This window comes from Chamaea fasciata, unplaced genomic scaffold (genome assembly GCF_029207755.1).
Source record: "Chamaea fasciata isolate MVZ Bird 193981 ecotype frontalis unplaced genomic scaffold, bChaFas1.0.hap1 SCAF_1, whole genome shotgun sequence".
Classification (NCBI taxonomy): Eukaryota; Metazoa; Chordata; class Aves; order Passeriformes; family Sylviidae; genus Chamaea; species Chamaea fasciata.
Genome location: NW_027094086.1, coordinates 53,281,188 through 53,331,709, shown reverse-complemented (window position 1 = coordinate 53,331,709; position 50,522 = coordinate 53,281,188). Strand labels below are relative to the sequence as shown.

At 42.0% G+C, this 50,522-nt stretch overlaps 3 protein-coding genes and 1 long non-coding RNA gene across 4 annotated transcripts in view; 1 reads left to right on the top strand and 3 right to left on the bottom strand.

The window, feature by feature from the left end:
* Positions 1–1,794: 1,794 nt before the first annotated feature.
* On the bottom strand, positions 1,795–12,470 carry PRELID3A (PRELI domain containing 3A). The gene is made up of 6 exons (XM_066183812.1): positions 12,317–12,470; positions 9,799–9,967; positions 9,398–9,487; positions 8,581–8,651; positions 8,388–8,490; positions 1,795–3,083 (listed from the first exon to the last, which is right to left on the bottom strand). The coding sequence occupies exons 1-6, from the start codon at positions 12,346–12,348 to the stop codon at positions 2,970–2,972; spliced, it is 579 nt and encodes a 192-aa protein (XP_066039909.1). The 5' UTR covers positions 12,349–12,470; the 3' UTR covers positions 1,795–2,969.
* A 283-nt stretch (positions 12,471–12,753) lies between these two features.
* On the bottom strand, positions 12,754–19,455 carry LOC136289735 (uncharacterized). Its single transcript, XR_010720860.1, has 2 exons — positions 18,845–19,455; positions 12,754–15,255 (listed from the first exon to the last, which is right to left on the bottom strand). It is a non-coding gene; the product is annotated as an uncharacterized lncRNA (long non-coding RNA).
* A 2,526-nt stretch (positions 19,456–21,981) lies between these two features.
* On the top strand, positions 21,982–46,159 carry AFG3L2 (AFG3 like matrix AAA peptidase subunit 2). The gene is made up of 17 exons (XM_066183786.1): positions 21,982–22,131; positions 27,081–27,180; positions 27,632–27,700; positions 28,159–28,274; positions 29,170–29,322; positions 31,481–31,555; positions 32,965–33,086; positions 35,415–35,688; positions 36,241–36,378; positions 38,099–38,252; positions 38,847–38,954; positions 39,102–39,227; positions 40,282–40,392; positions 40,959–41,074; positions 42,018–42,218; positions 43,831–44,025; positions 45,146–46,159. The coding sequence occupies exons 1-17, from the start codon at positions 22,006–22,008 to the stop codon at positions 45,386–45,388; spliced, it is 2,427 nt and encodes an 808-aa protein (XP_066039883.1). The 5' UTR covers positions 21,982–22,005; the 3' UTR covers positions 45,389–46,159.
* Positions 46,160–50,517: 4,358 nt separating this feature from the next.
* The window catches only part of TUBB6 (tubulin beta 6 class V), a 7,953-nt gene continuing 7,948 nt past the window's right edge, over positions 50,518–50,522 (bottom strand). The window contains exon 4 of the mRNA XM_066183794.1: positions 50,518–50,522. This exon is cut by the window's right edge and continues 1,603 nt beyond it. The gene's annotated coding sequence lies outside the window, so the exon portion shown is untranslated.

The window sequence follows — 50,522 nt, the reverse complement described above, 5'->3', positions numbered from 1 at the left end:
AGAAAGCTTCACTCTGCTGCTCCCACAAGCAGCCTAACACTTTCCCTCACATGCAGCTTTCTGTCTTTGAGACACCTCAGTTGATGCACATGACACAAAACCAACTTCAGAAATATTTTTAGCCATTTCCAGTGAAGAAAGAAAAGATGGAAGAATTTCTCTAGGGAGCAATGAAAATGAACAGCAGGGGGGTTTTGTCTCAATGGCCAACCCAGTCTATAATAGTCTAACAATTGGAAAGGGAATTGGGGTGTTTCAAAAACATCACAGCACAGACAGCTAGAGATCCCATCGGTCTGACAAGTCACATGGCCAAGGGAGGAAGATGGAAGCCCCACATGCCAACAATAAGGACAGAGAGCAAGGTAAAAACTGCCCAGGAAAGCTTATGGGAAATCAGGAACCACTTCATCTGCTAAACACTGGAGCCTACCTGGTTCCAGTGTGACCCCCTGCAAGGTCCTTTGTACACACTGGCAAAATGAGCAGCCACAGGAAGTTCGATAATCCCATGGATGCACAACTGGCACCTACCCCTAAGACAAGAGGGAACCAAGTGACGGAATGGGTCTCCAGAAGAAATTAAGTCTTTTTCCTGCGCAAAGCTTCCCAGCTGTCCTTTAGCCTAGAGAAAAGCAGGAGAGGACTGAGCACAAGTACGAAAGGTACTGATGCCTGACAAGTGGAGCAGCAGACAGATTGGAACTATGTGGCTAAACGCTTGGTTTTCCAAAGTGGCAGGAAATGGTGGAATGGAAGTTGCCCAAAACCAGTGAGGAACAAAACAGAAAGGAGATGCTGCAACAGAAGCAGATAGGGATTAGTACCTGCAAGAAGGAAACACAGTGTCAAAAAAGGAATCAGGAAACTGACCTGTAATTGGTAGTGACCTGAGGGTGTGGCAGAGGAGTTTGGCTCTGAGAGCCGGTGCTGGAAGTGCTATCCACAAGTCAGCCAGCCATAAGACAACACTAGGTAAATACTTCATTTCTGATGCAAGAAGCAGCTTTAGACAACTCTTCTCCCAAACCAAAGCAATACATGAACCTCTCCAAAGGCTTTCCTACCCCTGCTGACAGTCATGTTTTCATCCCCTCCAGAAGGCATGTATGGAACTGCTGCAGCACAGGTTTCCAAATGCACACAGCACCAACTTTTCCCTCCTTTTGTGCAGAGCTCTGCCATAGCTGCACTCCCTTGCCTAGCAGAACACCAGGAGCTAGAACATCTTCTGTGTTCCTCACCCAGGAAGTGGCATCACTCCTGAAAAAGGGACGACTAACCTGCACCAAAGCCATCCATCTTCCAGACATGGGCTGTTTTAAGCTCTAAGTTTCTGTTCCAAAATAGGAAGGGCTTAAGGTCCACATAAAAAGAGCAATGTAAATATTTGCTATTCATTTAATTGCTTTCAACTAATACATATTTTTAAAGTAGGTTTATTCATTAGGATCACGTAATTTAGTTATACCCAAATAAAAGTTCACTTTCAAACTAACCAGAATATGAATGCTGAAAATTCCCTTAAGCTACAAACACTTTAAAATTATCAGATCAAAACATTTTACTCTTCTATTTTTTTAGAAGTTACTCATGCTCTTTAACAGCTTCCTGAGCACATGCTTGCCACTTGAACAAGTAAACATCCTTGCAACATTTATTCCACTTTGTGTGCACCCCAAAAAATAAGTTAAAATGCCCCAACAGAGGGTTCTGTCTGAGAAACATATACTACACCTGGATCAAACATGACAATTCTGTAAACATCAGACAAGGCTAGAGTCATCACCAATATATGTTTACGCATATTTAATAGGAAAGTTTCTGCAGTTATTGGAGTATTTTTCCAGATAATGAGAAGCATTTCAAAGGATTTTAAAACCATTTTGTACCCACATGGAAAAGTGTTGAAAAGGTTCAGTTACACTGGTAGTCAGTAGTTAACAGAAAGCATTTAGAAAGGAGAGTCTATTTTTAGTTCTTGTACTCTTGTTTTCTCCATTCAGGGAATGAAAAGTTTCTCTTCATGAAACCTTATCATTTGGATTTAAAATTTTCTGCTCATTTCAACTGTGCTGGTTATTGCATCAATTTCTCCCTCAGTTAAGACATGATGTGAAGAGCAAGGACCACTGGAACAGCACAGTCTCTTCATTCCAGTAGCCTACAAATATGCTTCTTAGAGATAAATATTTTCCAGCACCTTCCAGTAATCACTACCCCTGTCCTCATAGGGAGGGGAGGAACTAGGACAAATTAATAAATAAGAAAATAAATTATACCCTTCTCCCCACCAGAAAAACTATTTTAGGCTATTAACATCAATAGAAACTTTATCTTTGTTTGGATACAAACATCTAAGAGGTAAACTATCAGTGTGTCATGTTCAGGCAGCACATTTAAACAACCTAAGAGTTAGTTCCACACAAGATGTAGCCTTTCAAGATGATCCTCTAGATAAATATCAAATTCTACAGTATCATGTTCCGACTCATGTAGTTCCCTTTAACTGGCCATTGGACATTATCAGATTACAAACCAGACAAAATTCAGTGCTCTAGGACCTATCAGCCCTTCACAGAACAAAAGTTCACATGGAAAATCCTTAATCCCACCGTGCTTTTTTTTCAAGCTTTTCAGTTTGAGATGGTGTAAATATAACATGCCCTTCACCTTTGTTTAAAAAGGCACACTTAGGCCATTTTAAATGTGCTAGATGTTTAGTTTCCAGTGTTAAACATAAATTGTTCAAAAGAAAGGAGCATCTCCAGGAGGTCAGTTTAATCTTCAGCAGGGAACAAGAGCTGCTGTGGAGATGATGGATGAGGTTACTTTTCCACTGATCCGGTATTCTTATAAAAGGACAAAGCCTCTGCAGATAAGACTTGGAGGGAGCTCTACAGAGCAGTCTGCAGAATGACTTTTCTGTCAGTTACTTGGTTTTATTTCGTGAACCCAAATATGTGGCTTTACTTTTCTGTGGACGCTGCTGCCATGGCTGGTTTGATCCCGTCGCGCGTGGACTTCAGCTCCTCCAGTTCCGTGTTTAGTTTGCTGATCACCCACTCCAGGGCATCCCGACCCTGCCAGGAAAACATCAGAATTTAGGATCAGAACACACACACCACCACTGCTCGTGTTTCTATAGGTCTTCCTCTGTCAGACATGAAGCTTGTTTGCAAATCAATGCCACCACACTGCATAGTTTGATACCAGATTATATTGATAATTTCTGAGCATGTTCTTATGGAGACTTCACTGCAAAGACATTTGCTTCACCCCTAAGCCAGAAGCAAATGCAGTGCTGGTGTGAGCTCCCAGTAGCACATCGAGGCAGAAGGCCTAATTCAGCAGTCAAGTTTCCTTACCCAAGATAATTGCTGGTTCTGCTGTCTGCTGCTCCCACCACCCAAATAATATCAGTAGATTTATGGCAAAATCCAGGTACTGTTCTCAGTTTCATTAGCCAAGTTAAATAGAGAGTTTTTGAGAAGATCCAGGACAAAGAAATTCTTCCGAGTGCTCTTTGAAGTAGCAGCTAAGTGATCTGACATCTATCAAGAGTTCAGAAGTGGACTCAGTCTGAACTCTACATTTGTACAAAGCAACTTTTCGGCAGACGAATCAGGCTAATTGAGAGACTGGAGTTGCACATTTTATAGCAAGGTATGGGAATGTCTCAAGCTCAGAAGTGACAGCCAGTGCTTCAGTAAGAGCTGGAGAACCCAGGGCAACAGGCCTGGCAGAAACCTTTTGCCGGAAGAAGACTCTGTAGCAGCTGCACCTCGATGTCCACAAGACGCAGCCAGCAGCAGCACAATGAAGTCAAGAAAATAAACGGAAGGACTTTAACTAAACAAAAGTCAAGATTTTAGAACTCTGCAAGCTCAGAATAGCAGCTTTTGTCAAAGCAAGCAGATGGGATCAGACCAGGAGAACATCTGGTCTTTTGTCACTTAGAGGGAAGTCAAGAGACATTTACCTCTATTACTCTACCAAGAATAAGAAATACAAACAGTGGAGAGCAGTACATGGGAGCCACATGGCTGTGGCCAAGTTTAGAATTCTGGAGATAAAGGTTTGAGCCCAAAAAGTCATAAATGTTCAGGAGAGCCACTGTCAGTGTTCAAGCCTTCTGTAGACATTGACAGAAACGACAAGCATGGCCTCCTCTGCACACAGAGTTTTGTTCCAAACTGTGATGTGCTAATTTTGTATTCATTAAAGGTGACAAAGTGCAGAGGAACATCACAGTGTCCAGAACCTGCTGTTGTCCTTTGTAGACTACTAAGCATGAACAAGAACCTTCATAAGCAGCTTTGAAATCCTAAGGAAAAAAGAATGTCAGAAGAAAGCTCATACACTCTTCAAGGATTTTTTGCCAGGCTAGAAACATTAGTCTGGAATAATATGAAAAGCCCAGATCCAGAAAGTGTAACCTATTGAAAGAAATACAGTTTTCCTGTGAATAGGAGCACAGTTATCTCAAGGCTCTCACTATGGTCAGTGAAGGGCTGACTCTGTTTCTCTTTGGGTTTTCCATATTCCAGGGACTCGCAGAATAAACACAAACTGCTACTCCTGCACCGTCAGGCAGTCCTTAAACTGAGAAAAGTCATCCAGGTATCACAATAAAGCGTTCAGCTCTTGGCCAAGGCTCAGAAAGGGAGATTCAGCTCCACCCCACATTACCTCAAGAGCTAGGATGTTTAAGTTAATTAGTTCAAGAGATGCCTCTAAAAGCTACTAACAACATTCAAGAAAACATGATTGAAATTGTCCAGTTGAAGTACAGGTTGCAGATAAAAGACCTTAGAAGGGATGTTTAACTTCTGAGCTCCTTCCATTTGAGCACCAAAGTGGCTGTTTTTCAGCAGGGAGTAACTTCCACCTTCTCCACAGGCTGTGCAAGACCCAGGAACCCCAGCAAAGCACAAACAAAAGCACCCAGACAGGGGCCAAGCCACTGCACAGCAACAAGTTGTAACCAGTCGTGAATTAACTGAGGTGAGTGCTCAGTAAGGAAAAAGTGAGGGGGAGGGAGGGGGAATCATCTTACAGTACCAGGCATTTGGACATTTAAAAGTCAAGTTTAAATATCCTCTCTGAGGGGACACGGTCACACAGAGCTTGGATATTATATTTGTTATATTGCTCAAAGCAGACCGATCAAAGAAGGTCAAACACCTTTGCCATAGAAAACACTCAGTAGAAAAACAGTGAGATTCTTTTCAGGCCCTGACTTGAAACAAGCACATCATTGTGTTTCACTTGATATTTTTGTTGATGAGATAAATTCATGAAAAACATCCATGACATTCAACTGGAGCACCAAGCTATTTCCTCCAGTTTTTGAGAGCATATAGGTCTGTCTGTATCTCCTTAGACTTGCATATACTATATGCCATATTTTGCAGCTAAGAATAAACTCATCATTTTGGCAAGGAAGACTTCAGGAACATTCTGCACAGGAAATTAAGTTAGAAATCTCAACCAGATCCAAGTGCCATGAAAACTACCCAGTTATCAGAAAAAAAAATCTGACAGAGGACTGTCTATAAAGTCTCATACTGTACAACAAGTTCTGCAGTCAGTCATTATACAAGCACATTCATCCCCAGGCATGCATGTTGTGTTACTCATTATTGTAGGTGTCAGCAGCATGACGTGGCTGGCACAACAAGCACTGCATATGAAGATTTGTTGGTAGAGCTTAAGTGACTGATAAGTGCTGAGCCTTTGTAGTTGATGTTTTCCAGAAAAAAACAGCCATAAAAAGCTTAGTGGAATGGGAATGTAAAAGCAAACACTCATGGCATACACAGATCTCAGAGTAAGCAGTGTCAAAAGCCCAACTTTCTCAACTAGGAGAAGCAGCAAAATGGATTTCTTTCTTTTTAAGAAATCTTATTGGTTGAAGCAGAAGCCAATACAGGAATGACAGGGACAAGCTACACTGACTAATGGGAGAAAAACAATCCGCGCAGAGGTCTCACAGAGACAAATACACTCAGTTCTCTCAACCCTGAACTCAGATTTGTTCATAGTTATATAACTGCAGGGACATGTCACTACCAAGATGAATATAACTACAAGACCAATGAAGAGCAGCAACAGTCTGACATCCTGACAGCTTCAGGCTTTGCACTGATTTCCTCAGGAGGACAACACTATTCGTCAGGCAGAAGAAAAGCAAATACAATTCCACTCCACAAAACATTTCCCCTGTTACGCAACCTGTTTCAGGAAATCAATTTTATATCTTCAGAACACAGTCCTGTTTCATTTTTATAAAGCCAATTCCCCTCACTAGCCAATTTATTAATTTATTTAGGTACCAGCTTTATATACTGAAATCACAGAAACTAGGACCAGATCAAGCACTCGGTAGAGGGAGTCCTTCACATCCCTGGTTGTCTGCAGTCCTCAAGCCATAAGCAGGACTGTGTGGCACAAGGAGATACAGCTGGAGCTGGTTGGCTGCCCATGGCACAGCTCCATGGATCCAGCCTGGACTGGGGCTACTCTCACCCTGTCCAAGTGCAGTGCAATGCACAGTCTGCCATTCCTGTATGCAGGGAGTGTACAACAGACATGCAGGGGAACTGATGAGATCCGCGCGCCAGCAATCCATGCACATATTGGCTGGGAAGCTGAAATGCTGCAGCAAGAAGAAGAGAATGCTGCCATTACCACTGGTTAGTACAGACTGCAGCTCTGGAGAACCGCTAGCTTAGGGCGCTTTCAGAATTTTGAATTATCCACTCAATAGCATCCCACCCCTAGAGCAACATAAAGAGATTTACAACAAACAGCAAATGATTTTTTTATCATCATTAAAAATAATAATTCATCACCTCCACTGCTACCTCAGAGCAAAGTCTCAATAATTCCTATTTCTTCAGAACAACAAAATGTTTTTCAGTAGCTGTCGTGAAGTTTAAGAGGGGTGTTTAGAGCACAGAGGCACAGCACAGCATGCAAGAAGAACTAGAAGTAGCACAGCAGGTACTGGTTAGCAAAGAAAGGGTTGGTAACAGCAATTACAAATTCCTGCCAAATTCAAAATCTGTAGAGGCTTTTCAGTGAAATACACAGGACAAGAAGATTTTTCTGATTTGCAAGGAGCTTGAAAACCAGTGTGCTCCTTGGAAATGGCAGAACAGAACAACCTTTAAAAGAGATTGAGCTCTCTCACAGGCAACACCTGAACAGGTACCAGGAAACATTTACAGTTTCTCTGACTTCAAAAGAGACGTGCAAATGTAACCGATGCCTCAAGAAAAATTTTGCCAGCATTTTAAAGTGTGCCTAATTTGATCTGGCAGACCAGCCAACTAGACAATGCTTTGCTACCTCTGGGTCAGCCTGAAATTTGGTTGTGAGCCAGGGTTTGGTCCTCTCCTTCAAGAATATACACTCCACACAGACTTTTAAATGGAAACCAGATCAGAACAGAACTGTAATTTAACTGAAATACCTTCCATTTCAAACAAACAGAGGGCACCCAGCTAGGTAAAGGTACTCTCCAGTGTCTAGAAATGACCCATCACTCCTTCTCCATCCCCTGATTTTAATATGTTTTCCTCTCCCTTTAGGAGCACACAGAAGAGTGGAAAAGAAGGCTTTCTCCTCTCTGATCTAGTTGGTTGAAAGTTGGTTTACACTGGCTTGGTCAAGGAGCATCCCTCACAAGGATGAAGAAAGAGGTGGCCAAAGCACAGGACCTCTGGCATAGCAGGAGTTACCTGGGCCAGATTCCCACTGTGCTGAACCCCGCCAGCAAGGCAGAACAAAATCTCAAACTCCTGACAGCACTCATCCTGCTGTTAGGCAGCAAGGCCTATGCTTTGCCAGCAATTCCATTTCTTCCCCAAAGAACTGTAGTACAAAGTGCCCAAGGCTAAGCACTCCCATAGCTCTGCCTGTGCTCAGGAGCATCTCCGTGGCTGCAGCCCAAACAGAAAAAGCAAGCATAGGACAGAGCAGTCAGTGCAGTGTCACTCAGGTGAGCCAGCACAGCCTCACCTCCTCAAAGAATATGCTTCTGCTTACACTACGTTACTTTCAGCCAAAGGCAAGGAGACAGCTCAATAATGGATATGAACTAGAACAACTGACAAAAGCAGCATAGAAAATATGCTGGTATTAACTGATAAATCCACATTATAAATGCTGAAAGGGGAGTTACATTCTCTACTAGCACTAACTCCTAGAAATAAGTTGCTGAGGCTCTGTAAAAAATATATTGAGACACTGTGCACAAAATGTAGAGATATTAAATATGACATTCAACACAGAGCATTGACAATTACTATTAAAAAAAAAAAAAAAAAAAAGAATGATTGGGTGGGGGGAGAGAGGGAGAAAACAGAATAAGGACGCACCTTTCTGGCATTAGAAGATATTGTGTTCGCCATCAAGCTTTCCAGGTAACTGCTCAAGCTAATGCCTTTAACAGTAATAATTGCTTCTTGAGTTAGCACAGTCCTGTAAGGGAACAAAGGGAAACACCTAAGCTGAACTGGACTAACAAATTGTCCCCTAGACACAAAGATACACACAAATATCCCTACTTACTTCTCAGGGTTTTCTGGATGAGGTGTGTAAACCAGCCTCTCATCAACAGACACCAAGTTGGTGAGTGTGATCTAAAGAACAAAAACAGAGCTGAAATCCTCACTTCCCACCTTTCATTTTTCTGTTATCGGCAGCATTACTCAATAGCAGAGCCCTCAAATTGATGTCAAATTACTGTACACAGAATATAAAACCCAGAACACAGTCAATAAAAAGACCTATAAAAGGTGATTCATCTTTGCCTATCCTTAATCTAATTATATCAAAGTTCCCACTCACAGGACAGAGCACCAACAGCTTTCCCTGAATGTTGAATCTGATTTATGGCCAGTGATTAAGAGAGCTCTTCCAGACCCCCATAGCACTACCTGGACTAGATAGAAAATTAATACTCAGGAAGGACAAGGCCTCTTGTACAGAGACAAGGCTCTCCAACAGACAACCCCACCCTAAATCTGAGAGCTACAAGTCACCAGGATACCAAAATATAGCACAATACTTCATTTACATTCTATGAAAAAAGGCATTTCACATTTAAACTTTTGTTGGAAACTACAGAACTCATTCCTCTAAAAGCCAAACTATTTCACATGCATTCTGAGAAATAATCTTGCATTAAAAACAGAATCACAAATGTTTGATGATGAAGTATTTAAATTATGAGAAGAAGAAAAAAAGAGTAATCTAAGACACTGATTAAGACATGTAAATTGGTGCCTCTAATGAAAGACACAGATACATTTCCAATCTAAATGTTAAGAGCAAAACATCCAACTTTCAGAACTAATTATCAGAAACTCCTTGCACCACCACTCACATTAGTTGAGCAAAGCTCCATCTTCTTTTCCACTGGATCTACCACAGAATGTTCCTCTATGTAAGTCAGAGTTCTACTTGTTCCTAGTATCTGAAGGGGAAAAAAAATGGTAACTACCAAAATTCAACATACAAACTGAACCTTAAAACACATAAATGCCAAGTTCTCAGTGATCCCAAATAAACACAAAGTAACTCATGGATACCAGAGGATTGTGATCAGTGGCTAGACTTCATTGTCTAGATTGTATCAGCCATACAGCATGGCACAGACCAGCCTGGAAGGCGTCCACAGGCATACACAAACTTCAGCTTTCACTTCAAAGTCAGCTCCAATTCAGAGGATGACTTAAAAGGGATAAATAACGAAGATAATAAAGAATGAAGGCTGCAGAAATGTACCGCTTTGACAATAGAGGGCAATCCCCACTCTGTGCTGAGCAGACGGTGACTGTGCAGCCTCCCCTGGTTATCCAGGCTCCTGTCAAGGACATCTACTCCCACCACACATGGATTCATGGGGTTGGGGTACTTCCTCATAGCAGCTTTGATCACAGTATCCCAGGGGTGTCTGTAAAAGGAAGAGGTGAGAGCATTTGTTAAGTATTTTGTATTGAATCGCAAGTATTCAGATGACACTAAATCAGGATCTATGTTGTGCAATATGGGACAGGCTGTTCAGCTTCACAGCTCCCAGAAATCCCTTTGGAATACAGTAATGCTTGCAAAGGCAATAAGAGACTGACACAGAAACAGAAGGAAAAAAAGAGTTCTCCTCTCCAGAGTGATGCAAGGAAGCGAAGCAAGGAATTATTAACGCAAGACTAAGACAAATGGAGGCAAAGGGCAACAGTCACTCACTGCTACAAGTGACATTCCAAGCAGTGCCCACAGAGATGGTGGAAATCTCAGCTCCTTCCAGAACTCCACCAGGAAAGCAACTTGACCTAACACTTAAGCTTGCCCTGCTTTGAGAAGAGGGCTAGACTACATGACCTCCAGGAGTCCACTCCACCACACATTTTTCTGTAATTCTAAGCATACCAAATAAACTAACGAGGAAATCAGTAGCTTCTGCTACTTCCTATAGCAAAAAAAAAAAAAAAAAAAAAAAAAAAAAAGAGCAAAGTGAAATTAAATTCTATTTTAAAAAGGATGATCAGGAGGTTTAAAAATAAATAGATTTTTAGAAACCCCATCAGCTCACAGCCTGATGTCTGCACTCACACTACTGCTTCCAGCAGTTTGTTACCATGAATTCCACTTATGGAGACTCTCCTCAGAACTGGTTTTATGAAATAAATTTTGATAACTTCAGATTCCTGGGATTGGAGCAGTCCTGCTACTCAAGGCCAGACTGCTCAGACAGCTCTTGAGGCACTTCAGATATTTCCTTCTGAAACAGAAACCATGGACTTGATCCAACAGAAAAATTCTGTCCCTAATTACTTCTATATTCAGAATAACTGACTGTCCTGACATGATAGCCTTAAAGCCTTTAAAGTTATGTTTAAAAATTCAACAATTGGTATCTAACTTAAGAAGGCTTAGGGGTGCCAACTGGTACTTAAGAGTTGCACTTAGGGCCCTAAATGGAATTTATTTTAGTCTTAAAATAGACCGATACAGAAAGGCACAGACAGTACAGCACTACGTGAACAACCAGAAAGGTGGAAAAATAAGTTATTTTTCTAACAAGAAAAATGTCAGAAAGCTTTACTGGTGCAAGCAGGAGAAATAAGAGCCCTCAATTCCTGCAGCAGAAGAACAGCTGGAGAATTGTTCCTTGCTCCATCTTTGGTGACTCTACACCTCCATCAACAGAAGACACACAAACTGAAAATGACAAAATTCTGTTAAATGTCCCAAAGGGATTGAATCAGAGATCTGATAAGGCACAACAACATTTTATTAACCATTCAAATGAACCACCTACACCCACACACATTACGCCATCAGACGGGGGTGTTCTAATACAGAACTTGATGAGAAAATGTCAAATAAAAATAGCTTTTGCATTCCCTAGATGACAGATACTCATTTCAGGCTCGGGAGTTGTGTCATGCTCGAGCAGCCTCTGCCTGATATTTCTTGCTAGAAACCACAGCTCACTTACACCCGACCAATGCTGAAGTGGAGCACCGAGTACCCGCATCAGCGCATGGAATTCAATTGTGTTGAGGTAACTAAAGAAATTTGGAGCAACACATCTGGGATGTTTTGTAAATGTTTTAAGAACTATCAGCCCCTGTGCTCTTCGGGCGTCAAGACTTCTGGAACACCTGTAGCAGAGGAACCATCGGCGGTGGCATTCCCAGAGCTGTACCCGGCACTGCTGAGTCCTCCCCGCCAGCTCCCCGGGACAGCTTGTTACACACCCCCTGGGACTTTTCCCTGGTGTCTCCTCGTTACCCGAAGGTGGAACCGGATGGCCAGAACCATGTTCCACGCAGAAAAGCACCGATGGAAAGAACACTAACTCAGAGTCACGGCAGCAGCTGAGGCTAAGCTGAGGGACACACAGTCACTCTGTCCACACCTCTTGGAATATACCATCAGTAGTTTGGCATTTGTTTTCATTTATAGTGTGAAAGTTATTTTTCCTAAACACCCAGCCCTTTATCAAGCCCTCACGCCGTCAGTCCAGCGCTACCACTCCATCCTGTTGGAATGCTATTCCCGAGCTAGAAGAAGCCCAGGCGCGGCGACCGGCCGCGGAGGAAGCAGCTTGAGGCGATGCAGGACCGGCACCGCCGAGGCCCGTTCCCGGTCTCCCTCCTCCTCCTTCTCCGGCCGCGCCCGCGGCATTCCTATTTCCGCCGTCACCCCGGCGGGACCCGGCGCGCCCCGCACAACCCGGCCCGGCGAAGCGCCGGGGGTCCCGCCGCGCCCTCCGGCCCTCCCCGCCCGGCCCCCTCACCCGAACACGTGCTCCGAGCTCCAGATCTTCATGGCCGCTGGCGGTGTGTCCCTCGGAGCCCGGCGGGAAGGAGCGCGCGAAGCGGCGGTGCCCGGCTGACTGACAGCCTCGCGCCGGCCCGGCGAGCGCGAGCGGCCGCCGGGAGAGGAGCGGGGGCGTGCCCGGACCGGCGCGCGCGTCACGCGCTGCGTCACCGCCCTGCCCCTTGCGACCGTGGAAGAGGCGACGCAGCGCGCATGCGCTGGAGCGCGCGCCGGCCGGGCTCGGTGTCGCGGGCTGGGAGCAGCTGGCAGGGGTCGTGCAAGTCCAGTTCGGAGCCCTGCATAAGACAGCTCCAGGAATCACACCGTGGGCCCGAGAGCGTTATCCAGACGCTTCTCGAACTCTGTCAGGCTGTTATAGAGGAAATTTTGCACGGAATAGTCTGACACCGTTGCTTGTCCCAATCAAGGATTTTATTAATTACAGCAAGCGTAACAATAAGGTAATGCAGCGCTGGGCGACAGGGGGACCATTATCCCGCCACTGCCGCGCCAGTCAGGGTTTTAGTTCTTCCTCTTATACAGTCCGGTTTCCGGCGTGCGTGACTTCCTTGAATAGTACTCTGCGCATGTGCGTCTCTGTTGCTGGGGTCTGCTCTTCCCCTGCCGCGTTTCAAGACTCAGAATCGCTGACTTCCTGGAAAATATTGCTTACAACCGCAAATTATGCGAGACTACCTTTATCACTTAACTTGTCACCCATATCCTGGATTTAATGAACAAACATATCAGTAACAATATCCCCCCTTTGTCTTTAGGTTAATTTATGTTGTGCATTAAATCACTTAAGCTCTTGTCTGCTCCATTCCAATCCATCTCCCGTTTCTCCCTTTCTATTTTCTAAGTCCTCATATTTTGCTTGTACCAGCAGCAAGTGGGCAGCTTCCAGTCGCGCTTTTACTATTGTAATAAGTTTGTTAAAAATACAGGGACCAAAAGTTAATACAAGAACTAGTAAAAATATTGGTCCAGCTATGGTGGACAGTAAGGTAGTCAACCATGGGGAATGATTGAACCAACTCTCATACCAACTCTGATGGGATTCTCTTTCTCTTTCCCTTTTTTTTTCTAGTTGTTTTCTTAGTTCTCCTAGGGTGTCAAAGACTATTCCCGTTTGATCTATATAGGTGCAACACTCTTCTTTTAAGGCTACACAAAGTCCTCCCTGTTGCCAAAATAATAAATCCAGGCCCCGTCTGTTTTGTAAAACTACTTCTGATAATGAGCGTACTGACTTAGTTATGCAAGGGTGCTTTCTGCTGACTGGATATGGTTAGTGGGGAGCCTGTAGCCTCAGGGTAATTTGTAACCGGTGTTAGCTCTTCATCCTCCTCTAAAACTCTATTCGGTCCCATACCATAGGTATCAGCTGGGGCGGGTTCTTTCTTTATCACTATTAGGTTCCCTCTATCACGCCCAGGTTCCCAATGTCTAATTCCCCAATATTTTCCTAATACCCAGTCAGGGCTCTCTGGATTTATATACACATATTCACAAGTTCCTAAGTAAGAAATTTCTCCAGATGGTCCTAACCAATGCTTTGCACACCCTGTGGGACCAAATCCTGCTCTAATAAATTGATCTGCACCTCCCCCTGGAGTCCAATCGGAAGCAATAGTCTCACAGCCCCAATACCCACAGTAATACTCCCCTGGGTAATTACAGTAGCTCTTTCCAGGATTTGAGGCCGGACACATATAAAACCCAGTTAAATTCAAAACTCTCCCGCACTATTCTATGTTTGTCATGTTGCATAACCCAGCCTTAAAGGCTGGGGTCTGACTGGTCACAAGGGAGTCTAAAATTTTGTAGTCATTCATACGAATCAAGGACCATTTGAAAGGCTGGTGTGTTTGACCTCCTGTCTGCCTTACCCATAGGGATAATAATAGTAGTGACAGTAACAGTTGTCTACAGGTGGCTTTTTCATTGTAACAGTGGCTTGTTCCCATCTCATTTTCTTCTTCCCTGATTTTAGTCCCAGTCCTTGGACATTTCATTTTCCATGACCTCCTGGTTCCACCTATCCCAGGGCGACTTCCTCCACAGTTTTCTCTCCCTCTGCCTCGCCCGTCGACTCGGTTGCTGCGAGCCACGGGGAGACCCATCTTCTCGGCAGCAGGGATATTCTTCAGGAGGGGACTTTCGCCCTTTCTTTAAGGATCTCTGGATATAGGTGTTCCAGTTGTGGTCTTTAACCTGAGGAGCGTCACACCTTACTTCTTTTACCCGACGGCGACACACTCCAGCTATTATTTGTGCCACAAAAAGGACTGGTTCATTGGAATGGTAACAATATAGTTCGGGATTTATGCCTTCTGCAAATATGTCCCACCACTCTTTAGAGTCTACTTGTAATTCCCCTTGAGCTACTTTCTGAGCCAATACCAAATCAGTAAGCTCCCGCTGAATTTCTAGACAGAGGCAGCAAACACCTCTCGGAGGCCTGCCTCTGTGACAATGGGTCCACCACCTGTTTTCACAAACTAAACATTGGTAACATACAAAGGGGTAACAATTCCCATTACAATAAGAATCATTACATTTAATACAAACACAATCAGCATATATATTTCCCTTATGATCTCTTTCAAGCTCTAGTTGATATTCTATCCTAAAAGTTTTATACCAATATTTTCTATTCATCAAGAATGTCCTTTCTTAATTTCCTGTTGCAGTTCCCCGAGTGAGTTTCAACTTTAAGTCTCCGGCTGGGCTGATGACCTTCCACCTAGGCTCGGGCACTGGTCCTTTTATACGACTGGCGTGAGTCCATCCCCGCTCTGCTGTTCGTACTGCTGTATTTGTTGTGAGGAGCACCAGATATGGACCATCCCAATGGGGCTGGAGAGTAGTTTCTTTCCGAGTTCGGATTAAGACCCAGTCTCCCGGTTGCACCTGATGTAGAGTAATATTTAAGGGTGGTCTCTGCAATATCTGCCCTTTTTCCCATAACTTCTTCCTAAAGGCCATCATCTCAGTTATAAATGCTTTCATTTGCTTATCTATTATTCCGGGATGGTCTCGAGGCATACCTGCATCATACGGCATCCCATACAGCATTTCAAAAGGAGATATCCCCACATCAGATCGGGGCAGAGTTCTGAGATTTAACAAGGCCAAGGGGAGACACTTAATCCAATTAAGTTTGGTTTCTAAAGTTAACTTGGTTAGCTGTTTCTTTAATTCTCCATTAACTCTCTCTACTAATCCCGAACTTTGAGGGTGCCACAGGGTATGTTCTTCCCATCTTATTCCAAGGGCTTCTGACAAGGCCTTAATAACTTTTGATACAAAGTGTGGCCCTTGGTCTGAGTCTATACTTTCAGCTACTCCATACCTGGGCACAATTTGTTCTAGTAACACTTTGGCCACCGTGTGTGCAGTGGCCCTTGCGGTTGGAAATGCCTCTACGAAGTGGGTGAGGTGGTCTATTAGTACTAACACATACTTGTATCTTCCCACCTTGGGAAGTTCAGTGAAATTTTTTTTTTTTTTTTTTTTTTTTTAAGAGCCCGCAAGATGGCGTATAATTCACATGCTTGGGCTGACCATGACGGACTCAAGGGTCCTGCTTCTAAAACCTCATAATCCTTCCCTGCTACTAGTGCATACCCTGATCTACGTCTTCCATCCACTATCCGGGATGAGCCATCCACAAAAATTACTTCTCCCTCTGAGAGCCCCTCCTCCTCTAAATCGGGCCTAATCTTAGTCTGTTCCTCAATAGTTCGGAGGCAATCGTGGGCCAGTTCTTCTGATGGTTTTGGTTCCCCAAATAAAAACTGAGCAGGGTTTTGTAAAGATGTAGTTTCTAATGTTAAATTCGGGGCCTCCAGCAAGATTCCCTCATATTTTAATAATCTGGAATCAGAGATCCATTTTTCAGCTTTTTGCTGCAAAACACTCCTCACATTGTGGGGGGATAATACCTTAATGGTACTATTGAAGGTTATTTTTCGAGCCTCCTCTGTCATTAAGGCACATCCAACAATGGCCTGTAAACATGTGGGCCAGCCCCTACTCACAGGGTCTAATAATTTAGACAAGTATCCTATGGGCTTCTTTTTCCCTGCCCAATCTTGGGTTAATACTCCATATGCTGTCCCATTCTCTATGTTGGCGAATAGATAAAATGGTCGATTTAAGTCTGGCAAACTTAAAACTGGTGCATTTGCCAATTCTCTCCTTAATGCCCAGAGTTGCTCTTCATCTGTCTTTCCCCAGCTTATACGATTAGACTCGGTGAGCTTGGCATATAAAAATTTAACTTTACTACTGTAGTTTTCAATCCATAAGCGGCAATATCCCAATAGTCCTAATCATTGTCTAACCTGTTTTTTTTACTTGCTGGAGGGGGTAAAGATAAAATTCCCTGTACCTGTTCCGGGTCGATTGTCTTCTCTCCCTTCTCAATGTAGTGTCCTAAATACTTTACCTTTTCTTCTACAAATTGTAATTTAGATTTTGATACCTTCAGCCCCTTAAGCCCCAGAAAATTTAAAAGTTTTATGCTTTCTTTTCTGACTTGATTTTCCATTTTTCCTGCTATCAATAGGTCATCCACATACTGAATCAGAGTAATTTCTGGGTCTGGGGTAAAATATTGAAGAATCTGTTCTAGGGCTTGTCCAAACAAATTAGGGCTTTCTGTAAACCCCTGTGGAAGCACGGTCCACCTCAATTGTTGTTTGCGCCCTGTGTCAGGGTCTTCCCATTCAAATGTAAAATAGTCTCTACAGCTTTCGTCTAAAGGGCAAGCCCAAAAAGCATCCTTTAAGTCTATTACACTGTACCACAAATTTTCTGGCCCCAATTTACTCAAAAGGGTATAGGGGTTTGCTACTACTGGGAATCTGGACACAGTGCGCTTATTGATTTCTCTTAAATCGTGCACTAGTCGATAAGTGCCATTGGGTTTCTTTACTGGTAAAATTGGGGTATTAAATGGGGACATACACGGTTCTAATAGTCCCTGAGATATTAATCTCTCAACTTCGGGTTTCAACCCCTTCCGCCCTTCTATAGACATAGAATATTGCTTAATTTGGACGGGGTTCTCCGGGTTCTTGAGGGTTACTTTAAATGGTGAGATGTTTAGTCTCCCCACGGTCTCAGGGGTATACCAGACTTCAGGATTAATTTCTTGTTCGTCTTCAACCCTAAGGGCACATATTTTAATTCCCAGCTCCCCTTTTTTAACTTCCAAACCTATTCCTAATTCTACCATCAAATCCCTTCCCAAAAGATTAAAATCGGCTTCTGGGACTAAGAGAAAATTTCCCATACCTAATTTAGATTCTGTTTCTATTAAAACTTGTTGTACAATCCCTACCTTGAAGGGTTCTCCCTTTGCTCCAACCACATGGGCAGTATCTTTAGATAATTTGCACCCAGGGGGTATTTGCTGGAGGGTAGACCTCTCAGCTCCTGAGTCTACCAAAAATTCTACCTCCTGTGACTGGGGACCTAGTTTCAGTTTTATCAAGGGCTCTTTGTTCGTACGGGTCCCCAATACATAGAGCCCCTGACCCCCCTAATCTTCTTTGAATGCCGCCTCATCCTTTATCCTCTGTCTGCAGTCTCTTTTCATGTGTCCTTTCTTCTGCAGTAAACAAAATCCTCAAAATAGACTGTATTTCTTAACAGTATTTGAGTTCAAAGGGACAGATACAAATCCTAGTTGTGGCTGGGCTCCTCCTATTGGCACTTCCCTTAAGGGGAGTAACTCATGTTCTCTTTGCTCCCTTCTCCTCCTTCTGACTGCGGCTCCGATACCTTCATCTCCAGGGGAGGGAGGGGGTGTAGGAGGAGGTAATATCTGAGGCGCCGGTGGTAATGGGGGAAGTGCATACGGGGGTGGTATTAGGGGAGCATCCTCCTCCTCCTGCAATTTTTCAGTCTTTTTATCTTTATGCCCAAACTCCATTTGGGAGAGATTGAATATTGCTACTCCCTGGTCCCCTGGGCGGGTAACCCATACTGCAGCATAATCAGCCTCTTCCTGATTAAAGGGGACCTACCTACGTACCCACTGATTCAAAAATCTCTGAACCCATAATTCTGATGACCCAAACCTGGGCCACCAAACTGCCTTGGAGATTTGTCCTCCCCAGACTTCTACACAAAAGTGTATCATCTTACCTTTGTCCTTGTCCCCCGTGGTGGGATAATATTTCCAATTCTCTAACATAAACCCCAGCGGTGAATCCCTAAGAACCGAAGGGGGTCTCATGGGTGGAGGGGGCTTGCTTTTCCCCTGTCCCATCTTCTGGAATACCCTCTTTCAGCCGTGTGTGTACTCACTCACTTCCCCTTTTTCGTGGCCCAGTCCCTCGCGGGCGATGGGAAACGCACTACTTAAGGGTCCGCACTCACTTGGAGAATCTGGCTGCCAGTTCTCCTCTCACTCACACGTACACACGTTGTATTCCAGGATCCCAACCCAGCCCGGACGGATTCCCCTGCACAATGGGCAGTTACTTACGCGTCTCCTGCGTCTTCGTCCGGACCTCGAGTGCACCGAGCTTATAGGGTTTTCCTTACCTTATTGTTACAAATTTGGGTTCGTCGGTAAGAGCAAGATCCCGACTTCAGAACCAGAGGCCGCCTGTACAGGCGGGGCGCCTCCCCTAGTCCCTCTGTCGGATCCGTATTCTTATCCGAGTCACGGCACCAAATTGTTATAGAGGAAATTTTGCACGGAATAGTCTGACACCGTTGCTTGTCCCAATCAAGGATTTTATTAATTACAGCAAGCGTAACAATAAGGTAATGCAGCGCTGGGCGACAGGGGGACCATTATCCCGCCACTGCCGCGCCAGTCAGGGTTTTAGTTCTTCCTCTTATACAGTCCGGTTTCCGGCGTGCGTGACTTCCTTGAATAGTACTCTGCGCATGTGCGTCTCTGTTGCTGGGGTCTGCTCTTCCCCTGCCGCGTTTCAAGACTCAGAATCGCTGACTTCCTGGAAAATATTGCTTACAACCGCAAATTATGCGAGACTACCTTTATCACTTAACTTGTCACCCATATCCTGGATTTAATGAACAAACATATCAGTAACAAGGCTTGGTGCTGTGGCCATTTTCCTGGGAGCCTGTTTCAGTGCTCAGCCACCCTCTACGTAAAGAACCTTTTCCTGATATCCAGCCTAAACTTCCCCCGATACAGTTCGCGCTGCAAAGGCACATCGTGAGAAAGCAGTTCTGCATTACCATTGACTGACTGTTCTGCTGGTCCTCACAAACAAACAAACTGTACCCTCACCATCAGCTCCTCAGTCCAAAGGAGACGTGGAGCTCCCGGAGCAGGCCTGCTGCAGACTACAAATATTATGAAGGAGTTGGAGCATCTCTCTCATTAGGGAAGAAGGACTGAGGGACCTAGGCCTATTCAGCCTCCAGAAGAGACAGCTGAGAGAGGACCCCATCAATGTGTATATATATTTAGATGGGGGCTGCCAAGAAGATGGATCCAGGCTCTGCTCGGTGGTGCCAGGCATTAGGACAAGAGGCAACAGGCAGAAACTGATGCACAGGAAGCTCTCTCCAACTGCATATGAGGAAGAACTTGTTTACTGAGTGGGTGACCGAGCACTGTAACAGATTGCCCAGAGAGGCTATGGAGTCTCCCTTACTGGAGATATTCAAGAACCACCTGGATGTAACTCTGTGCCATGTGCCCTGAGGTGATCCTGGTTGAGCAGGCAGGTTGGACCCAATGACCCACTGTGGTCCCTTCCTTTCCCATTCTGGAATTCTGTGAGCTACCAGCGTTTTGCTTCAATCAAACCAGGAGTTTTGATTAAATATCCTAATAACAACCGTGGGGGTGACATGCAGCCAGGGACAGCATGTGCATGGCTGGGCCACAGGTGAAGTGATTTTTGAGGAATACGTGTAGGGCAGTAGCTCAGTTTATAAGCTGCAGATTGAGATGTAGATGTCTCAGTGGGAGCCTGAGACAAGAAGCCATGAACTGCCAACCCTTTGGTTGTGCCTGCAAGGTGAATGGACACTGGGAGACACAGCAGGAGCAAAGACTCACGTGTAAGAGCGAGATCTGCATGTGGCTTGGACTGTGGAGGTATAAAAACCTAGGAACGGGTTCCTTTGTTGGGGTCCCTTCTCAGAGACAGGAGCTGGGGCTGTTACTGTGTTACTGCACCATGAATAAATTGCTTTATGGAATGATTTGAGACTCTGCCCTGAGAAACCTGGGGTGGATCCAGTAAGGAAACCTGGCCTGACTGTGTGGGGGGATTCAAATGAGGCACCTGTGGGCACACTGGAGCTGCCCACTGGAAAGGGGCTCTGGTCCCAGGAGTGAAAGTCTCCTGGGAATGTGACTGACAAAGAGTCTTGTGAGTGAGACCAGGATGTTTGATGATAACACCAAATGCCTGAGTTGGCCTAGAGAACTTTGCACAGACTCGTTCTACAGTAAACACATTGATATGAAATGCCTTACATTGTGGGGCAAAAGCAGGAGACATTTCCTTATTTCCTACCTCCAGGCTTTGTAGAACATTTCTGCAGGCTAAACCAGCCCTGGCAGCAAGGAGACCCACCCTTCTCAGTGATGTGGGCTGGACCGTGCCCTGCTGACTCACCCTCACCCTTGACTCAGCACAGGGATCTGGACAAGCTGGAAAGATGGGCTGGGACCAAGGGTATGAGGCTCAATAAGAACAAATGCTGGGTCCTGCACTTTGGCCACAATAACCCCATGCAGCACCACAGGCTGTGGTCAGAGTGGTTAGAAAGTGGCCCAGTGGAAAGGACCTGGGGGTGCTGGTCAACAAGAGCTGAAAGTGAGCCAGCACGTGCCCAGGTGGCCAAGAAGGTCAGTGGTACCCTGGCCTGTGTCAGAAGCAGTGTGGCCAGCAGGACCACGGCAGGGATTTTCCTCCTGTATTCAGCGCTGGTGAGGCCGCACCTCAAAACTTGAGTTCAGTTCTGGGTCCCTCAGTTCAGAAGGACATTGAGGCTCTGTAGCATCTCCCGAGCAGGGCAATGGAGGTGGTGAAGGGTCTGGAGTACATGGCCTGTGAGGAGCAGCTGAGAGAGCTGAAGGTGTTTAGCCTGGAGAAGAGGTGGCTCAGGGGTGACCGTAGTGCTCTCTACAACTGCCTGAAAGGAGATTTTGGCCAGGTGAGGGTCGGTCTCTTCTGCTAGGCAAGCAAGACGAGAGGACATAACGCCAGACTGGCCCAGGAGGTGAACTAGGGGAGGTTCAGGTTGGACATTAGGAAGAAATTCCTCACAGAAAGGGTGATTAAATATCGGAATGGGCTGCTCAGGGAGGTGGTGTTGTCACAGTCCCTGGAGGTGCCTCGGACGTGGCGCTTGGTGCCATGGTCTAGTTGACGTGGTGGTGTTGGTCACAGGTTGCACTCGATTACCCCGGAGCTCTTTTCCAACCCGATGGATTCCGGGATTCTGGGAAACCCCGCCCCAGGGTTGGGGCGGGGCTCCGCTGCTGACGGCGATGGGCGTGGTCGGAAAACGGCGCGTGATTCCCGCGGGGGCGTGGCCTCCTCCAGGGGGCGGGTCCGGAGGGTGCCCTTCGGCCGTACAGGAAATGCACGCGGCGGCGCGGTGACGTCAGGCGTCGCGGGCCGATGGTGACGGCGGGTCCGGGCGGCCATGGCGCACCGGTACCTGCTGCTGGCGCGGGGCGGCGGCTGCCGCCGGGGGCTGCCCGGGGCCCCGCTGCAGCAGCTGCTCTGCGGGAGGAGCCTGCTCCGGGGGGCAAGGCCCTGCCTGGCACAGGTGAGGAGCGAGCACGGGGGCCGGGGGTCGAGGGAGGGCCGTGGTTGCGGCGGCGGCGGCGGCCGGCCCCGGGGCGGGGAAAGGCGCCCCGCTGCTCGGAGCCGATGGCGTCTCTGCCGCCCGCGGCCTTCCCCGGCTCGTCCTCCTGTTCGGAAGGCGCAGCCCCGGCCTGCTGGGTACCGGCCCTTCCGGGCGGCGGGGAGCCAGGGCTGGTGGATGGGTGAGCGGGCGGGCTGGAGCGGCGTGCCTCCCGGGCTGGAAGCGGCGGCCGTCTCCGTGCGGGAGAACCTGCGGGCTCCTTCGACTGCAGCAGAGTCGTCTCGCAGATGGAGGACGAGGCGACGCCCCAGAGCTGCTGCTGCTGCTGATGCTGCATCCCGCCGGTATTCGTAGAAACTTAGAATGTTAGGAGGTTGAAGGGAGCTTAAGGATTTTCTCTTCCCAACTCCACTGCCGTGGACAGGGGCTCAGAGGCCCATCCAACCTGGCCTTGAACGCTACATTTACAGCTTCTCTGAGCAACCTGTTCCAGTGTCTCACCACCCTCACAGTAAATAATTTCTTCCTAATATCTAACTTACTTTCTCCTCTTTCAATTGGTTCCCATTGCTCCTTGTCCTATCGCTACAGTTCCTGACAAAGAGTCCCTCTCTGGCTTCTCTGTAGAGCCCCTTCAGACGTAAGGTTGCTGTGAGCCCTCCATGCAACTCTCTCTCCTCCAGGCTGAGCAGCCCCAACTTTCTCAGCTTCTCTTCGTAGAGGAGAGTTCCCAGGTTCCCACTGATTTCCCAGGTGCTGTGTCCTACCTAATTCCAAAGTTCCTCCATTGCTTTCTCAGGGTGATGATTTGCATTAGGCGGGTTTGTGGCTGTGTGAGAGACTGAATTGTTAAAGATTAAGGACTGAGCAGTTTGTTTTGAGTGTCAGTATTCTGGAAAAAAGGAGCCTGGTTGTTGCATCCCGGGATTGCACAGTGCAGTGATGCCATGAATCTGCACCTATAGTTGTGGTCCTAACTGATAAATCGTGATGTCTGTGTGTTCATTCTTAGTAAAACGGCCTTCACTGTCAGCTGCTGCAAGATGTGTATCACCCTTGTTGGCAGCTCTAACACAGTGGAAGAGTGACAGGCCTATGTGGCTGCTTGGGAAAAGGAAGATGTTCAATTCCTCCCTCTTTCCTTGGCATCTTGAGAGGGTTGCCTTGTTTTCCTGTAGCCTAGAGTGGTGAACAGCCACACTTTATAGGTGTGAAGGCTATCTCTAGGATAGTTCTAATTGTGAGATGAACACACACAGAAGGATGTTAGCAGCTTTGTTGTCAGCATGAGTATATGGCTTGTTTTTAGTGGTGAATTTGATTATGTTTGATCAGAGCTTAATATTATTTCAACAATGAACAAAACATTGTCAGCAGTGCTGCTGATCTCCCAGGAAGCTAATTCTTGTTTCTTTCAACAAAATTTAATGAGTTCCTATTTAGAATCAATTTTAGGGAGCGGACTTTGTATTCATTCTAGCATCCTGCTGTGTGTGTAGGCAGAAAAATAAGGATCATAAAAGCCATTACTTTTTTTCAATTGATCTTTCTTGAAGAAAAAGTCAGTAACTTGAAATCATGAAAGGCTTGGGTTGGAGAGGACCTTAAAGATCGTCTAGTTACAACCCCCCTTGCCATGGGCAGGGACACCTCCCACCTGGCCAGGTTGCTCAGGGCACCATCCAGTCTGATCCTCAACACTTCCAGGCTTGGGCATCCACAACTTCTCTGAGCAACCTGTTCCAGTTACTGACCACCCTCTAGGAGTAAAGGCTTTCTTCCTAATTTCTAATCCAGATCTCTGCTCTTTTAGTTTAAAAAAAAAAAAAATTCTCCTTGTCTGTCCTATCACTGTTTGCCCACGTAGAAAGTAATTTGCATTAAGTTACATTTCTTTACTAGCTTTTTGTTGTGTGTTGTCCCCTCTTCCCATTGTGTTCTTACGTGATATTTTGGTGGTTGTTAGATAATTAAGACTTCTGGTTTAATTTTACTTTGTTTTGGAACTTGATAATGGATGAAACTGTAAACTTCCGGGTTTCTAGAATTAACAGATTCTCTATGCTATTTGTATAACTAAGCAAGTGGATTTTCTGTTCCTGCTCTGTGTAGCCTCAATTTTTTTAAAAATGGATTGTACTTACAAAGTTTTGTAAACTTTTTAAGTGGTTCTGCTTGTGGTCTTGGGTTTCTGTGGCACTCTGGACTAGTAACATTTTATGGGTTATTTTAACTCTAAAATTGACTTTTGTGTATTTTGCTTATCTAGAACTTATATTTTAAAAAGTCTTGGGTTTTAGGATGGCAGAGAAGGTATGCCTGAAAGAAGAAAATCAAATTTTTTGTTGGTTGGTTGTTTTTGTTTTACATGCAGTGAATTTTTTTGCCTCTGGCTGGGAGACACTTGGCAAGAGTTTCCTGGTAGACAGCCTGAAACAGCATCCAGTCAAAATGTGCTCTGTTTGCTTTCTCTCTGTTTAGGCAGTGGATGTGTGCTTATATCAGCTAAGCTTGCTGTGGCATTCCTATTGCAGGGACAGACAACCCAGGGACAGGCCCTTTATCAGGATGATCAATTTTTGTGCTGGTGTTTTAGAGAGTTCTTGAATATCTCCAGTGAGGGAGGCTCTACAGCCTCTCTGGGCAGCCTGTTCCAGTGCTTAGTCACCCACACAGTAAAGTTCTTCCTCCTATTCAGTGGAGCTTCCTGTGCATCAGTTTCTGCCCATTGCCTCTTGTCCTAGTGCTCAGCAACACTGAGAAGAGCCTGGCTCCATCTTCCTGGCACAGTCCCCTCAGATTCTTGAAGACAATAAGGAGGTCCCCTCTCAGCTGTCTCTTTTCGGGGCAGTCAGGTGTCACTGAACATGCCATGAAGTCAGTTGTTCCTTTTCCTCACAAAACAACTTCAAAGCACTCAGCTCTCTGCATGTTAACTTGACAGGTGACACTGTGTGATCATGGAATTTAGGATTTGCAGAGACAATCCAACAAGAAGCCAGTCCCATAATTCTGGTCTGCCCCAAAGCTCTGTCTGCTTACCCTTCTTTCTCCTTTACTTAAATTAAAACTTAATTCTGTAGTAAACCCGTGCTGCTCTAGCCAAGCCAGGCAGTTAGATTTGGCTTACTGAAACTCTTCTTTTAAACATGAGCAATTGTTTTGTCTTAGTTGGAGTAAACTATTCAGAATATTCCAGTCTCTTTGCAAATAAAAAGTAATCTTGAGTTTGCAGAAGAACTAAGCCCCTAATTTTTGTGTGTTGTAGGGGGACCACTGACATAGGAGAAAACCCTGTTGTTTCTTTGAGTTTCCTGAGTTGCTGCAACGTTCACTGTCTGTCTGTATTTCAACTAGACATGATCTATGGCAAGCTCTTTTTATTTCCCACATGGCTGCATCCCTCTTGTCATAAAACAACTTCTAGGAGCACACATGGAATTGCTCATGTTGGAGGTCATAGTGTATTTGACTTAGTAGCTGTTCTCTACATTACCTTCTCTCTAGACTAGCTGCACTGCACATGCTTCTTATAATCAGTAAAATAAATACCCTCTTGGATTTTCAGTATTAGATTTTATTCAGAGACATGTAGTGGCACGAAACTAAGGGCTTGATCAAGCAGTTCAGGAATTCTTAGCTCAGTCCACAGCAAAGCAAGGAATGAGAATGTTTTGCTATTCTTCTTGGTTCCAGCAGGTGGAACTACAGGGATACTCGAAATAAGTCTAATGTGTTTCATCATTTAATAAGGGGTGGAGGAAAAAGCTCCAGACAAAAGATTTCAGCAGATTTACAGCATTTGGTTAATGAATGGCAGCATGCCTAGTTCTAGTGTGCAGTCAATTAATCAAAAGATGTTTGCGGTCTTGCAAGGATACTTGGAGTCATGTTTTCAGGATTTGTTGCTTTTCAGTTAGTGTTGTTTGGTTTTTGCTTTTTACTATTTCTGTGGCTCTTAAGGTAAATAGCTTCCAGTCAAAAAGAACAGGAGACTGAGTGCCTTTATGTGGTGGAGGGGAGTGGAGGCAGAAGGAAAGTCAGTCTGTGGGGAAATCTTGGCATGGATAATATTTCGTTTCTCAGAAGCTTTGGAAAAGCTTATGAAGGGGATTTTATCTAAAATCTGTCCTTCTTGAAGAAATCAAGTATGATTTCTCTTGAATAAAACTGCAGTTTACACTTTCTTAAAGTATTCAGCTACAGTAGCAAAATTTTGTTAAGAATTAGTGAGTTTAAATATTTCCTTCATTGCCCTTAAATTATGAATAACAGTAAACAGCCTTGGAACAAGGAGCAATAGGCTGTGGTTTGCTGTGGTGTTATAACTGGATGCTTACCCACATAGGGCTTCAGATCATCTTTTTGAACTGAGATTTCTTATCTGTTTTAGTTTCTTAGATGGATGTAAGCATTGTCTCTTACATCCCTTTCTTTTGGATTCAAGTAGGTCTCTCATATTGAGAAGCTACAACTTCTTAACTATTTGAAGAAAAGTTGCAGGCAAAACGTGACTCAGTACTGTGTGGATCATGCTTGTACAGTCACAGTTAATGTTGCATTTTAATGTCATTCAGCTGGTATGATGAAATGTTTCCCATAGAAATCAATCTGTGTTTAATGTTCATAGCTTGTAGTGTGTTCTGCTTGATTTTCCTCTTTTAATAAGGAATGTTTTGTTTGTGTGTGAGATGAAACTCTGTTCTTAACAAAGAGAATAAAAATCTCCTTGCTGTAGAAATTACTCATTTGATGGACTTTTCTTTTTCCATTGATGTCGTTCTGGTGCACAGCAGTTACTACAAGGTCTGTTGTAAAGTAGTGTCTGACTAGCTGCCAGGCTCTGCTAGCGAGCTTGAAGATTTCTGTGGTGTGTTCTTGTTGCTTTATATTTCTTTTTCATCTTTCAGCTCTGTGACCAAGTTACCCCGGGAGTTACTGCTGATAGAAGCACAGTTTTGGCAAGTGTAATTGCTGCTTGCAGAAGACTTTTCTCTCAGCCTCCCAAAGGTGACTGTAACTTTGATCTGTGCTTACATACCTTGCTAAGGACTGCACTCATGTGCCATTTAGGTTTATTGTCTGTGGAGAAGTCAGTTCTTGTACTAACCAGCCTTTAATCTTGAGATGGAACATTCAACTTATGGGATTTTTAGGAGCTATTAAAGAATAGTGTGGTTTGCTCAACTTCACACTGTGCAGTGGAGCTTTCTGTTGTCCTAAGCTTCTTTAGCTCTGGTTAAAAGATAGGTTTACTTCAGCTTATTAAATACTATTCTCTTGTCAACCCAGTAGATTTATTTATGGAGACTGGCTAGAGCTTTTCAACAAAAATACCAGAACAAAGCTGTTTTTGCAGTCTGTATGTTCCTAGCTGCTTTGCTGGTGTATACATTCAGCTTGTGATGAAAGAATTGTAAAATAAAAACCAATTGTGAGCTCTTTTCCTCTTTCTTAATAGGATTTGAAAAGTATTTTCCCAATGGGAAGAAATCTAATGGAACTAAAGGTACACCTGGAGAAACAAAAGGTACAAAAAGCTGCTTGACATCAGTTCTTTGTGGAATGTGTATTCATTAAGTTAGATTTTGGTATAACAATTGTGAGTTTGGGTTTTAGATTTTTTCTTTATTTTTCAGGCAAGATATTTCTGTACCAGATTAGTTTAGAAGTGCAAGTTGATATGTTGTTATTATACCTGTTATGAAAGCAAAATAATCTTTGTCTTCTGGAATAGTATTTATTTTTATGTTTCTGTTGGAGTGCTGTCCCTCAATTATAAGCGGACAGACTTCTCTTCTGGTCATAACTGTCTCTCTGCTACTTAATGGACTGTATATCTGGTTTTCTGTGGAAATTGCTGTTTTTCACATCATCTAATTATTGTAGTATTGCAGACTAGTACATTTTTCAGAACATCTCCTTAATATAACTAACAAAAGGTAATATGAGATTGGCATAAGATGTAACTTTTTTTTTTTTGGTTAGAAACAAAGCAAGCTACTTCCAGACAACCCAGTGGGACTAGTAGTGGAGGAGGTGGTGGTGGTGGAAAAAAAGGTGGCAAGAAAGAAGACACTAACTGGTGGACCAGATTACAGAAGGTTTTGACTTTAAAATATCTTCCTTTATGTCACTATTTTGTCTTCAGGAAATAACCTTGCATGTTTATTAAGGCCATATTCTGATTGCCCAAATCTTGCTCAAGCCTCCTGTGCCAGGCCTTTCATGGCAACTGGGTCTGGGTGGCTCCCCACTCAGTGCCTTTCATGAATAACTGTTTTGTGCATAACTCCAGAGGCATCTACCTCTGGGTCGGGAATGTTACTGGAGTTTAGGCTGTGTGAATGTGTCATCAGTATTCTTAGAGTGGAGCCTTAGACCTTTAAAGGCCTTGTGTTTAGTTTCAGTGTCAATTTGGAAAACTTTGACCACACAATGCTCATTAAATGTAGTTTGCTCTTACGTGTTTTGACCTTAATGGAATACTTACATGAGTTTCCCTTTGAAATTTATTGCCATAAGCTGGAACATAAAGATGATAGCACCAGACAGTACAGGAATATAAAGAATGTTTTTGGTGCACATAATGTTTTTCATCACCCTTTGTTTTGGTTGTTTTTTTTTTTTTTCTTCTGTTAGTTTTTTCCTTTATTTTTTGTCAGTCTTCCATGCACTCCTGGAGACCAAGGATAGTTGTTTTAGAATGGAGGCAGAAAGGTCATGTGATTTTTCTCTGAAAACGGTAGTTCATAGATCAAAACTCTTCGATTACTATTTGTAGAACACTTACAGATTTTCTATTGCTGTAATTCCTCAGTTGTATGTGAAATTGCTGAAGTGTATTCATACCACAAAACAGACCTTTGTTTGACATTCTCTGTGGCAACCTTGAGGGCAGGGAATAGAAGCTACAAAGAAGTAGCATAATCTGTTTTCTATGTGCTTACTCTATTACAGACTCTAATTTTTCTTTTCCTTGCCTTCTCCATTTCCTAGGGTGACATTCCATGGGATGTCAGGGAGTTTCGGATGTATGTAGTGGGAAGTTCTTTTTTCTGGACAATGGTTGTATACTACTTCTTCTTCAGGGTCCCTGGGAGAGAAATCACCTGGAAAGACTTTGTCAACAACTACCTTTCTAAAGGACTGGTGAGTGGGGAGGGGAATCAATGTGAAACATCAGAGTGCTGAAGATGTTCATTTCTGCCTCCCCACTTAGAGGCTTGTGTTTGTGTGTCTGTAGAGTGAGAATTGCCTCAGTGTAGTTTTTGAGGGAGAAAGGAATTAGTTTTCATTTTAGTCAGTTCCTAGATTTGATGTTCTGGATAGATGTGTGAAGATGTATGTCATTTCAGGAGAGGAGAGGGAATAGCAACTCAGGACAAAACTTCAGTTGGATAGCTCACGTGGGTGCTGATATGAAGGGGCAGTGTAGCCACACTCTCTCTGAGTATGGGGCTACAGTACAGGTGAGCTGACATAATGGCTTAAAGAGACATGCCAGCTGCCTTTGGAAGAAGTTTACTCCTAACCTTATCACTTGCATGAGCATTCTGAAAGAAAAGGTTTTTTGCTTATTTCATGCCTGAAATCAGTTCCTTGGGGAATCTGAGAAGCAACAGTGAGAAAGGAAAGGGATGGGTGGGGAATGGAAGAACCCTTTCAAGGACAGTACATCGGCATCCCTTCATCAGCCTGACTGTGTTGTAAAGTAGCCTCCTCTCTTTGTTCTCGCCTCTCATTTTTCTTACCTGGACCACTACTGGAGCAGTCAATTTTATCATCAGTATCCTCTCTCTCTGTAGAACTTGGCAGCTTTCCATACTTGGAATAATAGGTTGGTGATGCCCTGAAGTTCAGGAGTCTGTGTCTTGCACAGGCTTTTCCCACTTCAGGAGCCACTAGTTCTTCGCTCTGTTCCCTCCCTGCTTGTAATTTTGCCTACAGATTAGGAAAGCATTATTGGTTTGCTTTGTCCTCTAGGTTTCAGACCTAGAGGGATTTTGTGTTAACACAAAATTAACCTTCCATTACTTTGGTAAGCTGCTGAACAGGGTGTTTCTTACCTTTCTTTTCTAACTGATCTCTGCAGAGCTGCTCTGTATGCTTCTCCCCTTCTGCCTAGGCTGTCTTACAATCAGTCCTAAATTGATTATTTTGTACATCTTGAGAAAAAAAAACCTTACTGATTAAATTCATGAAGCAGTAAGACATTTAACTCTGTAAAAAGATTAGTTTTGCTGTTATAATGAACAAAGCCTGAAGCCTCCTTCCAGAAAAGCATTATGAAAGTAGGCTGTTGCTCAAAACCAAGTTTCTTGTGTCTTTGTAAGATGTAGTATGGATACAGGCAGACTAAATGTGTAGCTATTAAGTGCTGTTGGCTGCCTTAGTGTTGGGGAGAAGACTGCACTACTGGAGTCTTGTGCTTTTCAAAACAAAGGAGTTCAAGTTGTTGTGTGAAACCAGGTTAGTTCTAGACTGACTTCCTAGCTCATGTTTTGCTTCAGTTCTACCTGAGATTGCCACATGTAGCGAGTTCAGGGAACAACCTTACTAACCTGTGTGCAATTCAGGCCCAACTTCTAAAACTAGATTGCTAGTTTTAAATGCTTTAAAGATGTTAAAACCAGTTATTTTATGGAAAGAGGAAGAAAACAGAAAAATCTTCAGGTGACTTCTAAAGAGGCCCTGTCAAATCCAAGAAACTAACCATTGGAGGAGACTTGTAAAAAAGATCTTAATGGTATTTATCTGCTAAACCTGTAGGCCAGTTCCTAGGTTTATATGGCATTAGTTACCTCAGCTAAATACTTCTTTATCTAATTGATGTTATTTAGTGTTGTAGCACAGGAAGCCCTTTCCATTAGGGAAAACTGTTGTAAGAACAAAGTTCAGATTTCCCTCATTTTGCTCAGTTTGGTTTATTTTGGAAGCTGCTATAAGAGTTTGGGATTGTATGACTTACTGCTTTTGGTGTTTGACCACTGAGACAATTAACTGTTGTTTAACTGTTTTTTTTTTGTAACTGATTTTTGCTGAGGCATGCATTGGGTTTGTCCTTGAGAAAAGGGTATGGTGTCAGTCTTTCAATCTAAATTCTGGTGTGCCAGTATTCCTTTCTTCCTGATTACATACATGATTCCTAATGGCAAATTGTAGACTGTGGAAGTATCTTGGAGTACATGATTAATTGTAATCTCCTAACTGGAAAACAGAAAGATTCACATTTGATATCTGAAGCTGCGGTGGAAGCACAGTGACTGTACACTATTCACTCACGTTTTGTTCTTTTCTCCTCCTACAGGTGGACAGACTTGAAGTGGTGAACAAGCGCTTTGTTAGAGTCATCTTTGTTCCTGGAAAGTCTCCTCATGAATGGGTAAACATTTTTAATACATGTACATGAGATATTAGAAGCAGCAAACCAGTCTTTTTATGGAAAGTATGAGGCAGAAATTTGGTCTGGATCATTAATAATTTCTTAATCTAAAACATATTTTCTTGTTATGTTATCCTACATCATGTGTTTTTCACTTCACTGTATCTGTTGTTTTGTCATAGATACCTTTAAACTATGACAAGTAGTTCCTTTCCAGCACCATGCTCTTTAATACAGATACTTAAACAGAAAGAGCAAGAAATTGCTGAAGGTTCTGTATTTTTAACTGCTGTTTTCCATCTGCTCAAGAAAATCCCAGACTTAGATCCACATACTTAGGAATCTTTTCTGTTCCAGACTGCTTTTAGCCGGTTACTTAAGAAAACAAAGAGAAGTGTTTGTTTTCAAAGAAATTATTTCATGGAGTTGCTCTTCTTGTAGCACAGTGAGGAACAGACTGATGCAGGTGAAAGTTTTCCAAAGAAGATACCCAGTGGCAGGGACCTATTAAAAAATGAAGTTTTCATGGAAAATTCAAATAAGCATTGGGAAAACTTTATCAGGTTACCTCTTTTTAGGTGGTGGAGCTTTTCTTAACTGTCTTTCTGAAACAAGGTCTGCAAGTCCCTCCTGAGTAAAGTGAAATCTGCAGCAGTTACTTAATCAGTGGGTTTCAGTGTGGCTTATTTATACACCTACTCTTTAGCCCACATACAGCCAGTTGCCTTCATTTCCCAATCAGTTAACTGCTCTGTTTTTTCTTTTTCAGTGGTAGGGTAAGGAGGGACAAGTCAGGCAGGTCATGGTGCAAAAGGGGATATTTTCTTGAAAGACCATATCTCAACACATTTTGAGAGTAATATCTGGATTTTTATTTCTGGTCTGTAATAAATTTCATGGTGTTGGTTTTTTGTTTGTTTGTTTGTTTTTTTCCTGAAGACAGTTGACTTTAAAGCTAGTGTAAACTGCAAAAATTTTTGTTAAGAAAAGCAAAACCCTTTCTTAATCAGAAGGGCTGAGACCTTCAAATGAAACAGTATGATTGCTGTGTTTCCAGTTTCAGTGCTCTGTATTATTCTGATTATGTAGCTCCCTTGTAAACATCTGTTTAATACTCCCTTCCATTTTTTCTGGAGAAAATGCCAGGATTTCCATCTGTTTTAAAGTGCCCTGAAACTATTGGGATTTATCATCTCTGCACAAGCAGTGATAGCTAGAGTGTATTCAGGCTGGGAGGTTTCAGATTTGTTGTGTGCCTCTTATACCAGTTACACATTGGACAAGGCAACTTAAACTTGGTCCAAATCTAAGAGATGCACAAGGAATTACCAGACTAGAAGAAGCTGGCTTGTAATGAAGGTGAAATAAGGTAGGGTGGACACTTGTGATCTCTGCTTTTCTCCTTGCAGTACGTCTGGTTTAACATTGGTAGCGTGGACACTTTTGAACGGAATCTTGAGACTGTGCAGCAAGATCTGGGAATAGAAGTGGAGAACAGATTGCCTGTAGTCTACTCAACAGAGAGTGATGGGTAAGAAGTTGCTTTAAAAAGTCTCTGGTAAAAAAATTGTTGTGTTTACGGTAGAGAAGTAGGTTTGTAATACACATACCTTATGCATCACTAGGTGGCAGTATTATCAGAATAACAATCAGCTTGGGTTTATTTTTGAGTGTTAAGGCTAAGAGAAGCTGTTCAGTACTTTGTATATGAAGAAATCCATATCCTCTTACTCTAAATATAGGTGCTTATTATATAAATGTTTTACTATTAACTCCTTTCTTCATTTAAGCCCATCTTCCCAGTGACTTTCACTAGAGCAAGAGTTAGCCAGGCAAAGCAACAGAGCTCCAGAGATGATGCTCATGTAGATTTTTGAACAGACAGATTCTCTCACAGAAACTCAGTATATTGGCTGAGATATTCTGGGCATCAGTTTTTGGCCAAAACCTAATCATAAGTCAAATTCTGGGGCCTTGGAAAAAAACAAGAGATGGGTGATTAAGTAGATCACACAGATCCAGTTTTCTGCCTCTTAGCATAAACTGGAAGATGCATCATGCTCTTAATTGTTAAGAAAAATAGTACTGATATTAGATTTACAGCATTGTTGCTTCCCATTAGGGAATAATGGCTTTGATACTAGATTTGTGTTTTGTATTAGACTTATGTGGCTGAATTTTATTGACCTTATTTAGAAGACAGTGAAAGTGCTTCTCTGATGAATTCTTTTCCAAATGCTTAGAAGACAAACATAATCTTGTATCCCAAGGATTAGTTTCTTTTCAGTTCTAAGTGAGCAGTTTAAAAATTACTCCAGCTGATGTCTGTGAAATAGGTTTTGCATCATCAGGAAATTCAACTTTGGGTGTAGTAGTTCATATGTTTAACGAAAATGGCTCATTTGCCACCTCTCGTGTTTACATTCTTGGTACTTGGGGGTATTTGTTTTGATTTGGGGGATGGAGGGGAATGTCTTGGTTTTTCTGCGGTGTGTTTTACCAAGCTGCTGCTGCCTTTTGATCTTGGTGGCAGCAGGAAGAATGGTGGCCTTAACTCTGGGCAGTCCTGCAACTTCAGGAGGTTTTTATTTCCCTGTTCTACACACTGCTTACCTCATTTCTCTGTTTCTTTATAACTGAGCATGCTCTTAAGGGTGGTCTATAAGTAAACCTGTTGAGCCCTTATTTAAACAAACCTGGGGAAAGGTTATGGTTAGGGCAATGCAGCACTTGTGTGAAAAGGCTGCATGTTGGCCTGAGGCTTCTCACAACAGACTGGGAAAAGCAGGTCAGTTCCTATGCCTTCTGCAGCCTTGTACAGACCTTTACTTCCTGAATCCCTTTTTCTGACCACAGCTCTGGTCCTTTCCTCCTCAGTGCCTGTTCTTCATATAGATATTTATGTATACTGCTCTGCCTCAGGAATGCCACAGAAAACAGGAGAGAGCAGCAGCTGTACACAATCAAAGTACTGCTGTTCTCTCTTGGATCAGAATCTGCTGAATACCACAGTAGAGGGAAAAATCCTTCTTTTCCTCTTTATTCCAGGAATGTGGGTTATCTGTAAAGCCTGAAAATCCTGTGCTGATTCTTGACTGTTCTTCTTTTCTCCATTTTGTTTTTGCCAAGTGTGGATAGAACGTCTTGTGAGCTGTTTGTTGAAGCCGTTCCTTTTCAGAGAAAAATCTGTACAGTGCTCAGATACTATTATAAAGAGGACTGTGTTAGGGTTTTTGGCTTTTACAGAGCTGTGCTAGAAGGCTGGAGGACAATGGACAATGAATAATAATTTAAAAAAACCAAAACCACAAAACAGAAACAAAAAAAAAAAAACCCACCCCAAGAAACCACGCCCTCTCCCCTGCAAATCTGTAGTCTTGAAAATGAAAATGGAAACAGTGAAAGAAGGAAAGAAATGTAAAAAACTGAAAGACCTAAGGGAAGAAGAGCGTATATTTTAGAGAGAAATTTCTGTTTGAAATAGTAGGATACACTGTCTATATGCTACTTAATATAACTTACTTTGAGAATGACCATTTACATAGCTAGTCCTGTAAATTTAGCTTTGAAAAAATAAGCTACTTCTGTTTATTAGTTAGTGCAATTTTTCCTCTGTAAAACTCAGCAATGTTACTTGATGTGCTTGGTTTACAAACAAGCAACTATCAGTATAACACTTTGTTCTTGGTTTTATTTTGGTGGTTTCCCAATGTGAACAACCTGCAGAAATAGAAACATTACAAGTTAATAGGGTATTAGTCCTGAATTTGCTTGTGATGGCACCAACATCTCATACTTGTTATTTGCAGTAATGGATTTTTGTGATCTATTTCTCTTTTTTGTTTGTTTTTCCCCACAGATCCTTTCTCCTCAGTTTGCTGCCTACAATTCTGATCATTGGTTCATTGCTGTACACATTAAGAAGAGGTCCTGCAGGCTTAGGTCGGGCAGGGCGTGGAATGGGTGGACTTTTCAGTGTTGGTGAAACTACTGCCAAAGTCCTTAAGGATGAAATAGATGTTAAATTCAAGGATGTAGCTGGCTGTGAGGAGGCCAAATTAGAGATAATGGAGTTTGTTAACTTCCTGAAAAATCCAAAACAATATGAGGATCTGGGAGCAAAAATTCCAAAGGTAAGGGAATGATGACTTAGACTGTATTTTTCTAGTGGTCTTCAGTATTCTAAACTGTACCAGGATTATTTACGTATGCAATGCTTTCCAGCTTCTGTCTTCTTCCAATCAGAAAAAAATAAGTAAACATTAAGTGCCAGCGGTGTAACTGTGGTGCCAGAAGACTTGCCTTGTGGAATACATTATCTATTCACGTGGACCAGAAATGATACACATATAGGTATAGCATCAATCTTGCAAATAGTTATTACAGAATTGCCTTTTGGCTGTGCTGGTGGGGGTATCCACCTGATGACATACCTTTCTTTTTCTTTTTTAGTATGTTAGTCAAAGAAAATGCTGTTCCTGTAACTCTAAGACAGCATGGTAGTGTTGTACCTAATTTGTTTTTCCTTTTGCACATTTAAAAGAGGGATTAATCTTCAATTATTTCCTTGCATGACTTGGGCTGTTGTGAAAGAAAACCCAGTGGACTCCATATCATAACATGTTATTTCATAGGCTTAATGTTATGTTTTCTTCATGAGGAAAATATACATATTTCTCTTGCAGGGGGCAATTCTGACAGGTCCTCCAGGTACTGGGAAAACACTTCTGGCTAAAGCTACAGCTGGAGAAGCCAATGTCCCATTTATCACCGTCAATGGCTCAGAGTTCTTAGAGATGTTTGTTGGTGTGGGTCCAGCGCGAGTAAGTCTTTGGCCTTGCTCTTTCAGTATTGGCTGTTGAAAGGACGTTGTCAGGTTTGGGAGATGTGGTTTGATTGCAGCTGAAGTTCTTTCTTCTATGCAGATTTCTTCCAGGTGATGCCAGATGCATGTCTAAGCACAAAACTTTCATTGTACCTTTAATAAAGGTTAATGAAATTAGTAACTTCAATAAAAGTTACTAAGGCTGTTCACTACCTGGTTTCAGGCCATTAAGGATGTGCCTCTTTTCAGGTGCTCTAGAACACAGAACAGCACTCTTTAAGCTCTGATCTGAAGTAAATTTACTAGCTGGATCAGAAATTTGTAGCTGATTTGACTACTATTATGGAAATGCCTCCTCCTGCTCTAAATTCTGCTTCTTTGAAGAACTTTATTTTCTTTGTAGTTTCAAACTCTTAGCTGTAAAAGGTTGTCTAGGCCACACAGGTAAGCATCTGATTGAAATATGAGTCCAGTGACTGATTTCTGTAGGTTAGGTGTTTTAAATAACCAAATATATTTCTTTTTTTTTTGTGCTTTTCTGCCTTAACTGTCTTAAGAAAGCTCATTAAAAACATGTGAAGTGGTATAAACAAGCTACTGAGGGTATTTTATGGTAATTAAAATTTGGGAAAGTATTAGGTATCCTAAAAAGATTGTGATAGTCAGGCTTCTGTTGTCAGTAGATACCAGAAATGCCCTAAAGCAAAGTGATATAACTTTTCTGTACTGGTCTATGAAAGTACTTTTATTATCCAGTGACATCTGTTGACACAACTTTGGCTGGGAATCGAGGTTTCAACACAACATGAGTGTTTTACTTTCAGTTCCTATTAATTTATTAAATAAGGCAGTTGTTAGGGATGCTAAATTGATCACTGGTAAATTGGAATATGCTAGAGCTGAAACTGCTTACAAAGCCTTGGTTTCTTTGGTGATTTTTAAGTGCATATGCATATGGAAACCTTCAGTTTCCATAATGCATATACACTAAAAATAGTTGTCTGATTCTGGATTTCTGCTTATGCCAGTGAAAAGATAGTTCACTTTAAGCATCTGACACTTGTTTGTCTTGTTCCTTCATTGTACTTTTTTCAAAAAATCTAGGTAACTTTCTGTAGTAGAGCCTACTGTCCAAAATTTGCATCTCTTCATGTCTGCTGTACACGTTTTGTCATCAGAGAAGCCTTCTGTAATTGCATCACTAATGTATAGAATAGTAAAGCTCTGAGCTGTATCAAATTCTCACTCAGGCCAGAATGATTCCATTAATTTTTAATTTCCTGTTTGCTCCAGTTCGATTCCTCAGTTGTAGATCTGTGAACTCACTGAACTGATTTTAATGAGGTCCTTCTGATGCATTTGCAAGCAGAGCAACATTGCAATGTTGCATCTAAAATTCAAGTCAGATTGTGCTGCAACTACCAGAGTAGTTAGGTAATACCTTGTTTATAATATGAAAGGCTAAAACAAATTTCAGGTGTCTACTCATGTCCTGGATGTTTTTCCCAGACTTCTAGAAGTTAATTTAACTTCCAAAAGAATATTCAGAGGGAAATTAAGTAATTTACTGCCTTGAGGGCTGGCTGAAGGCTGTGGAATGCTTGTTCAGAGCCATACCCAGTTATAGGGATACTGTTACAGATGTTCCTCTTCCCCCCACTCCTCCATCTCTAAAGGGTTACAAACCAGCCTGATACATTCTCTCTTCTTTTGTTAAGGTTAGAGACTTATTTGCTCTGGCTCGTAAAAATGCCCCCTGCATTCTCTTCATTGATGAAATAGATGCAGTGGGGAGGAAGAGAGGAAGGGGCAACTTTGGAGGACAAAGTGAGCAAGAGAACACACTCAATCAGCTTCTAGTAGAAATGGATGGTGAGTATTTAGTGTCTAAATACTATGTTATAATAACAAGGATATTGGAAAGAACTAATATGCTTGTTCAGACCTGCTAACCAAGATTTGTATTCTAGCTTAAATTCAAATTGTCTGTTTCCTTGTTTCCTAAAATAAAGCATGCTGACTCACTTTGCTGCAGCCTGATATTTTACTAAAATTCATTCAGAGGAAAAGAGCCCTCATTCTGTATCTAACTCTTTGTCATAGTTGAATAGGCAAAAAAATTCTTCACAATGAGACCAGTTTGTCTGTAAAAAAGTACAACTAGCCATGCTGGTTCTGCCATTTCCTGAGCAGTTAATCTATTATTGTATTTTGAAGATAAAGCAGGATTTGATATAGTACTTGACAAAGCAGAACCCAAGGCCATTTTCTTGCTTGTTATGAAAAGCTGGACAATGCAGCAATAATTAGAAATATTTTCAACTCTTGAGATCATTTGTTTAAACTGTCAGTTCTTACATGACCAACCCTGTAAAGTGGACAGTCTTTTTATTTCTGGTTTTGGGTGGTTTTTTCACAGAAAATGATATTTACACAGCTTTTCTCTTTATCACTTTTCTTTAACAGGATTTAATACAACCACAAATGTAGTCATTTTGGCAGGTACTAACAGGCCAGATATTTTAGACCCTGCTCTGATGAGACCAGGACGCTTTGACAGGCAGATTTACATTGGTAAGTTTTACCTGGGTGCCTGTATCATCCTGTGTTTGTAGAACACTGCTGAAGTCACTGCAGCTATTTATACATGTAGCTTCCTTGCACACTCAATTTGAATATAATGTGTGTGAGAAGTAAAACCATATGTCTTCTGTTTTAAAGGACCCCCAGATATAAAAGGAAGAGCGTCGATTTTCAAAGTTCACCTTAGACCTCTGAAATTAGACACTGTCTTAAATAAAGATAACCTAGCAAGAAAGCTTGCATCACTAACACCTGGGTTTTCTGGTAAGTGACTCCTAATGCCACTGTTATTCTCCATTTACTATTTAAGCTGTAGATATTTGATTTCCCTACTAATTCTGGTTTTCTTGCACCTGATCTTCTGGATGGCATTTGATTTCATTGTATTTATTGACATTCTGAAATTCTCTTTGCCTGTTTGAGCAAGTAGGAGATTTCTCAGGGTCTCAGGTTTTGTGTGCTTCAGTCAGGGTGACATGATAAGGGAGTTTCATCTGTCTTCAGTACAACCAATTCAGAGGATTCTGATTGTTATCACTTGTGTGTGTTTCTCCCTTCATTTGTCCTTTGTTTGTTGCATTCTTGAACACTTCTGGGGAAGACCTGGGTTTTGTGGCGTTTATCTGCATATTCTGTAGAGTAATTTATGTTTCTGGGTGTAAAAAACCAAAAAATAGTGCCAAACTCAATTACTAGTCAATATAGATATTAAATTAATTCAATTATAAGCCAGTAGTGAAAGTTCTCACATCTATTCCTAATTCAACACTTGTGAATTCTTCACTGGTTTTTGGTCTATATGGAACTGGTTTTCTGAGATGTGACTGTCAGTGTTTCTGGCAGCTACAGTGATGATGTTTAAACTAAGTTATCTCAATAGTGCTGCTGCAGATAGTTTTAACAAAACGTGGATGGCTTGAAATCAGTCATATGAAAGGATGTCTTCTAAAGATATGCCAAAATCTGAACTAGATACAGAATTCACATGTAGGAAATGCATGCAGCTACATAAATACTAGTTTTAGTATAGTCTGTTGCAGACAGAAAAGGAAGGTGGGATGTGTCAAACAAGTACTTCACTGGTAATAAACTTCATTTGCTGGCTGTCTACCTGTGAGAAAAAATCTTAAAGCCTATAACTACAGTACGTGTATTTAAATATATCTTAAATAATCAATCTGTTTCAGAGCACATTACCTTTCATTTTCAAGCTCAGGGTGAGTTTATAGCAATCTAGTTATAGATAAAGTTGTCTTTATGCTAAACTCAGAGGAAAGTGTTGAAAAAGTTCAGTAATTCTTGCCTTCTCTGCTTTTAGGGGCTGATATTGCAAATGTTTGTAATGAAGCTGCTTTGATTGCTGCAAGGCATCTCTCAGATGCTATAAACCAAAAGCACTTTGAGCAAGCTATTGAAAGAGTTATTGGAGGTAGGTGAATTGCATCAGTTGTCTCTCAAAATTGTAATTGGCAATTTCCTTTTTTATGTATAGGAAGCCATGCTTTTGAATCTTTTTCCTGCTCCTCAAGGTTGTTTTTTTTCCTCTCCTAAACACAACTGAGATTCAGAAAAGTATCCTGTCTATATTGCTGGCCTCTGTAATAGAGGAAGTTGTACAAAGAGAAATTTCAGGGCACCTACCTAATTTCTTCAAAACAACAAGAGAAAAATGTGTTTGGATTTAGGAATGCTTTTAACTGCTGCAAGCCTGAAATAGTCTAGAAAAGATTTTTTAAATGCAAATGTTTTATTTAAATATTTGAATGTTCTTAAGAACTTACTTTAAATTTAGAAAATCTGAGGAAGGACAAGGTTACAGTGAAAGCTGGAAGATGCAAATTTCTAAAACTTGCAGGTTTGGGAGGGGTGTTTAAACTTTTTCAATAGATCATATGCATGGCCTCTAAGTATTGCTCACCGTCTTTTCAAATGAGGTAAAGGATTTCAGAGGAGAAAGTTCTATCTGAAACTATTAATCAAATTTATTTTACAAAGGTTTGGAAAAGAAAACTCAAGTACTCCAGCCAGAGGAGAAGAAGACAGTAGCATATCATGAGGCAGGGCATGCAGTTGCAGGGTGGTTTTTGGAACATGCTGACCCACTGTTAAAGGTAAGAAGGTTTATTTGAACTTGTAATTTTAACAGTACCATGGACAACATCTTTTTCTTTGTGTATTTTCCCCCCTAATGTTAAGAAGATATTAAAATATATAATCTTTTAAAAAGCAGTGTAAGTGTGTCATTTTTAGAGTATATTTTGGTTCATTTCTTGTAACTTTCTTAACTGTTTTCTGGCTTAGCTGTTACACATTTTGTAGTATAAATGTCCTTTGAAAGTGGGAGACCTGTTCTGCCCATGAGTCTACCTGCCTTGATGGCTGCTTTTTTTCTGAGGCTTTCAGTACTGATCAGTGGTTTATAGGTTACTTTTACCAGGTTACACAGGTATACTTCAGGAATAGATGAGTCTAAATTTTAGTTTCAGTTTGCGTTCTTTTGGGCTCACAGCATGACAAGTTGAACAAAGAGGAAAAAGCACCCCAATCTCCCAGACTTGCTTTAACATTGATAGTTTTGCATAGCTGTGTTTTTAATCTCCTCTCAGGCTTAAAAATAATCTTGTACAATTTACTGCTGGAAGAAAGGTCATTAGTAAATGTGGAAATTCCTTAAAGTGTTCAGAATGCTAAAGATGCAAAAATGCTATGTCTGTTACAGAGTACATAATGCCCAATACATTACATTCAAGGAATTGTGGATTTTAATTAAAATGATGTTTCTAAAATATCATACAGTTTTTAGAGAAGATATGACAGTGGTCTTAACCTTTCTTTTCCAGATATTCTAGTAGTTGTTATCCCAGTTTAGAGCTAGCCAGGGCTTTTAAGGATAAAACACAATGGGGACAAAACTGTAAATGGAAATAATGTCTGAATTAAATCTCAAGGGTGAATATGGTGTAGACTGTGGTATTAAAAAGTAAGTTGAACTGAAGAATGCTTTATGGTTTTTAACACTGTTTTAAGTTGTAGCACTGTTAATTTTGTTGGTAGGTATCTATTATTCCACGTGGTAAAGGACTGGGTTATGCTCAGTATTTGCCCAAAGAACAGTATCTTTATACCAAAGAGCAGCTACTGGACAGAATGTGCATGACTTTGGGAGGACGTGTGTCTGAGCAAATCTTTTTTGGAAGAATTACAACTGGTGCCCAAGATGACTTGAAGAAGGTGACCCAGAGTGCATATGCACAGGTATAAGACTTCTTTTTTTCCTTTACTGTTTTGTTTATCTCTGACCTTACTAATATTTTGATATGATGCAATTACATTAGGTACATCCCTCAAAAGCCTTGTTTAAGAAAACACTGCATGAATAAACATCATGGTGTTGTTTAGAGATGCTGATGACTCAAATACTTTATTTCAGTCTCACAACAGCAGTCCATGCATTAGCCTTCAATTACTGCCCAACATCTGCCCACAGGAACATACATGTTAGATCCAATTGGATTCAATTACATGTGGAAATTGTTATACTTGTTTTAAAATGGAATTTAGTGCTCAGATTTTGTCGTACCATCCTACATTTTACAATTGCCCAGTGTGCAGATTCAGTTTGGATTCACACTTGAAATCCAGACAAGCTTGTGTGAAAGCACTATTTGGTGTCAGTTAAGACTGGAATGGGAATTAAGGCATCGGTTTGTGTTTGTATCGTATTAACTAATGTAGATGAGTAATTTAAAATCTTATCAATGCAGTGACTCACCTAAGTGTAGCTGTGAGCTACACACAAGTATGCTACTACATTTCCTGCTTCAGCACAAAAGGTGTCATAAGGCACTCACGAGGAGCAAGAGACATTTTGGAGTACATGTTTCTTCCCCTGCACACTTATCCCCAAACCCCACCTACTTCCTGGTCTCAGACGTGCTTCTTGTTGCCTCAGTTCTGGGAATAAGTGTGTAATGATATCCTGTTAATTCTATGAGATCTTCAGTGACACTTGTTCAATATTAAATTTAAAAAATAAGTCTGCTTATAGGCTTTTATACATGTTAACAAAAAAAAAAGTATCAAACTTTCCTTAAGAAAGCAGGTTAAAATGCTTAGTTCTAATGGCGAGGTGTCTTTGAATTCTGAGTATTTGTTGTCATACCTATGTGGATCTTGCTCGACGGAGAAGTGCTGCTTTAGTAACCATCAGATTGATAGTAGCCATGGAGTGAATAAATAAATAGCAGTTTGAACTTGCTTCCGTTTCTGCTAGAGCAAAATGCAACTTAAAACATCCATATTTGGCATCCAGATAAATCAGTATTCAGTACTGAGTCAAGCAAGATAAGAATTGTTTTTACATTTGTAGAGGAGTGTCTTGGGATGAGGAATAGCATATGATTTTTGAACTTGATAGAAAAAAACCTTCAAGACCCTCTACTTTAGTACTTAAGTCAGCTTATCTTTATGGGTGAGTAGAATATGCTAAACTTTAGAAGTATTTTGAATTGGCGAAACACTTCTATTTCTAGTAAAGGAGAAGGGTTTTACTGCTTAAGGAAGACTGAAGTGGTTTTTGTGTAATATCTTAGAATTTAAACAGCAAAGGACTATGCACACCACTAGTAACCACTTTAAAATGCTGTTATTTGTGTCCTTCACTTTCACTTATTTCTTTTTGCTGATTAAAGTCAACACATGTGTGTTGACTTCAATAGACTTGAGTTTTCAGGGAAGGGTTGATGTTACAGGAAAAGATCAGGTTATAGCAAAATGACTTCTTCCTTTCCTTTTTGTTGGCCATATTTTACATCAACATGCCCTAAAATCTTTGTCTCTCCTTTATTTGATATTTTTTTTCCTTCAGATTGTTCAGTTTGGTATGAATGAAAAAGTGGGGCAGATTTCCTTTGATCTCCCTCGTCAAGGAGACATGGTCTTAGAGAAACCCTACAGTGAGGCAACTGCCAGGTTGATAGACGAAGAAGTGCGGTCACTAATTAACATTGCCTATGAAAGGACATTAAACCTGCTGACTGAGAAGAAAGCAGAAGTGGAGAAGGTGAGCATTACAATATTTTTAGCCACTAAATTCCAGCTGGTAAACGAAAATCTGAATTGAACTGAATTAGATTTAAAATAGTGACTATATAAGTATATGAGGAAGTTTGCTCAAAACCCATTTGATGTAATCTTGAGAATGTGTCACAAGACTTAACAGAAACCTCCTATTGTGTTGGAGCACCTCTGAGCATCTCACAAGCATGATTTAACATCCCTCCCTGCTTATGTGGGCAATATTCATTTGGAAAGTTGGAGGGAAGAGTCTGCCCTACTAACGCAGGGTTTAGTAGATGTGATAAGCAAACATAAAAACCCAAAGATGAAATACCAGGATCCAAATTTTTTGGGCTAAAAGAAGCTCTTGTAAGCAGGGAAGCTCATGTGACTTCTTTTCTCTGAATTCCTTTTGAGCGTTAATAAAAATCTTTGTCTTCTTCCCTTCCTGTCCCTTGTGATCTGCCTCACTGCAGCTGAGATTCAGCCTGTGCATATTCTTTCTTCATGCCAAAAAAGCCTGATAGAGCAAAAGGATAATCTTCTAGGATAGGCATCCAGTAGGCTTACTGACAAGGAGACTTTGTATGGGCTCCATAAATCCTGTTGTAGCAGGTCATCATCCCAAAAGAGATCACTGAATGTGGTTTGTGCTTAACGATGAGCACAAACAGCGACGCAAGGCTGCAGATTCCCCTGGTGCAGTGTTCACACACTGGTGTTTTGTGGTGCTCTTGAGCTTGTAACACAACAGCAGCCTGATTGCACTGTCCCCACTGACCAGAAGGGAACACTTGCTTTCACCTGTCGCTTAATGTCTTGCATCAGGAGCCTTTTGGCAGAGGCAAAAAGCTGCTGCTGTTCTGAAGCAACAGTAAAAGGAACAGTGGCCCACAGTGAGGGCACTTGGCTTAATCTTAAACCAGGATTAAAAATAAAATTGTATTTGTGCTCCCTGATTGCATAAGGGGGAGAAAAATCTTGGATCTGGTGAACTCTGAATGATGGGGTTTTTTCTGTCAAAATTAATCAATGCCCAATTAACTGCTTTAACAAACTCTTGCAAATAGGACCGCCATCTTAGGTATTTGATGTGTATGACATAACCTGTTGTGCTGTTCCAGGTTGCCCTGCGGCTACTGGAGAAGGAAGTGCTTGATAAAAGCGATATGCTAGACTTGCTTGGCCCAAGACCATTTGCAGAAAAGTCGACTTACGAAGAATTTGTGGAAGGTACAGGAAGTTTGGATGAGGATACTTCACTACCAGAAGGCCTTAAAGACTGGAACAAAGAGCGTGAAAAAGAGAAAGAGGAGACAACAGATGAACAGGTTGCTAGGCAGATCAGAGGAGGGATGCCATTTTAACTGTGAAGTGTGTGCCCCACAGTGACTTGCACTCTGGAAGAGAAACAAACTCACCTAGTTTGTACTTCAAAACAAAAAATATTTATTCAACCAAACTGTATTAAGGATGGGTGGAAGAGTGATCTCTTGGAACGAGAGAAGTATTTTCTGCTTCCAATGTATGTGTGTGAGATCATCAGTTCAATGGTAAAGGTGATCATCTTGTGTTTGCCAGCTGGAGAAGCGTACGAGGAATTTGAGCTGCAGTGGAACGCCAGAACTGAGCCTCTCAAGCGTCAAAACAGTTCAGATTCATGCACAAACTTTGTGGCACTGGTCTTTATTTTTTTTCTTTTTTTTTTTTCCAAAAGTCTGTAATCTTATAAAAATCAAAGGGTTTTTTGATTATTTATCTAAACAATACCGGTATGTGACCTATTTCCAAAAAGAAAAAGAATCATACAAAATACATTGTCAAATGTGAAAGTCTGGTTGTACAAAGTACTAGCTTTGCAAAACTATCAGCTCTTTCATCTGACTCTTTCCCATTCATCTTATTTTGATTTTAGAGTTGGTCTACAAAGAACTGCCATGTAAGTTGACAGTGAAACTGGACACTTGCTTAAATATCTAAAATGTACTCATGGTTCAGTGTCTTAAATTAAGCTGAAACTGTTTGGCTCCTGCAGTTTTACCAGTCAGTTTTTTACAGAGTTCTGTAAAATATTGAACATATGAATGTGTTGTGTAAATACAGTTTGAGTCAATAAAAACAGTACTTTTCTGAACAAAGCTTGCCTTTTTTTTTTTTTTTCCTTTTTGCTGGTTTTGGGTTATGGAATTCAGAACAATACAAAAGTCTCTGTTAAAATAGGATAACAAGGTTGTGCTCACACATACAAAAAGCAGCAACCAAAACCAAAGGTGATAAATCAGATTGTCAGAGTTTCATACTTGTTTGCTTAACCTAAATCTAGGGGGTTTTTCCCCTGCTTAGTTGAATACAGTTGTCTTAGTAGTCTGCTTTTTGTTGTTTGCTGCATGCTAAGGATGCATGCTGTTTCATTAGCTGGAGAATTCAGCTGTTCAAAAACTAATGGCCTGTCTCTCCATCCCAGCAGAAGACAGGGAAGCATGGTTGGAGGGGTAGAGTGGTGATTAAGGGGTGGGGGAAGGAAAATGAACCCATCTTCTCTGCTGGAAAAGATCCTTTAAGGGTGATGAGTCAGAAGATAGGTTAAAAGGATAACTAGTGACTGATTCCATCTGTATGTTGCAACATATTGGAAACCAGTAGGATGACAAAGGGAAAAGTTTATCTGAAGTTTAGACCCTTGATTCTAAAGGTATTTGAGTTAAATTATTTATGGAAATTATTCTTTTGGATTTTCTTCATGATAGAACTTTTTCCATCTGTGATGTTTCCTGGCTTTACAGTGAAAAAGAATGAGGGAAACAAAGCAAATATAGCTATTTTGGGCATATTTACTGGCCTTTTTTACTTGTTAACCACTTCTATTTATCCCTACTGTGTTTGTTGAAGAATTGAATGATAATCAGAAAAGCAGCCTGAAAATCTAAACTTCATTTCCTTAATTATTGGAGTCAAAATTTAGAATTATTTATTGCAATAGCAAAATTCTTCTGTAAAACTCAGGTCTTGCACACATGATAAAGCAGTGACTGGTACCTGTCCTTCTGCTCTAGTGTTGTATCTTACATGTATTCTGCATTAATGCCTTGTTTGTTCTTTTCTCATCCTCCAGTTTAGCTGAACTCTTGTCTGGGATATTCAGTTTGTAGCCAGTGCTGAGGACTAGCTGTGCTTATACAGTAAAGGTCAGAGTTCTGCATTTCTTCATTCCTTGCTAAATAAAACCAACAGAAAACTCAGCAATCAACCCCCAAAACCCTTAACCCGACTCTTCACAATGGCACTGCCACACTCTGAAAGAATCATCTCCAGGAGATGATTTCTTACTCCCTGTTTGTGTCTGCCAAAAAATTCCACTCTTGTTCAGTTGCAGCATGCAATTAAAAGGTGTATGAAAATGGCCTTACCTCTCCTTTACCTTTGCCTCTGTTTCAGAGCATTAACTTGCTTGCTTAGCCTTACATCAGCAGGTCTTAAGATTTTGTGCCAAAAATGGCAGAATTCGACAGTGTTGGGTTTTTGGAAACAAAGATACAGAAAACCAAAAAAAGTTGTTTACCCAATCTGCTTCTTTGAAGAGGATTGCTAGCCTCCTTCAACTCCCAAATTTAGGATGTCAGATGGTTGAACATAAATCAAGAAAATCAAGTCTAGTCTGTGCCGTGGCTGCCAATAATGCTGGATTAATTTCTGTTGCAAGCACACCGAGCAATTCTGGTTCAGCTACCAGGGGCTTGTGCAGCGCCAAGGGAGCTGTTGAGTTCCCTGCTCCTGCCAAGGCCGGGAGAAGAAGCAGGTCTAAACCCTCTTTCCCAACCTGGCTCTGTTCCCAAGGGGCGATCACATTTTCCTGAGGGATACAAGTGCAAGAAAAGGAATGGAGAGCGTAATCCGAGCAGTAATCGTGGGATGCAGAGAAAGCAAGGGCCTGAGGTGGTTTGGTTAAGGCAGCGTGTGCAAGGACTCTCCAGCCTGTGAGCTGAGGGCCTGCCCCATTCCTTGCTGGCTTTGACCAGAGTGGCTTTGCAAAGGAGCTGATCTATGGAGTTAGATTCCAATTTCTGTCCTTATGCCACACCCTCTTCCCAGGCAACACCTTGCTCACTCTCAGTTTCTAAGTGGCGTCAGTGGTATAGGCTGCTGCATTTTCTCCTCAGCCTAGCATTGACCCGTGTTTGCGTCTGAGCAGTGGGAGCTGCACTTTTAGGATGCCTGGGGTCTGGCTTGTCCTGGCAGCCTGCTGCTAGATACTGCTCTGTGGCCAGATGCAAAGCAGTTTAAAAAGAGAAAAAGATGGTGGGCCAGGCACAGAAATAAAAGGTGCCAGAGACTAGACTGAAAAACTAGAGGGGGAAATGAAAGACACACAGGTGAAGAATTTCAGAAGAGTAGCAAAGCCAGGTGCGACTCACCATGCAAAATAAAAGGGAAGCTTCCAAGAAAAAGGCAGGAAGTTATTTGAAAGGAAGTGCAACTGAGGGAATTGCTCACTAAACTTGCTACTAAAACAATTTTCAGTTGTATCTCAGGAAAAGATGATGATTAGAGTTGCTTGACTGAAGAGAAACAGGAAATGTTTGTGCTTCCCGTGGCTCTGTTACTGCTTATGCAGAAGCTGGTCCTCTGATGATCCTCCTACTACAGGTTCCTGGGTTCATTACGGTGGGAGGGGTTTTTTCCCCCTAGGATCAGATGGAAGAGCTGTCTCTTTTTTCTAAAGAGAACATTAGTGTGCCTCTTCCACCCCCACACATTCTAGAAATTCACATCAAACAGTTGCAAGTAAACACATGTGCAAGAATGGGTGAGTCAAAGCAGGATCATTGTGAGGTCTGAATTCCACAGCCTCAGAGTCTGCATTCTGCATTTTGAATCAAGTGTATGAAATGCAATAAGGAACAGGCTAGTTCACCAAGTTAATAACTCCTTTTTTTTTTTTTTCACAGTAATACCAGAATTTATAACTTGGACCTAGTTATGAAATCTGTGTTACAACAAAATGCAGTTTTACACACAATAAGATGGTTAATTCTATTTCATTCAGCAGAAACTATGCTAGTGCTTTAATTGGAGAGCCTGTGCCACAGTTGGGTGATAGCAGGCTCTGAGCCTTTAAGGCATCCTTCTCCCTTTCAAATCAAATAGTCATCAACCATTTACAAAGAATCAACTCCACTTTGAAGTTTAATGGTGTTACTCCCAATGGATTTTGCTTTATATAGTCCTGCACAGTAATTTCTCTTCAATATATATTGTGTTATAACTTTATCTCACACTGTAATTAATACATAGCCACATCTCACATTTATAAAATGTGTATTAAAGGTGTTCTATGGCTATTCATAAATCCTTCAGGCATCACTAAACATAGCAAAGAATGTGGCCCTTGTGAATTCACTGACTCTTCCATGATCCTTCTAAAGACAATCAGCCAGGCCCTCCCAAGCCCTGCTTCTGTGCCAAAGGCAGTCTGGTTGGCATGTTCCAGCAACTGTCTCGACCTCTGAAGTCACTTTCTGTGAAAAACTTGTACTTGATTAAAGTTAGTTTAGTTCCATTTCTGTGTGGGATAGAATTGGGCAGACAGCTTCAGGTTGTGTGATTAACAGTTACTGGGTTTATATACTTCCTAAAAGTACCATCTTGTTCCCTGAGTCCCAAACTAGCAAAGCATCATCTTGTCAGGAGCAGCAGACATTTTGGAAATTTCACTGTTTGTAAAGTGCCTTTCTAAGTATTGAGCAACATTTCGGCTTGGAAAGTGCTTCTGAAAGCAAGAAGAAAAAGCAAGAGTTCTTGAAACATTTAAAGTTTGGATTTCCAGAGGTTTTCTCCTTTGTTTGCTTGCTTTGTTGCCTAGGAACTGGCCTAAATAAGACTCCAAGTAGACAGAGTGTTCCCTGGTAGAGGCTCTCTAATGGAGAAGGGCTGTTTAATTGATATGAGCAGAAACATAAAGCATGCATGGAGAGCAAATGCCCAGCAGCCACTTTGTCAGCTGCCTTAGGCAGAGGTCTTTCTGGCTTGGCTTTAGTGGGGGCAGATAAACCTGTTGTTCATCTTTCACTTTGCCAACTGTTTTGGGTATCGTGTATAAATGCTCTCGGACTTTAACCTTTACCTGTTCAGTTGTTTTAGCCTACCTTGGTAGCAAGATGTACAGCACCTGTAGGTGTGGTGAACTTACAAACCCAGGTAGTGAGATCTGCTGGCACACAGCCTATGTCCCCTGTCCCACCCTGATCTGTGGAATATCTGGATTTCAGCTACATGGGCTGGGTTAGGAATAGCACCAGCAGAAGACCAGTAAGATGTTGGGGTGCCATTTTAAACCCCAGGGATGCATGATGAATATATCACAAATGGAGGGATTTCATATATACCATCTGTGATTATTCAGCAGCAGCAAGTGATGAAGTCACATCACACAAATCCAGCCTCTAGCCTGCAGCTCACTGGGTATTTGTGTAGCATTGACTGCCCAGAACACTTCTGCTTGAG

Excerpts from the sequence above, each read along its gene's own strand:
- PRELID3A (XM_066183812.1), bottom strand. The coding sequence starts at position 12,348 with ATGAAGATCTGGAGCTCGGAGCACGTGTTCGG. Across the intron at positions 9,968-12,316 it reads AGCTCGGAGCACGTGTTCGG|ACACCCCTGGGATACTGTGA; the intron begins GTGAGGGGGCCG and ends TTCCTTTTACAG. Across the intron at positions 9,488-9,798 it reads TGCCCTCTATTGTCAAAGCG|ATACTAGGAACAAGTAGAAC; the intron begins GTACATTTCTGC and ends TTTCCCCTTCAG.
- AFG3L2 (XM_066183786.1), top strand. The coding sequence starts at position 22,006 with ATGGCGCACCGGTACCTGCTGCTGGCGCGGGGCGGCGGCTGCCGCCGG. Across the intron at positions 31,556-32,964 it reads GAAAGTCTCCTCATGAATGG|TACGTCTGGTTTAACATTGG; the intron begins GTAAACATTTTT and ends TTCTCCTTGCAG. Across the intron at positions 35,689-36,240 it reads TGGGAGCAAAAATTCCAAAG|GGGGCAATTCTGACAGGTCC; the intron begins GTAAGGGAATGA and ends TTTCTCTTGCAG.